The following is a 69,965-nucleotide window of genomic DNA, read 5'->3' on the forward strand; positions in this document are numbered from 1 at the left end:
AAAGCAGAGACATTACTTTGCCGACTAAGGTCTGGCTAGTCAAGGCTATGGTTTTTCCAGTAGTCATGTATGGATGTGAGAGTTGGACTGTGAAGAAGGCTGAGCGCTGAAGAACTGATGCTTTTGAACTGTGGTGTTGGAGAAGACTCTTGAGAGTCCCTTGGACTGCAACGAGATGCAACCAGTCCATTCTGAAGGAGATCAGCCCTGGGATTTCTTTGGAAGGAATGATGCTAATGCTGAAACTCCAGTACTTTGGGCACCTCATGAGAAGAGTTGACTCATTGGAAAAGACTTTGATGGTGGGGGCAGGAGAAGAAGGGGATGACAGAGGATGAGATGGCTAGATGGCATCACTGACTCGATGGACATGAGTCTGAGTGAACTCCAGGAGTTGGTGATGGACAGGGAGGCCTGGCGTGCTGCGATTCATGGGGTCGCAAAGAGTCGGACATGACTGAGCGACTGAACTGAACTGAACTGAACTGAATATACATGTTTCAATGCTATTCTCTCAAATCATCCCACCCTCGCTTTCTCTCACTAAGTCCAAAAGTCTGTTCTTTACATCTGTGTTTCCTTTGCTGCCCTGCATGTAGGATCATTGGCACCATCTTTCTAAATTCCATACTACTACTAAGTCGCTTCAGTCGTATCCGACTCTGCGACCCCATAGATGGCAAGCCCACCAGGCTCCCCCGTCCCTGGGATTCTCCAGGCAAGAAACACTGGAGTGGGTTGCCATTTCCTTCTCCAATGCATGAAAGTGAAATGTGAAAGGGAAGTCACTCAGTCGTGTCCTTTAGACCCCATGGACTGTAGCCCACCAGGCTCCTCCGTCCATGGGATTCTCCAGGCAAGAGTACTGGAGTAGGATGCCATTGCCTTCTCCTTCTAAATTCCATATATATGCATTAATATACAGTGTTTGTCTTTTTCTTTCTGACTTACTTCAGTCTGTATAATAGACTCCAGATTCATCCACCTCATTAGAACTGACTCAAATACACCCCTTTTATAGCAGAGTAATATTCCAGTGTGTATAGGTACCACAACTTCCTTATCCATTCATCTACCAATGGACATTTAGATTACATTTATGTCCTAGCTATTGTAAATAGTGCTGCAATGCACATTGGGGTGCATGTGTCTCAGATTGGCATATAACACTGTATAAATTTAAGATATACAATATGTTGATTTGACACATTTATATTTTTCAAAATTATTACCATTTTAGTGTTAGCTGACATCTCCATCATGTTGCATAATTACCATTTCTTTTTCTGGTCAGAACATTTGATCTATCCTCTATCCTCTTAGCACCTTCCCTGATAGCTTCCCTGATAGCTCAGTTGGTAAAGAATCCACCTGCAATGCAGGAGACCCTGGTTTGATTCTTGGTTCAGGAAGATACCCTGGAGAAGGGAAAAGCTAGCTACTCCAGTATTCTGGCCTGGAGAATTCCGTGGAGTCACAAAGAGTCCGACACTACTGAATGACTTTCACTTCACTTCTTAGCACCTTTCAGGTACACGGTACAATACCATCAACTATAATCACCTTGCTGTGAAATAGATCCCAAGAATTCTGGTTTCCTCAGGGTATACACCCAACAGTGGGATTGCTGGGTCATATGGCAATTCTATTTCCAGGTTTTTTGTTGTTGTTCATTTTTTTTGTGAACCAAAAAATGATTTTTAAAAAAAAATTTCAAGAGAAAAGCACCAGATTATTGTTTTCTTCTTGGGATGGAAAGAAGAGTGGATCAGAAAGTTCACTGCATGCTTTTAAAGTGCTTTCTCACTGAACATTGAGGCTGCAAGTCTGGGGAAAAAAAGTCATTGAAACATGTGCGATTGACTATTCTTTGCCTGACACTTAGTGGTAACTTGAAAGAACTGCAGTTTTGACCTGTGGGAGGGAGCTCCATGGGAAACCACAGGGAGGAGAAATGGCTTTGGGTTTGTTCTCTGCATTCACAGGAACCTGAATGGATCACCAAGAACTGACCCTGGAAACCTGGAAGGTGGGCTGTGGACACAGAGCCTCCCAATCATCTGATTCCCTGTCATGCTTCGAGAGACCCAAAAGTAGGAAACAGACAAATGTATTTTCTTATTTGCTCTTTTAATATCATGTCACTTTTCTCAGCTGATGATTTTGTGAAGAAAATAATGAAAATCAACATAGAGCTTTGCAATGAAAAGAGATATTCAGGGCAAGAATTTAAAGAACAAACAACAGGGACTTTCCTGGTGGTCTAGTGGTTATGACTTCCCCTTCCAGAGCAAGGGGATGCAAGTTTGATTCCTGGTTGGGGAGCTAAGATCTCCCATGCCTTGGGAGCCTGAAAACCAAAACATAAAACAGGAACAATATTGTAACAAATTTAATAAAGACTTTTTAAATGGTCCACATAAAAAAGATCTTTAAAAAAGAAACTAGCTAGGAATATAAATGGGTATCATCTTTCTGGAATCCTGTTTGGCATGCTGTATAAAATTGTTTTTTGAAGTATTGCCTCCTTTCTTGTTATGGATGAATGTTTGTATCCTCTCCCCACCCCTCATGCTTTAGCCCTTCATCAGATTTACAGATTGAAGCCTAATCCCCAGTGTCATGATATTCGGAGATGGAGTTATTATATTCCTAGTTTTTTTAAAGAAACTCCACATTGTTCTCCATAGTGGCTGTAGCAGTTTGCAGTCCCACCAAAAGCGTAAAAATGTTTCCTTTTCTCCACACACTATCCAGCATTTATTGTTTGTAGACTTATTGATGTTGGCCAGTCTGACCAGTGTGACATGATATCTCATTGTGGTTTTCATTTGCATTTCTCTAATAATGAGTGAGGTTACGCATCTTTTCATGTATTTATTAGCCATCTGTATATATTCTTTGATGAAATATCTGTTTACGTCTTTTGCCCACTTTTTGGTTGGGTTGTTCATTTTTCTGGTATTTAACTGCATGAATATTTTGGAGATTAATTCTTTGTCAGTTGTTTCATTTGCTGTTATTTGCTCTCATTCTGAGGGCAGTCTTTTCACCTTGCTTATAGTTTCCTTCACTGTGCAAAAGCTTTTAATTAGATCCCATTTGTTTATTTTGTTTTTATTTCCATTACTCTGGGAGGCGGATCATAGAGGATCTTGCTATGATTTATGCTGGAGAATGTTCTATGTTTTCCTTGGAAGTGAAGTGAAGTGAAGTCGCTCAGTCGTGTCCAACTCTTTGTGACCCTGTGGACTGTAGCTTATTAGGCTTTTCCGTCCATGGGATTCTCCAGGCAAGAATACTGGAGTGGGCTACCATTTCCTTCTTCAGGGGATCTTCCCGACCCAGAGATTGAACCCGGGTCTCCTGCATTGGAGGCAGACGCTTTAACCTCTGAGCCACCAGGGAAGCCCATGTTTTCTTTTAAGAGTTGGAAATCATGGAAATTAAGGAAACAATCCCATTTGCCATTGCAACAGAAACAATAAAATACTTAGGAATAAATTTACATGAAGAAACAAAAGACCTGTATATACAGAACTGTAAAATATGATGAAAGAAATCAAAGATGGCACAAATAGATGGAGAAATATACCACTTTCTTGGATTGGAAGAATCAACATAGTGAAAATGAGTATGCTACTCAAAGCAATCTATAGATTCAGTGCTGCTGCTTCTGCTGCTGCTAAGTCGCTTCAGTCGTGTCCGACTCTGTGTGACCCCATAGACGGCAGCCCACCAGGCTCCCCTGTCCCTGGGATTCTCCAGGCAAGAACACTGGAGTGGGTTGCCATTTCCTTCTCCAGTTCATGAAAGTGAAAAGTGAAAGTGAAGTCACGCAGTCATGTCCAACTCTTAGCGACCCCATGGACCGCAGCCTACCAGGCTCCTCTGTCCATGGGATTTTCCAGGCAAGAGTACAATCCCTATCAAACTACCAAATGTATTTTTCATAGAAACTAAAACAAATAATTTCACAATATGTATGGAAACACAAAAGACCCTGAATAGCCAAAGCAATCCTGAGAAAGAAGAATGGAACTGGAAGAATCAACCTGCCTGACTTCAGACTATACTACAAAACTACAGTCATCAAGACAGTATGATACTGTCACAAAGACAAAAATATAGATCAGTGGAGCAAAATAGAAAGTCCAGAGATAAATTCACCCACCTATGGACATCCTATCTTTGACAAAGGAGGCAAAAATATAAAATGGAGAAAAGACAGTCTCTTCAACAAGTGGTGATGGGAAAACTGGTCAACTAGGTGTAAAAAAAGTGAAAACTAGAACACTTTCTAACACCACTCACAAAAATTAACTCATAATGGATTTAAGAGGGTTAAATGTAAGACCTGAAAGTCTTGTTCATGGAATCTTTAAATATTACTAATACTGCTTTCAACAGTTTTGTCTAATGATTGTAATTGAGGTATATCATAAATGTTATTCCAGCAAGCTACAAAACTTTTACCATTGCTAAGAGTTGTTGTCGTTCAGTTGCTGAGTCATGTCCAACACTTTGTGACTCCATAGACTGCAGCACATCAGGATTCTCTGTTCTTCACTGTCTCCCACAGTTGGCTAAAACTCATGCCCATTAAGTCATTGATGCCATCCAACCATCTCATCCTCTGTTGCCCCCTTTTCCTCCTGCCCTCTGTCTTTCCCAGTGTTGGCTCTTTGCATCAGATGGCCAAACGACTGGAGCTTCAGCTTCAGCATCAGTCCTTCCAATGACTATTCAGGGTTGATTTCCCTTAGGATTGACAGATTTGATATCCTTGCAGTCAAAGGAATTCTCAAAAGTCTTCTCTAGCATCACAGTTCAAAAGTATCAATTCTTCAGTGCTCAGTTCCCTTTATGGTGCAACTCTCACATTCATATGTGACCACAGGAAAAACCATAGCTTTGACTAGAAAGACTTTTGTCAGTAAAGTGATGTCTCTGAACTTTTAATACACTGTCTAGGTTTGTCATAGCTTTTCTTCCAAGGAGCAAGCATCTTTAAATTTCATGGCTGTGGTCACTGCAGTGATTTTGGAGCCCCTAAAAATAAAGTCTGTTACTGTTTCCATTTCCCCCCATCTATTTGCCATGAAGCAATGTGATGGGATGCCATGATCTTGGTTTTTTGAATGCTGAGTTTTAAGCCAGGTTTTTCACTTTCCTCTTTCACCTTCATCAAGATGCTCTTTAGTTTCTTGCTTTCTGCCCTTAGGGTGCTATCTTCTGCATATCTTAAGTTGTTGATATTTCTCCCAGCAATCTTGATTCCAGCTTGTGATTCATACAGCCCGACTAAGCAAAGGCATTTTTTAAAAATGTGTAACTCTGTTAACATTAATCCAATCATCCAACTTAGTTTTATCTTTCATAATGACTCATATGCAAAATTTTTATGTGTCAAACATTTCTAAGTTCTCCATATGAGAACTAGAGCCTCCCTAACCTCCTGCCAATTTCCACCTCTGAGAGAAAACCACTTTCAACTCTTTTAACTGATTATTAGATTTTAGTGCCAAATATCATATAGCATGGGTTTCTCAGGTGGTGCTAGCGGTAAGGAATCAGCCTACTAATGCAGGTGACAAGAGATATGGGTTTGATCCCTGGGTTGTGAAGATCCCCTGGAGGAGGGCATGGCAACCTACTCCAGTATTCTTGCCTGGAGAATCCCCATGGACAGAGGAGCCTTACAGTCTCAGTCCATAGGGTCATAGAGAGTCTAACACCACTGAAGTGACTGAGGATGTACTCACATGTCATACAGCATGCTTCTATAGCAACTTCTTGTTTTCTCACCCATAGGCATTATTTATGGACATGACTCTATGGAAGATGAATATGTAATGTTTTGTTACTCCTGACTTCATGCCACACAGATGCATCTGATTCCTCATCACAAATCTGTATGAAAGTCAAGAAGCAACAGTTAGAATTGGACATGGAACAACAGACTGGTTCCAAATTGGGAAATGAGTATGTCAAGGCTGTATATTGTCACCCTGCTTATTTAACTTATATGCAGAGTACACCATGCAAATGCCAGGCTGGATGAAGCACAAGCTGGAATCAAGATTGTCAGGAGAAATGTCAAAAACCTCAGATATGCAGATGACACCACCCTTATGGCATGAAGTGAAGAAGAACTAAAGAAACTCTTGATGAAAGTGAAAGAGAAGAGTGAAAAAGTTGGCTTAAAACTCAACATTCAGAAAACTAAGATCATGACATCTGGTCCCATCACTTCATGGCAAATAGATGGGGAAACAGTGGAAACAGTGGCTGACTTTATTTTGGGGGTCTCCAAAATCACTGCAGATGGTGATTGCAGCCATAAAACTAAAAGACACTTGCTCCTTGGAAGAAAAGCTATGACCAACCTAGACAGAATATTAAAAAGCAGAGACATATCTTTGCCAGAAAATGTCCGTCTAGTCAAGGCTATGGTTTTTCCAGTGGTCATGTATGGATGTGAGAGTTGGACTACAAAGAAAGCTGAGCCCTGAAGAACTGATGCTTTTGAACTGTGGTGTTGGAGAAGACTCTTGAGAGTCCCTTGGACTGCAAGGAGATCCAATCAGTCCATCTTAAAGGAAGTCAGTACTGAATATTCATTGGAAGGACTAATGCTGAAGCTGAAACTTCAATACTTTGGCCACTTGATGCAAAGAACTAACTCATTGGAAAAGATCCTGATGCTGAGAAAGATTGAAAGAGGGAGGAAAAGGGGAATGACAGAGGACAAGATGGTTGGATGGCATCACCAACTCGATGGACATGAGTTTGAGTAAGCTCCGGGAGTTGATGATGGACAGGGGGGACTGGTGTGCTGCAGTCTCTGGGGTCGCAGAGAGTTGGACATGACTGAGCGACTGAACTGAACTGAACTGAACTGAATATAATTTTGAATAACTTAGTAGTGTCTATGTTATGTTATTGTGACTGAGGTTGCTATTTATAGCTGACTTGGTAACATTCCTGGTTTTGGCTTGTGTTGATCCTCTCATCTGTGTGTTTGTATAACCAGCACCATGATCAGGATAAACAGCGTCACGTGACCACACAGTCTCTCACATGATAGCCCTTTACAATGACATACATCTCCACCAAACCAAACCTCTGGCAAATGCCATTGTACTTTCTTTCCATATAATTTCAAGTATGCTATATCAGTGGAATTCATATTTTGATACTGGCTTTGTGTACTCAACCTAATACCTTCAAGAAACTTAAAATTGCTGCACACACACATATATAAAACTCATCCTTTGGGCTGTTGAATAGTATTTCCTGTTATGGATGCAGTTTGTTAAATTGTACACATTTGGTAGATTTTTTTTTCAAGTTTTTTGCTTTACAGAAAAGTCCTCTATAACATTCATGCACAGGTTTTGTGTGGAGGCAGTTTTCATTTTTCTGAATAAATGTCTGGGAGTGTAATTTCTGGGTCATATAATGCACTTCCTTTTGTGAAAGAAGTAAGAAGTGATTCCTCTTTTGGAGGCAGGTCATACAAGTTCTGAGGTCCACATTGCACTGTGAAATTGGCTAAGTTTTACTAATTACATCATTAAAGGATTGGAGTAGAAAATCATTACAGGAGCAGACCTGCTTCCATTCCACAGGGTTGAGAGGCCCTGGAGAAACTTCTTTTGGTTGAGGCGGGTGTAAAATGAGACTACAAGCCAGCCACATCCTAGGGTCCTGGAGTTGGTACTTTGGGACAAGCCCACAGCCATAGATTCTTCCTGGGGTCTGTGAGTTTGCCTAGGGCTCCCAAACTGGGGTTCACCATGAGTGGGGTCAGGGGCCCAATGGAAAGAAGAGTGCCCCAAGTTCTAGCCAAGTGAGGAGCAAGTTTATTCCTATTAGGCTTGTTCAATCTCTCTGAAAACATTAGATAAGTGCCGGGAGCCAGCACAGGAGATCCCACCCATGACAAGGTCATGTTGAAGAGACCTGACAAGCAAGGCAGATCAGGACTCGAGGGACCCCATGGACCTGCTCGAGCATACCCCAAAACCAGAATCTGTCTGTCTTACTATTATTGTGCCTTTCACCAACTCTTCTGACATTAACAGGGGGCTATCCCTGACCACCTTTCTCTGGAAAAAAATCAACTTAGGGCTAGTTGATAAGTCTTTTGGGCATGAGAGGCATATTTCAAACCAAACCCCTCTGATGGCTTTCTAGCTTGTCTGACAGGTTTATCCAGACTCTTTCAGCTACGCATGTGATTATTCACAGCCTCCCAACTGTGAGAGGCACAGGAAGCCTAAAACATTCTAAAAATATAGAGTCTTTCGAAGAGTTAAAAACTATTACAGTAATGCTGGTGTAGGATTTCACTTTTGAGCCAATGCTTGCTGCTAAGTTCCCATATCTCTTATCCACCTGGGAGTGCAATAGTTAATGTAGTTGGAATTTAAGAAAAACAAGCAATAGCCTTGGAATTAACCATATCAGACTTTTGAGCTAATTGGTTCTTTCTTTGTTGTAACTCACTGCACCTTTGCTCCATGAGAATGTAACTCTGTTTAATACTTTCTGAGGTTGACATAGATTAGAAATATAAAGAAAAAACATTTCAAGGGAAAATAAGTTTTCTGGTTGAGCAGCCTTTATCAAAAGAGGGTCATAAAATGTCCACAGGCCTCCAAGGCCAGAAGATAATGTACACAACATTGTTTATGGGAAAGGTACGCAGAAAAAAATCCTGGTTTCAATAAAGACAAAATAGATGTAATGTTTGGGCTGACTCTGTACGACTTTGCATCTTTCATTTCCCTCTATGTACAAGTCAAGGTATAAAAGCTTCCCTGAAAAATAAAGTGACGGACCAGGATCAGTTCCACGAAAGCCTGGTTCCCCCGTGTCTTTCTTTCTTTCTTTCTTTCTCTTACTCTCTTTTTCAGGCTGATCCCTTGGAGCACAGAGGCTCTCTGCGTTCACTTTCATGCCTGGGCTTCTAAGACCTGAACAGGAAGGCGCTCTGCATCTTCACTCCCTTAGGAGACCGGGAGGGTGCCTGCGGCCTCCATGAACAGAGCAAGTGCCTTGTCTGGAACTTTATTGGCTTTCTATGTAAACCAAGGAATATCAGCCTCTTTTCTCTCCTCTATTTTCTTATCTGCAACATTCTTTCTTTATCTCTCTCTAAATCTCTTCGTCGACACCATCACACTTCAGATACCCTGGATCCAACCAGGGCAGGGCCCCAGCAGATAAGTAACTCCTCACTTTTCATGAGCCTTCTCTGCCTGAATTCTATTTCACCATCTGAAGCAGAAACTGTCTAGAATGTAGAAGCAGATTACAATTTCACAAACATTTCACATCATCATAGGCACTTCCTCTTACATCATGGGAGGTGGGGCTTCTCTCCTCTCCACCAAGCACAGTTGTTTGCGTTTTCCCTAGGACACAGTTGGACAGAGCAGGCTCCTCAGGCCTCTATGATGCCCATCCCTGCCTTCTGGGTCCACCCTCCTCCTGTTTGCTTGCTGCTGACTCTGCTGCTGGGACTCACAAGTAAGTATTCCTTTGGGTAGAGTCTCCTTTATCCTGCCCTCTGGACCTTACACTGCCCCAGTATTTTTAGTGTCTCCATGTAAACATGAGTGTTCAATCCATGCTACAGAAGTCCAAGGGGTGGACATTATCTGAGGGCATGAAATCAGGGATCTGAGTGTTTTCTCTGTGGATCCATCACCTGCAGCCTATTACCAGAGGCTTCCAAACAGATACTTCAAACACCAACCATGACAGATTTGTGCATATTATCTAATTCTCACAATGTCCCAGTGTGATAACTATTAACAGTGAACTGCAGATGGGGAAATTGAGGCAGAGAGTAACTTGACCAATGTCACAATGTCATCTAAGGCAGTAGAGCACAGGATTAAAATCCAGGATGTCCAGCTGCAGAATTGATTCTTTGAGCCATGTTGTGCTGCTCAGCTTCTCAGAGGAGCCTAATTGCATAAAAATCAGAAAACAGAGAAGTAAATAATAGGTAAGTCATCACACACCATGCTACTCATTTTAAAATATTGCAGTGTGTACTCCCAAACTTTTGTCGGTGATGTGTTAGATGGTCCCTACCTGCTAATTTTTTTTTTAAAACTGGGCTTTAAACATCTGTTATAATGCTGTTTGATCCTCAAAACAGCCTGTACACTATCATGCTAGGCTACACTTTAATACATGTTTGTGGATGCATGTATTTATGTATGTGCATGTTTATGTATGTGAATGAGTGGGTATGAAGAAGTGTTCTCAGATATGAGATTTCAAAAAGACTTTCTTATTTTTCCCATGAATCATTTTTCACTCTATGTGAAATGACATAGACAGATAATTAGTTTCTGCTGTCTTTCAGCAACAACTCTCCTTTTAACTTCTCTATATATTTATCCCTTGGAAAAGTGAAAATGTTAGTTGCTTGGTTGGGTCTGACTCTCTGAGACACTATGGATTGTAGCCCACCAGGCTTCTCTGTCCATGGAATTCTCCAGGCAAGAATACTGGAATGGGTAGCCATGACTTTCTCCAGGGCATCTTCCCAACCCAGGGATCGAACCCAGGTCTCCTTCATCCCAGGCAGGTTCTTTATTGTCTGAGCCACCAGGGCTTACCCTTCCTCAAACTCTTAAGAAAACTTGGTTTTTGGTAAATAGGTAGAATTTCGTGCATAACCATCTTGGAGTCCCCTCTTTTGTGCTGGATAGGGGTGAGGAAGAAAGGAGGGGATTAAAGACACAGAGACTCTTGCCTATATGATCTATATACTCATATCCATATCTGTAATTATATTTATATCCATATTTATAAGAATCTATATCATCTAATGCTCATTGAAGCCTCCAACCCTCAGGAAATCTATTGAGTAATAACTATTCATTTTCTTGCACATTCGTCATGTGCCAGACACTGTTGAAAATGCTCACAGTTGTTTACTCATGTGACATTATATCCAAACTAGAGCCTCTGGTCACCCCTACCTTACAGAGAAGAAAACAGAGCAAGGAGAAGTTCAAGGTCATTCAGTGGTAAATGGTAGAGGTATGATTTAAATTCAAGCAATCTGATATTAGTGCTCGTGAGTTTAACTTTGGTCTTCTTGATGCTGTGGCCCTGCTTTTATCTCATGATCATGAGATTTCAGCCACTTCTGCCAGTAAGTATGCAAAGCAGAGAGTGTGGGGAAGAGGGTTTGTGGTTTTCTTCTTCTGGGCTCTTCTGCTTCTTGCATACATACAAGTCACTTCTGTTTTTCCCCCAGTCATGTATTTATTCTGGCATTTGGTTGACAATAGACTACTGAGGACATAGAAGCAACTAGAACATTTGAGGTTATGATACATGCAAAAAAAGAAGATTTAAAAATGGCTAGCACCAGGACAGTAGCTAGTAGAGATAAGAGGGAAAAAATTCAGGTTCTGGGTGCATGCTGAAGAGGATTTTCTGATGCATAGGATTTGTGGTGGGAGGAAAGACTATGGCTTTGAGATTCGTGCATCTAGAAGAAGTATGGTGGCTCAGCTGAGATACAGAGGGTGGGGGGTGGGGATTCAGTTTGGTTTCAGATGTTGTTAACTGTCAGATATTTATTTCTATCCAAAGAACATGACAAGTGGATAGTTGGACAAGCAAGTTCAGAGGAAAGACCTGGGCCAAAGATGTAAATTTAAAAGTTATTGATTCATGATTGTAGAGATTTTTTTCCCCCTATTCCTTGATTCTCTGATCCCTCTTCTCTACTCCCTCCATTTCTCTCTCCAACTTTTTTTTCATGTTTCTTACCATTTTTGTCTAAGCAGTTCACCTTCCCCAACCTCAGTCTTCTGTTTCAGACTTTAAAAACTAAACCATTTGATGATGTTGGTACATCACAAGACCTTCCCTGTAATAGGATGCACTCTTGTTAGGAGGCATAATTGGTTACAAATAGTGCTTAAACAAAAGTCACTCAGTTGTGTCCGACTCTTTGCAACCCTACAGGCTATACAGTCCATGGAGTTCTCCAGGCCAGAACACTGGAGTGGGTAGCCTTTCCCTTCTTCAGGGAATCTTCCCAACCCACGTCTCCTGCATTGAAGGCAGATTCTTTACCAGTTGAGCTATGAGGGAAGCCCGAAATAGTGCTTAGTGGGTGGATTTATCAGCTCACACTCTGCTCAGGTGAACCACACATGTTCTGTCTAAGAAGTAGGGAAGAAATAGAAAAAGCAAACAAACAGGATTTGTTTGTGGCAACAAAACAACTTGCTCTTTTGATTTACATCCCAGCAATTAGGCTCATGCATGTTTAATAGGATATTTCAGATAAGAAAGAATGTGTTTGTACTTCTCTGTATCTCCTGAAACTAGATAGTCAGTGAGGCAACGAAATTAACCCTGAAAATTTGTACCTGTAGTTAAATAATTGGCTCAGTGGTGACTCATGTCCCTTCAACTCATAACTCATTGTTCAAATGTATTAAAACCACCCAATGTTCTTTTCAAAACACTATTTTGGAGTTTATTGTTTCCTTGCTTTCTTGCCCCTATAGTTCTCTCTCCCAGTTCATCTACAGGTTCCTCAAATGTATTAACAGTTAGAACCAGACATTTTGTTTTTCCTTGAGTCATGGAGTTCAATTCAAAGGCTCTACATGGGACAGTCACCTTGTTTCATTTTTATTGCAGTAAAATACACATATCACAAAATTTACCAGTTTCACTATTTTTAAGGACACAAAGTGGCAGTAAGTATCTTCACAATGTTGTGGAGGCCTCACCAGTCTGCATTTCCAGAACTTTTTCAGCCTCTATAACAGGAACTCTATTCATTAAATTATAACTCCTTCTCTGCCTCCCTGGTAACATCTGTTCTACTTTTTCTCTGTGAATTTGCCTATTCTATGTATTTCATGTAAGTGAAATCATTTATTTGTCCTTTTTTATCTGGCTTATTTCACCAAGCATATTTTTAATGTTCATCCATGCTGTAGAAGGTGTCAGACAGTCATTGCTTTTTAGGACTTATATATATTTTATTGTATGTATGCAATTATATATATGTATATATATATATATGCATCTCACATTTTATTTACCCATTCATCTAATGATAGAATTTAGATTATTTCTACTACCTTTTTTATAATCAAAGTGTAAGTGCTGTAAACTATTATATAAGTTACAGTTGTACAATATAGTGAGTCACACTTTTTAAAGGCTATACTTCATTTATAGTTATAAACTATTGGCTGTATTCCTGGTGTTGTACAATATATCTTAATTCCCTGAGCTATAGTCACCCTCCCACCTTTTCTCTTTCCACTGGTAACCATAGTTTGTTCTCTATCTTTGAGTGTTATGTTTCATTGTTGTATTCCTTAGATACCACCTGTAAGTGATATCATACAGTATTTATCTTTTCATCTCTGTTTGACTTACTTCATAATGTCTTCTCAGTTCATCCATGTTGCTGTAAATGACAAAGTTTCATACTTTTTAAAGGCTGAGTAGTAATTCTTTATATATGTATATTTTTTTTTTCTTGATATATATTTTTTCTTTATCCATTCTTCTGTTGATGACATTTTGGGTTTTCTGCTGCCTTTTGGTATTGTGAATAATGGTGCTATGAATGTTGATAAACAAGTGTGTTCTTGAATTCCTGGTTTTAACTATTTGGGGTGTATAACTAAGAGGGAATTATCAGATCAGATGGTAAATTCTATGTTTAACTTAAAAAAACTAACAAAGAATTAAAAGTTTTTTTAAAGAAACACTGATGTTTTCTACAGTAGTAGTAAAATAGTTTAGTTGCTAAGTCATGTCCAACACTTTCAACCCCACAGATTGTAGCCTGCCAGGCTTCTCTATCCATGGGATTCTCCAGACAAGAATTCTGGAGTGGGTTACCATTTCCTTCTCCACAGAGACTCCACCATTTTTGTACTCCTATCAGCAATGCACAAGGGTTTCAGTATTTCAACATCTTAGATGACCCTTATTTTCAGGTTTGTTTTTTTTTTTTTGATAATAGCTATCCTAGAGGATATGTAGGGCTATCTCACTGTGATTTTAATTTGCATTTTCCAGTTAGTAGTTACGCTGAGCACTGTTTTATATGCATGTTGACTGTCTATATATCTTCTTCAGATAAATGCCTGTTCAATTCTTTTGATCATTTTTGAGTTGGGTTGTTTGTTATTTTGTTGCTGAATGGTAGGATTTCCCTTTCCAGTTGCTTTCTGTGCACCTCACATGTATTTATATTATGTGTTTATGCTTTCATTTGTCTCCAGGCATTCTCTAATTCCCCTGGTGATTTCATCTTTTACCTACTGATTTCTTAAGAGAATGTTGCTTGATTTTTATGTATTGGTGAATATCTCATTTCTGTTTCTGTTATTGATCTAGTTTGATTTTTCAAACTGTTTGACTGGTGAGCTGCTTGAGTAACCCTCATTCAGATTCCATTAATTTGCCTTATCATTCATCCTGCATGACAATGATACATACATAGATTTTTGTTATGGCAACTGGTTTCTGTAACTGTCAGGACAGATATGGGTGATAGAAAATAATCCCCCAACATAGGAGGAGCAATCAAAATTGTGAAGTAGGAGGACACCTATGTGTGGAGTAGGCAAATACTTCAAAAATACATTTACATACAGAACAATTTTCACAATATTTACTGAGCACTGGCAGAACTTAAACTTTTGAAATGGCAAGAAAATCTCCATGCAACCGGATAGGACAAAAGAAAAAAGAAGAAAGTAAGACAGGAATCAAGAGGGGACCTGCACACCTTGCGGGGAACTGTGAAAGAGACAAGTTCCTGCACCCCAGGAAGACTCCTTACCAGTAGGGATATAAGCTGGGACAGAGGGGGAGCTTCAGAGTCTCAGAGGAGAATACAACATCTGGTTTGCAGTAGTTAGACCAGAGAAAGACTTGCACAGTTGATCAGTGCCATTGATCAGCACTCCCCAGCCTGAGAAAATCATGGGCCCATTGGGTGGGAGCTGGGTGCTTGTAACTCAGGATTCAGAGATCAGACCCTGGCAAAGGATTGTGTGGAAATAGCCTGAAGGTGCAGAAGCCTGATATGACCTCACCTGAGGAACAACAGACTGGTTCCAAATAGGAAAAGCAGGATGTCAAGGCTGTATATTGTCACTCTGCTTATTTAACTTATATGCAGCGTACATCATGAGAAACGCTGGGCTGGAAGAAGCACAAGCTGGAATCAAGATTGCCAGGAGAAATATCAATAACCTCAGATATGCAGATGACACCACCTTTATGGCAGAAAGTGAAGAGGAACTAAAAAGCCTCTTGATGAAAGTGAAAGAGGAGGGGTACTCTTTCTGCCCCCTTCTGATGCCTATGTCAGAAGCTTTCTCTATCTCCTTTATACTTTAATAAAACTTTATTACACAAAAGCTCTGAGCGATCAAGCCTCGTCTCTGGCCCCGGATTGAATTCTTCTCCGGGGGCCAAGAATCCCGGCATCGTGATTCAACAACAACCTTTCATCTTGGGGGCTCGTCCGGGATCCTTCACAACAAGATGGCAGTTCTTTTGTTCGGGATGAAAAGCGTAAAGCAGGTTATGCCATGGTGACTGCTGAACAGGTTTTGGAAGCAAAATCTGGATTACAACGAAGTGGGAAGTATCCTGGAGAGGACTGAGAAATTGATTTTATTCATATGCCAAAAGCTAATGGATATTCTTGCTTATAAGTTTGGGTAGATAATTTTACTGGATGGATTGAGGTTTTCTCTGTAGTGAACAGGCTAAGGAGGTTATAAAGATTCTCTTCATCAGTGGAAGGCTTCCCGTGGTGGACATCTCCACTTCAAGGAAAGGACTTTCTCCAAGTCTGTGAATACCTTCAACAACAATCACATGCGATGCCTCTTCTTCATCTGATGACATCTACCAACCCTAAAATGGACTAGTGAAACACTGTACTTTAACTATGGACATAATGTGACTTTTAATTTTGATTCTGATTGTTTTGTTTTTACTGTTTGCTCCCTGCATCTGTAACTGTGTAACTGGATTTGTTTCTAGCTGCATGAAAGCCTTTAAGTTCCAAACGGTTGCTCAAACTCCTGCTACTGCTGCAACTTCCTCCAACTACTATTTGGGGCCCCTGGATCAGATATCCTCAATATGAGGATTAGGAGAATATGTTGCCTCCCCAGTTTAGGGACAACGCCCCTTCTCAGCTCGGAAGCAGTTATGGAACGAGAACGATGCCCCTTTTCCCTAAGCAACATAATTCTCCTAAAAGAAAAGGAGGGAATGAGAGAGTCATTTCCTAGGCAGGTTGATAAGAAGTCTAGGGGTCCCCAAGGAGAGAGGGGTCTGGAATTCTCAAGGAGGAAGAAAGGACAAATTTTTTCCTTCTCTACATTCCTTAGGATTATATAACAACAATGTATTATGTATTCTGCCTGAGGACAGTCTCTGGATTAAACCTTCTGGCTAATTCCGTTATCTTAAAATGTAAATTATGGGAGTAGGTCTGATGAGGTCTTTACAACCTCCAGACATTCTTTTGATTTACTGGAGAGTATATAACTCCATTGTTAACACTAGCAAGGGGGTTCTCTTTCTGCCCCCTTCTGATGCCTATGTCAGAAGCTTTCTCTATCTCCTCTATACTTTAATAAAACTTTATTACACACACACACACACAAAGAAAGTGAAAGAGGAGAGTCAAAAAGTTGGCTTAAAGCTCAACATTCAGAAAACTAAGGTCATGGCATCTGGTCCCATCACTTCATGGGAAATAGATGGGGAAACAGTGGAAATAGTGGCTGACTTTATTTTGAGGGGCTCCAAAATCACTGCAGATGGTGACTACAGCCATGAAATTAAAAGATGCTTACTCCTTGGAAGGAAAGTTATGACCAACCTAGACAGCATATTCAAAAGCAGAGACATTACTTTGCCAACAAATGTCCATCTAGTCAAGGCTATGGTTTTCCCAGTAGTCATGTATGGATGTGAGAGTTGGACTGTGAAGAAAGCTGAGTGCCAAAGAATTGATGTTTTTGAACTGTGGTGTTGGAGAAGACTCTTGAGAGTCCCTTGGACTGCAACGAGATCCAACCAGTCCATTCTAAAGGAGATCGGTCCTGGGTGTTCTTTGGAAGGAATGATGCTAAAGCTGAAACTCCAGTACTTTGGCCACCTCATGCAAAGAATTGACTCATTGGAAAAGACTCTGATGCTGGGAGAGATTGGGTGCAGGAGGAGAAGGGGACAACAGGGGATGAGATGGCTGGATGGCATCACGGACTCGATGGACATGAGTTTGAGTGAACTCCAGGAGTTGGTGATGGACAGGGAGGCCTGATGTGCTGCGATTCATGGGGTCGCCAAGAGTCGGACACGACTGAGCGACTGAACTGAACTGAGGGTGTATTGTTTCGGGGGTGTGCAAAGGGAGGGGTAGGACCCACCATTGCAGCCTTTTTCTCTGCTCTCAGGTGGCAAGATACTGCCTACACAGCTCCAGGAGGTATCACCAGTCACTCCTGCCAGCCCCTTGTTTAGGAGCTGTCTCGAGGAGCAATTGCACTCAGGAGGGCACTGTTGTGCCCTGGGGCTACAAGAATGGTCCAGAGCTATGTCCACTCCCATAATGAGCTCCAGAGGCTTGTGTGAGTGACCACCACTGCCATGAACCCAAGAACTAGGCACCAGCCACCACATCTGCACACTCCCCTCAAGGGAATAAAGGTGAACATACACTGAGGGAAGAGGTGGCAGGCATCCACACTAAAAATAGCCTCTGCCCCCAAAATATTAAACCCACAAAAACTACACAGGGATGCTCCCACAATAAATAGTCCTGCAAGACCACAGAAGATATCTTTTCTTCTAAACTCACAGAATAAGAAAAGTATAGGTAAAATGAAGAAGCAAAGGAATCAATTTCAGTTAAAAGACCAAGAGAATTCCCCTGAAAGAACAAACAATGACACAGACTTGTTCAGACTAATAGACACTGATTTGAAAAAGGAAATAATAATGCAAACAGTGAGAGTTTTACTTCTTTTTTCCAATTTGGATTCCTTTTATTTCTTTTTCTGCTCTGATTGCTGTGGCCAAAACTTCCAGGACTATGTTGAATAGTAGTGGGGAGAGTGGGCACCCTTGTCTTGTTCCTCACTTTAGGGGAAATGCTTTCAATTTTTCACCATTGAGGATAATGTTTGCTGTGGGTTTGTCATATATAGCTTTTATTATGTTGAGGTATGTTCCTTCTATTCCTGCTTTCTGGAGAGTTTTTATCATATGGATGTTGAATTTTGTCAGAAGCTTTCTCTGTATCTATTGTGATAATCATATGGCTTTTATTTTTTAATTTGTTAATGTGGTGTATTACATTGATTGATTTGCGGATATTGAAGAATCCTTGCATCCCTGGGATAAAGCCCACTTGGTTGTAGTGTATGATCTTTTTAATGTGTTGTTGGATTCTGATTGCTAGAATTTTGTTAAGGATTTTTGCATCTACGTTCATCCGTGATATTGGCCGGTAATTGTCTTTTTTTGTGGCATCTTTGTCAGGTTTTGGTATTAGGGTGATGGTGGCCTCATAGAATGAGTTTGGAAGTTTACCTTCCTCTGAAATTTTCTGGAAGAGTTTAAGTAGGATAGGTGTTAGCTCTTCTTGAAATTTTTGGTAGAATTCAGCTGTGAAGCTGTCTGGACCTGGGCTTTTGTTTGCTGGAAGATTTCTGATTACAGTTTCAATTTCCATGCTTGTGATGGGTCTGTTAAGATTTTCTATTTCTTCCTGGTTCAGTTTTGGAAAGTTGTACTTTTCTAAGAATTTGTCCATGTCTTCCACGTTGTCCATTTTATTGGCATATAATTGCTGATAGTAGTCTCTTATGATCCTTTGTATTTCTGTGTTGTCTGTTGTGATCTCCCCATTTTCATTTCTAATTTTATTGATTTGATTTTTCTCCCTTTGTTTCTTGATGAGTCTGGCTAATGGTTTGTCAATTTTATTTATCCTTTCAAAGGATAAGAAAGCTGTGGTACATATACACAATGGAGTATTATTCAGCCATTAAAAAGAATACATTTGAATCAGTTCTAATGAGGTGGATGAAACTGGAGCCGATTATACAGAGTGAAGTAAGCCAGAAAGAAAAACACCAATACAGTATACTAATGCATATATATGGAATTTAGAAAGATGGTAATGATAACCCTGTATGTGAGACGGCAAAAGAGACACAGATGTATAGAACAGTCTTTTGGACTCTGTGAGAGAGGGAGAGGGTGGGATGATTTGGGAGAATGGTATTGAAACATATATAATATCATGTAAGAAACGAATCACCAGTCTAGGTTCAATGCAGGATACAGGATGCTTGGGGCTGGGCACTGGGATGACTCAGAGAGATGGTATGGGGAGGGATGTGGGAGGGGGGTTCAGGATTGGGAACACGTGTACACCTGTGGTGGATTCATGCTGATGTATAGCAAAACCAATACAATATTGTAAAGTAAAAATATAATTAAAAGGAAATAATGAAAATACTAAAAAAAATTAAGCAGGTTATCAACAGACAAGCAGAATATTGTAAAAAAAAAAGAACTAGAAAAATCATTTGCTGAGATGAAAAGTGGACTAAAGGCAATGAATAGCAGAAAAAATAATGCAGAAGAACAAAAAAGCAATCTGGAAGACAGAGTAATGAAAACCACTGCATCAGGACAGTAGACAGACATTCAAACAAAAGGAAACCAAAGCAATAAAAGCAATAAAAAAAATATATAAGAGACTTATGGGATAACAAAAAGCTTGAAAACCTACACATAATAGGGATTCCAGAAAGAAAGAAAGAGAAAAGGGAGTCAAAAATTTGAAGAAATTGTGGCTAGAAACTTCCCAAATCTAAAGAAGGAAACTGGTATTCAGGAACAAGAAGCTCAAAGGGTCCCAAATACCATAAACCCAAACAGATCTATACCAAGGCATATTAAAATAAAAAATGGCAAAAGGTAGCAAGAGATAAACAAAGAGTTAATTACAAGGGAGCCCTCAAAAGGCTACCAGCAGATTTCTCTACAGAAAGATTGCAGGCCAGAGGGGGTGGCAAGACATTGATTCAAAGTCCTAAAAGGGAGAAATCTGCAACCTAGGATCTTCTACCCAGCAAGATATTCATTTAGAGTAGAAGGAATGATAAAGAATTTTTCAGACAAGCAAAGTTAAAAGCAAACATCAATACTAAACCTATTCTAAAAGAAACATTGAAAAGTCTTCACTACCTAGAAAAGGAGTACGAACATACAGGAAAGAGAAAGTCACAATTGAAAAGCAAATCACCTAAATAAGCTAATACATATGTTTTAAAATAAAAATTCTATGAAAGTGATGATAAACACAGCGAATGGCAAAAGGATTAATATGAAGATGTAAAAGGGGACATCAGAATCATATTGATGAAATGTAGGGAGGGAGAGTAGGAAAATGTACCTTTAAAAAATTTCCTAGAAAGTGTTTGAACCTATATAACTATCAGTTTAAGGCAAGTAGATATATGATGGGGTTAACATACTTGAGAAACATGGTAACTGCATATCAAAAACAGACAATAGATTCACAAAAAGCAAAAACATGAGTATAATATAAAAGAAAATCATCAAACCACAAAAGGAAAAAGAAAGAGACAATATAGAAATATAAAATCGATGGGAAAACAAGGCATAAAGTGATAATAAATACATATTTATCAATAATTAATTTAAATATCGATGGAATGAATGCTCCAATCAAAAGACACAGAGTGGCATGCTGGATTTAAAAAAGTAAGAGCCTACAGTGTGCTGCCTTCAGGAGATTCACTTTAGGGCAAAGAACACACATAGATTGAGAGTAAGGGGATGGGAAAAGATACTTCATGCAAACAGAAATGGCAAGAAAGCAGAGGTCACATACACATATCAGACAAAATAGACTTTAAAACAAAGGCCATAAAGATAAATGACAAGGCCACAATATGTTGATAAAAGAGTCAATATAAGAATAGGTTTTAATACTCATCAAAGTATATGCACCTAATATAGGAGCACTGAAATACACAAAACACATACTAACAGAAATAAAGGGAGAAGCTGATAGGAATAAAATAATCATAAGCTACGTTAGCACACCATCACATCAATGGATGGATCTAGACAGAAAATCAATAAGGCAGCAGAGATCCTAAATGATATAATAGAACAGTTAGACTTCACTGATATTTTCAGGACATTATAAAAAATTAAAAAAAAAAACAGAAAACATTTGTTTCAAGTGTGTATGAAATATTCTCTTGGACTGATCACATACTGGGACACGAAACATGTCTTAACAAATTTAAGAGTACAGAAATCATCTCCTGCATCTTTTCTGACTACAACAGCATGAAACTAGAAATGAACCACAGAAAAAGAAATGAGAACAATTACATGGAGAACAAACTACATGCTACTAACAAACCAATTGGGTAAGTGATGAAATCAAAGAGGAAATCAAAAAACACCTTGAGACAAATGACAATAAGAACACAACCACACAAAATCTGTGGGTGCAGCAAAAGCCGTCCTGAGAGGGAAGTTCACAGCAATACAGGGTTTCATCAAAAGAAAAAAGAAAGAAAGAAAAATCTCAAATAAGCAACCTGACCTACCACTTAAAAGAATTGGAAAAAGAAGGACAAACAAAAGCCAGAGTCAGTTTGTCCCCAAAAGAACAAACAAAACCTAAAGGGAGGAGATAATAAAGATCAGAGAGGAAATAAATAAAATAGAGATTTTTCAAAAAAGGAGAAAAAAATCAATAAAACCAAGAACTGGTTCTTTGAAAGGGTAAACAAGATTGATAAACCTCTGGCCAGAATCACCAAGAAGAAAAGAGAGAGAACCCAAATAAACAAAATAAGAAATGAAAATGGAGACATAATACCCAATACCTTAGAAATGCAAAAGCCGATAAGAGAATACTATAAACAATTATATGCCAAAAAATTTAACAACCTAAGAGAAACAGACAAGTTTCTAGAAACATATACCCACCAAAAATGAATCAAGAAGAAATTGACAATTTGAACAGACCTGTTACTAGAGGTGATGTAGAAACTGTAATTAAGAAAAAAAAAAATTCCTTATAAACAAAAGTCTGGAACCAGATGGCTTCACAGGCAAATTCTACCAAACATATGTAGAAGAACTTACATTAATTCTTCTCAAACTCTTCCAAAAAATTAAAGAAGAAAGAGCACTAAGGGCACTCTATGAAGCCACCATCACTCCGATACCAAAACCAGACACAGATAACACCAAAAAGAAAACTACAGCCCAGTTTTTTGATGAAAATAGATGTAAAAATTATCAACAAAATATTAGCAAGCCAAATCTAACACATTAACAAGATCATACACCACAACTAAGCTGGATTCATGTCAAGTTCACAAGTGTGCTTCAACATATGCAAATCAATCAATGTGATATACTTCATAAACAAAATAATAGACAAACCATGTAATCACTTCAATAGATGCAGAAAAAGCATTTCACAAAATTCAACATCCGTTCATGATAAAAACTAACCAAAGTGGATATACAGGAAACATATCTCAATATAATAAAAGCTATTTATGACGAACCCACAGCTAATATAATATTCAATGATGAAAAGCTGAAAGGTTTTCCACTAAAATCAAGAACAAGACAAGGATACTTACTCTCACCTCTTCTATTCAGCATCCTTTTGGAAGTTTGAGCCGCAGAAATCAAGCGAGAAATAAAAGGTATCCAAATTGGAAAAGAAGAGGTGAAATGTCAATATATGCAGATGGCATGATACTGTATTCAGAAAATCTTAAAGATTCCACTCAAAATATACTAGAACTGATCAACATATTCTGCAATTTAGCAGGGTAGAAGATTAATACAGAGAAATTGGTTGCATTTCCTTATGCTAACAACAAAATATCAGAAAGGGAATGTTAAAAAAAAAAAAGAAGACAATACCTTTAAAAAATTACAATCCCTAAAATAAAATACTTAGAAATAAATCTGAGTAAGGAAGTGAGGATGAACCCTCCCAGATTGAAAGGTGTTTAATATTCTACTGGGAAAGAGTAGAGGGCAATTGTTAATAGCTCCGGAAAGACTGAAGTAACTGGGTCAAAGTGGAAACGATGCTCAGCTGTGGATGTGTCTGGTGATGAAGGGCTTTCCCAGTGGCTCAGCCGTGAAGAATCTGGCTGCAGTGCAGGAACCACAGGAGACATGTTTTTGATCCATGGGTCGGGAAGATCCTCTGGAGGAGGGCATGGCAACCCACTCGTGTTCTTGTCTGGAAAAATCCCATGGACACAGGAGCCTGGCAGGCTACAGTCCATAGGATCGCAAAGAATCAGACATAACTGAAGTGACTAAGCAGCAGCAGCTGGTGGTGAAAGTAAAGTTTGATGCTATAAAGAATACTATTGCATAGAAACCTGGAATGTTAGGTCCATGAATCAAGGTAAACTGGATGTGGTCAAGCAGGAGATGGCAAGAGTGAACATCAGCATCTTAGGAATCAGTGAACTAAAATGGATGGGAATTGGCAAATTTAATTCAGATGACCATTATATCTCTCACTTAGAAGAAATGGAGTATCCTTCATAGTCAACAAGAGTCTGAAATGCCGTTCAGTTCAGCTCAGTTCAGTCACTCAGTCGTGTCAGACTCTTTGCGACCCCATGAACCGCAGCACGTCAAGCCTCCCTGTCCATCACCAACTCCCAGAGTCCACCCAAACCTATGTCCATCACCCATGTCGGTAATGCCATCCAACCATTTCATCCTCTGTCGTCCCCTTCTCCTCCTGCCCTCAATCTTTCCCAGCATCAGGGTCTTTTCCAATGAGTCAGCTCTCCGCTTCAGGTGGCCAAAGTAGTTTCAGCTTCAACATCAGTCCTTCCAATGAACAATCAGGACTGATCTCCTTTAGGATGGACTGGTTGGATCTCCTTGCAGTCCAAGGGACTCGCAAGAGTCTTCTCCAACACCACAGTTCAAAAGCATCAGTTCTTTGGCGCTCAGCTTTCTTTATAGTCCAACTCTCACATCCATACATGACCACTGGAAAAACCATAGCCTTGACTAGACAGACCTTTGTTGGCAAAGTAATGTCTCTGCTTTTGAATATACTGTCTAAGTTGGTCATAACTTTCCTTCCAAGGAGTAAGCATCTTTTAATTTCATTGCTGCAATCACCATCTGCAACAATCTTGGAGCTCAGAAAAAGTCAGCCACTCTTTCCACTGTTTCCCCATCTATTTGCCATGAAGTGATGGGACTGGATGCCATGATTTTAGTTTTCTGAATGTTGAGCTTTAAGTCAACTGTTTTACTCTTCATTTTCACTTTCATCCAGAGGCTCTTTAGTTCTTCTTCACTTTCTGCCATAAGGATGGTGTCATCTGCATATCTGAGGTTATTGATATTTCTCCCGGCAATCTTGATTCCAGCTTGTGCTTCTTCCAGCCCAGCGTTTCTCATGATGTACTCTGCATATAAGTTAAATAAGCAGGGTGACAATATACAGCCTTGACTTGGGTGCAATCTCAAAAATTACAGAATTATCTCAAGTTCCTTTCCAAGGCAAACCATTTAACATCACAGTATCCAGGTCTATGCCCCAGCCACTGATGCTGTAGAAGCTGAAGTTGACTGGTTCTGTGAAGATCTACAGCACCTTCTATAACCAACACCAAAAAAAGAAAAGTCTTTTTCTTATAGGGGATTGGAATGCAAAAGTAGGAAATCAAGAGATATTCAGAATAACAGGCAAGTTTGACCTTAGAGTACAAAATGAATCAGGGCAAATGATAACAGAGTTTTGTCAAGAGAACACACTGGTCATAACAAACAACCTATTCCAACAACACAAGAGACAACTCTCCACATGGACACCACCAGATGGTCAATATCAAAATCAGATTGGTTATATTCCTTGCAGCCAAAGATGGAGAAGTTTTATACAATCAGCAAAAACAAGAGCTGGAGCTAACGGTGGCTCAGATCATGAGCTCCTTATTGCAAAATTCAGGCTTAAATTGAAGAAAGTGGGGGAAATCACTGGACCATTTAGGTACGATATAATCAAATCCCTTATGATTAAACAATGGAAGTGACACATAGATTCAAGGGATTATATCTGGTAAACAGAATGCCTGAAGAATTATGTATGGAGGTTTGTAACATTGTACAGGAGGTGGTGACCAAAACTATTCCCAAGAAAAAGAAGTGCAAAAAGGCAAAGTGGTTGTCTGAGGAGGCTTTACAAATAGCTGAGGAAAGAAGAGACGTGAAAGGTGAGGGAGAAATGCAAAGATATACCCAACTGAATGCAGAGTTCCAGAGAATAGCAAGGAGAGATAAGAAGGCCTTCTTCAATGAACATTGCAAAGAAATAGAGGAAAGCAATAGAATGGGAAAGGCTAGAGATCTCTTCAAGAAAATTGGAGATATTAAGGAAACATTTCATGCAAGTTTGGGCATGATAAAGGACAGAAATGCTAAAGACTTAACAGGGGCAGAAGAGATTAAGAAGAGGTGGCAAGAATATACAGAGGAACTGTACAAAAAAAGCTCTTAATGACCCGGATAACCATGATGGTATGGTCACTCACCTAGTGCCAGACATCTTGGAGTCCGAAGTCAGGTGGGCCTTAGGAGGCATTACTACTGACAAAGCTAGTGGAGGTGACAGAATTCCACCTGAGCTATTTAAAATCCTAAAAGATGATGCTGTGAAAGTGCTGCGTTCATTATGCCAGCAAATTTGGAAAACTCAGCAGTGGCCACGGGACTGGAAAAGATCAGTTTTCATTCCAATCCCAAAGAAAGGCAATGCCAGAGAATGTTTAAAGTACCATATAATATGCTCATTTCACATGCTAGCAAGGTAATGCTCCAAATCCTTCAAGCTAGGCTTCAGCAGTACCTGAACTGAGAACTTCCAGATGTACAAGCTGGATTTTAAAGAGGCAGAGAAACCAGAGAGAAAATTACCAACATTAGTTGGATCAGGGAGGAAGTAAGGGAATTCCAGAAAAACATCTACTTCTGCTTCGTTGGTACTGAATGAGTTCAATAGTATTAGCACAGAAACAGACATGAATCAATGGAACAAAATAGAGAGCTCAGAAATTAACCCACACACCTATAGTTAATTAATCTTTGACAAGAAGGGAAGAATATGCAATGGGAAAAAGTCTTTTAGCAAATGGTGTTGGTAAAGTTGGACAATTGCATATAAATCAATGAAGTTAGAATATACCTTCTCATGACACTCAAAAATGAACTCAAAATGTCTTAAACACTTAAGCATAAGAAATAACAACGTAAAGCTCCTAGAAAGGATCAGAGGCCAAATAGCTTCTGATATAAATTGTCCCAATGTTTTCTTAGTTCAATTCCTCAAGGCAATAGAAATGAAAAACAAAAAAGAGCAAATGAGACTTAAACTTACAAGCTTTTGCATAGCAAAAGAAACAATACATAAAACAAAATGACAACTTATAGAATAGGAGAAAATGTTCAAAAAGGATTTGACTTACAAGGACTTAATGTCCAAGAATATACAAACAGCTCGTACAACTCAACAACAATAAATGAAAATATCCAACTTAAAAATGGGCAGAAGATGTAACAGACATTTCTCCAAAGAGGAAATACAAATGGCCTACAGATACATGAAAAGGTGCTCAAAATCACTAATTATTAGAGAAAAGTGAAAGTGTTAGTCACTTAGCCATGTCTGATTCTTTGCAACTCCATGGATTGTAGCCCATGGGGTCCCTCTGTCCATGGGATTCTCCACGTAAGAATTCTAGAGTGGGTAGGCATTCCTTTTTCCAGGGGATCTTCCCAACCCAGGACCCAAACCCAGGTCTCTTGCAATCCAGGAGGATTCCTTACAGTCTGAGCCACCAGGGAAGCCTCAATTATTAAAGAAATACAAATTAAAACTACAATGATGTACCACTTCACACCAGTCAGAATGACCATCACTGAAAACTCTAAAAATAACAAATGTTGGAGAGGATGTAAAGAAAAGGGAACCCTCCTACACTGTTGACGGGAATATATTAGTAAGTTGATATAGCCACTATGCAAAACAGCATGGAGGTTCCTCAGAAAAATTAAAAAAGAATTGCCATATGATCCACCAATCCCGCTTCAGGGCATGTATCCAGATAAAACTCTATTCCAAGAAGGTACATTTACCTTTATGTTCATAGCAGCACAATTCATTGTAACCAAGACTTGGAAACAATCCAAATGTCCATCAACAGACAAATGGATGAAGAAGATGTGGTACACAATATAACTCAGCTATAAAAAAGAATGAAATAATGTCATTTGCAGCAACATGGATGAAGGTAGAGATTATCATACTCAGTGAAGTAAAAAAAGAGAGAGGCAAATACCATATGATATCACTTAAATGAGGCATCTAAAATATGACACAAACATGTCTATGAAACAGAAACAAACTCACGGTTGCTAAGGGGGAGATGGTAGGTGGAGGGACAAAGTGGAAGGTTGGAGTTAGCAGATGTAAGCTATTGTATATGTGATAGATAAACAACACGGTCCTACTGAATAGCATAGAGAACTATATTCAGTATCTTATGATAAACTATAATGGAATATAATATATTAAAAATGAATATGCATATGCATATACATGTATATATCTGAATCACTGTGCTGTATAGCTGAAATTAACACAACATTGTAAATTAACTATTGTTCAATAAAAAAGTTTTAAACAAAGTAAACAAATTTGCTAAAACGCCCCTAAAGACATCCATGTCTTAATACTCATCTGTGACTATTTTATTTTACATGGCCAAAGAGATTTTGTAAAAGTGATTGACTCTTGCTATGGGTAGAATAACCTAGATTATCATTGTGGACCAATATACCCTTATAAAAAGGAGGCAGGAAAGCCAAAAGTAAAGAAGCACAAGTGACAATGGAAGCAAGACTGGAGTCATAAGAAGATGGAAACTATGAGAAAAGGAGTGTAGACAGTCTCAAGAATTTGGAGAGGCAATGATCACAGTCTCCAGGAGAAATGTAGCCCAATGACTCCTTGATTTTAGTCCAATAATACAATTTTTGGTACTTTGACATTCAGCATTATGAGACTGTCATTTTAAACCACTAAATGTTTGAAAATTTCTCTTAGAGCCTTAGGTAACTAATATAACATGACCATGTCATTGGAAAAAAATTCCAAGCTCCTGTTTTACTTTCTTCTTAAACTGCATGTTCATTGGGTGTTGGGAGCTCTGCATATCACTGTCACTCAAGTATCTAGGTCGTTGGAGCTAAGTCCAACATGAGAACGTGTATTTCTGGGGAAGGGGGACATTGCTTCATAAAGGTTTTTACAGTTAAATGAAAAACATGCCAAATACATCCATCACTTCTCCTTACAACTCAGTGATCTAAGAGGTCGTGTGGTCTCACCTATTGCAAAGGATAGAAATGCATCACTCTCTGAGAACACACAGTGAACAGACAGAAATATTTGGTGGAGCACGACACTTCCAGAGAGGGCTTAATGCACAAATCCAGTCTCTGCCACATCACTGACCTCTCTGTGCCTAGATTCCTCTCTTGTATAAGGGTCTCATATAACAGGCTGATTGTGCAGGTTACATGCAATGTACATGCAACATACATGCAAAAGGCTGAGTTCAAGGCTGGATCATGGAGTACAAAGTCAACGAAAGCTGTTGTTGGTAAATAGTGGAGAAAACCTACAGGATCACATGAGGATGAATACATAACTGCTCTGTGTCTTCCTCCAAGCAGCAGGTGAAGGGGAGCTGCAGGTGATTCAGCCTGAGAGGTCAGTGTCTGTTGCAGCAGGAGAGACGGCCACTCTGCACTGCACCGTGACCTCCCTGAGCCCCGTGGGGCCCATCAATTGGTTCAGGGGAACTGGGCCAGGTCGGGAGCCACTCTACAGTCAAAAAGGAGATGTCTCTCCCCGAGTAACAAGTGTTGCAGATACCACAAAGAGATACAACATGGACTTTTCCATTCGCATCAGTAACATCACCCCAGCAGACACTGGTGTCTATTACTGTGTGAAGTTCCGGAAAGGAGAACAGGGCACCGTGGAGTTTAAGTCTGGACCAGGCACTCATCTCACTGTGAGTGGTGAGTACAGCCTTTGTCCCCTGGATTCTGATAACTTGTCAACAAGAATGCCTTCCACCCTTTGAACCAAAAAACACAATCATGTACAGCAGTGGGTGCTTATATCATGATCTGGATCATGATCAGATTTCACTCCCTTCTATCGATCAGGAGAGTTGAGGCCTGTGGGGTTCGTGCTATTTGTTCAAGGCTCCATGGCTGGTAAAAGTGAGAAAATTCTGAGTCCCCTGTCTGCCTGGCTCCACAGCCCTTGGCTTTTTCACTCCATTAAGCCCTTTGTTTCCAGGGATAAAGGAGATGAATGTCTGAGTGACTTGCCCCGTCACTGTCCAGACCTCATTCCTGCCTCTATAGAATGCTCACCTCAATGTGGCTGAGTCTTCTCTTTATTCACACATACTGAACACCTACTGTGAGCCAGGGCCTGGTCCAGATGCTATGGAAGCAGAAGTGAACAAAGCAGAAAAGGGCTTTTATTCCATGAATTTCCTCTGAAAGAAGAGAGATTCATCTAGGGCAAGGAGTGAAAATTTTGTCTATTTCCTCTTCAGAAGCATCACACTGAGAAAAAATTCCTATAGCACAGGCTCAGTGTTTACTCTGATGGCCCTGCTTGGAGGAGATGCCTAGAGGTTGGCTGTTTCCTGGGAATCTGTTAAGAAGACCCTCCTGTGATTCAGGGATTGACTCACACGGTCACTGAAGGCTGCCAGCAGAGCTGGCTCATCTCAGAATGTCCCTCCCCAGGGAAGAGGTTCATGTGGGTGACTTAGGATCAGCCCCACTGCGGTGGCAAAGGTGATCATTTAGAGTGTTCTGACCAAAACTCTGGATCCTCTTTCTAATTCCTGAATCCTGGGCTGTTAGCAGAGGAAGGACCTTTAGACACCATCCTCCCAACCTCCCACGTGCACATGGGGGCCTGAGAGCAAGAGGTACAGGGGCCCTGACCACAGTCACATGGTCAGTGAGGGGATCCTTCCAGAACCCAATCTATTTCAAAGCCAGTCTTCTTCCTGCACTGGCACTGGAACTCAATTCATGGAAGAACCTGGCACATAGGATTTGCAGAATAAAAATTCCTGGAATTAATCATGGAATAAGCTCTTTTCATGGTTTTCCCAAAGTTTCTGAAGGCCCCACACATTCAGACCCTGAGCCTGATGTGACTGGAAACCACTCCTTACTTTCAGCCGCATGATTCCAAATCCCTCATTTCATATAAGCACCTAGAGCTGTCCTGTTTTCCAACAACTACCTAACTCTCAGCATATGGAGACAGCATCATTCATCTTACAGTCTCCTGTTGATGGACACTAAGTTGTTCCTAACCTTGGGCTACTGAAACAGTGCTGAGGTCAATAATCTTTCTATCTGTCACTCTCCTCAAAGGGGAGGTAACCACTGGAAGTGGGTTTGCTAGGTTGCAGCGGTAGACTGAAAAAAAATGTACAATGTGAGAGTTGTGGGTTTAGTTTTATTTGGAGCAAAATGAGGACTGTAGCCTCAGAGACAGCATTTCAGATAGCTCTGAGAGATTGCTCCAAAGAAGTTGGTGGGGGGGCAATATACATGTGCTTCTGGTGAAGGGAGAACATGCAATCAAGCACACGTTTTTTGCAGAAGGTTTATGCTAGTCACAAGGAACAGATGTCACCATGAAAGATTTTGGTGCTTTTCTAGATATGAGGAGATGCAAGAATTGGGTTCATAAAATCATCTCAGAAAATATCTAAGTATCTGAAGGCCTGATCTGCCAGGTTTTTCCAGATCACAGAGTGCCTCATTTTTGATCTTCTTTCAGGACATGTTGAAGGTCAGCAGCTACAGTGGCTCATAGTTTAACCCTTGTAAAGATAGAAAGCAAGTGTCAATTTGTAGGTGACTGAGGATATGTGTACGATTATCTGAGTGGATATTGCTAAATTTCCCTCTTAGTCATGGTAGCAACTGAGCTTCCTCAACCTTCAGACATCAGCAGGGAAGATGGTTTTTTCCTGATTTGCAGATATTACTTAACTTCCTAGATGGTGGGTCCCTTGCTCAACCTCGGTCACAAGTAGTAAGTGGGTCCATCGCCACTCAGATATGCGGCTTCCTGGAAGGTGAATCATTCTCTTCTTCAGGCTGCCTGCCCAGGTGATTCCCTGGATGAGAAAGGAGGGAGGCGAGGGGGCCAGAGAGCATCAGCTTGTCAGATACTGAACCTTTCTCATGATGTTTACTCCTTATAACCAGTGTTCAGAAGGAAGAGTGTCTGTTTTCCCTTTACAGATGAGGACACTGATGCTCAGAGAAGGGACTTGTTTAGTGAGCATGTAAGGGAGCCAAGATTGAACCCCAGGCACTTTGACACACAGCCCTGCTCTCTGTACACCCCACTGTGCTTGTCAAAGTGTGGGGGAAATCTCCAGCTCTGTCCTCTGAAATCCTTGTATTGTTCTGTTCTTTAGCAGTGGCACTAAAGAGAAGTCCACTGTGGGGGGTAAGTTTACCTTTACAACCTGGACCAGACAGATACTGCAGTGTCTCTTGATGGGATGGGCTGAACCTCTTTTAAATGGCAGCACTCAGCACACTTAGCAGCACCAGGAGAGTTCCTCCGTTGCTGTGATGTTGCCCCTTCACTAGGCTCCTATGGAGCAGGTCTGGGAAGGTTAGTGTGGACAGAGCCCAGAGGGGCCACTGCAATCCCAGCAGCACCAGGCATGCCCATTCCTGGCTCTGCAGACTGAGGATGAGGAGGGGGAGGTGTTCCCTAGTGGGTGGTGGGATCCCCATGTGAGCAAGAGTTCCTATTCTAGACTCAGGTGTCAGGAGCTTGTGTCTTCCCTTGTGGCTTCAGAGTCTCTATGCCTGGGCCCTCAGAGGCTACGCCTCCCTGTAGTCACTTGAAGTCAAGAATCTGAGAGAAAAGGGGAAAGTGGTGGTCATTGTGGTGGCTCCTGAAGGTGGGTGCTTGCTCTGCTGATGGAAATGAAAGCTTGGAGATGACAGGAAATATTGGGACATAGTACTCTTGCCTGGAAAATACCAAGGACGGAGGAGCCTGGTGGGCTGCAGTCCATGGGGTTGCTAAGAGTTGGACACGACTGAGCGACTTCACTTTCACTCTTCACTTCCATGCATTGGAGAAGGAAATGGCAACCCACTCCAGTGTTCTTGCCTGGAGAATCCCAGGGACGGAGGAGCCTGGTGGGCTGCCATCTATGGGGCCGCACAGAGTCGGACGACTGAAGCGACTTAGCAGCAGCAGCAGCAGCAGTGGAGGGAAGGATGAAGACTTAGTCCCTTCATTTCTTTCAGCCTCAGTTTTCTCTTCTGTAAAATAGTAATCATCACTGTCTCCTTTCAGGAGAGTTGGAAGTATCTGAGGTGCTCTGTCTAAATCACCAGTGCAGAGTAGAGACACCCAAAGTGGGGTATTATTTCAAGGCTGTGACCCAATTCCCTGTGTCCCCATTTCTCCCCTGTAATGTTTGCAGAATGTACTGAGGGCACATGACCCGGTGACAAGGCAGCCCCTCAGCAATGGTGCTGACCTCCCAGGTTGTGTGGTCCTCACAGAGCCTCTAGTCCTCAGTTTCCCCATCTGTGAAATGATGGTAATCACACTACCTTTCAGGAGTCTGTGATGACTGGAGAGGGCTAAGAAGCCCTGGATGGAGTGGGTTACGGTGTCCCTGAGCTCGGTGCACAGCAGTTGAGAGCCTGAGCTGAGCCCCTGCCTGGGCTCCTATTCCAACTCTGGGGCCTCTGACGAGTCCCTCCCAAGTTGGCGCTCAGTGTCCTCGTCCTTCAGTGATGGCCCCGCCCTCACAGAGCAGCTGCAGGGACTGAATAAGGGACGCATGTCAAGAGCTTAGAGCAGAGCCGGGCATGTGATACGTGTTCCATTAATGTGGGCTCTGATATGCCACAGACAGAGGACCTCCATACACCATAAACAAAATGAAAAGACAATCTACAGAAAGGGAGAAAATATTTTCAAATGATGCAGCTGACAAGGGCTTTACTTCCAAAATATACAACAGCTGATACAACTCAAAAATACCAAAAAACAAACAACCCAATTGAAAAATGGGCAGAAGATCTAAGTAGACATTTTTCCAAAGAAGGAATACAAATGACCAAGGCACATGAAAAGATGCTCAACATTACTACTTATTAGAGAAATGCAAATTAAAACTACAGTGAGGCACCACTTCACACTGGTCGGAATGGCCATCATTAAAATTTGTATGACTCATATTGATGTATAGCAAAACCATCACAATACTGTAAAGCAATTATCCTCCATTTAAAATAAATATATATTTTTTAAGTTGTACAAATAACAAATGCTAACGAGGATGTGGAGAAAAGAGGAGCCCTCCTATACTATTGGTGTGAATGTAAATTGATGTGACTGCTATGGAAAATATTATGGAAGTTCCTCATAAAACTAAAAATAGAATTACCATATGATCCAGCAATCCCACCCCAGGGCATATATCTCTTTCTCCAAAAAGATACATACATCCTTATGTTCATAGCAGTACTATTCACAATAGCTAAGACAAGGAAACAAAGTACATGTCCATCAATAGATGGATGGATGAAAAAATGTGGGACATATATACAATGGAATACTACTCAGCTGTAAAAAATGAAGAAATAATGCTGTTTGCAACAGCATAGATAAACTAGTGATTATCATACTAAGTGAAGTAAGTCAGAACAAGAAAGACAAATACCATATGATATCACTTGTATGTGGAATCCAAAAAATGACCCAGGGAGTTGCCTGATGGTCCAGTGGTTAGGATTTCATAATTCCATTGCAGGGACCTGGGATTAATTCCTGGTAGGGGACTAAAGAACCTCAAGGTACATGATGTGGCCTAAAAAAGAAAAAGAGAGAGAGAGACAAATGTACCTACCTATGAAACAGAAATAGACTCAAGGACATAGAGAACAGAGTTGCAGTTGTCAAGGTAATGGGGTAGGGGTTAGGTAAGCTATTATATATAGAAAGGATAAAGAACAAAGTCCTACTGTACAGCACACGGAACTATATTCAGTATCCCGTGATAAACAATAACAGAAAAGAATATATTTTAAAATATGTATAACTGAGTCACATTTTGTACTGCAAAATTAATACAGCATTGTAAATCAATACACTTCAATTAAAACAAGTTATAACCAAGTAAACAAAACATAGCCCCCCAAAGAGATCCATGTCCTAATACTCACTAATGAGTGTTTTACTTTACATGGAAAAAAAACTTTGCAAACGTGATTAAGGCTCTTGCTATGGGAGACTATCCTTGCTTATAAATGGGAGCGCAATATAATCTTATTAGAAGAGGCAAGAAATCCAAAGTTAGAGTACAGGTGACAATGGAAGCACAATAAGAAGATAGAAACCTTGAGAAGAAGAAAGCAGACAGTGTCAAGAATTTGCAGAGGCAATGATAAGAGCCTCTAGACAAACGTAGCCCAGTTGACTCCTTGATGTTAGTCCAGCAATACTGGTTTTGGTCCTTTCACATCCAGAATTATAAGATAATAAAACTATCATTAAGTCACTAAATTTTTGTTAATTTATTACAGCATCCTTAGGTAACTAGTATAACATATGTCATTGTGATGCACTGTCACTGTGCCTTTGGAAAAAGTCCCAGGGAGTTGAAACAATGTTTTACTTTCTTCATAAACTAAATGTTCATTGTGTGCTGGAAGCTCTGAATATCACTGTCACTCAAGTATCCAGGTTGTTGGAGCAAATTGCATCATGAGTGTGTGGATCCCTGGGGAGGAGTGAAGTTGGTCCATAAAGGTATTTGCAGTTTAATGAATAACATACAAAATACATGCATCACTTCTCCTCATAACTCAGTGATCTAAGAGGTCATGTTCAGTCCAGTTCAGTTCAGTTCAGTCGCTCAGTTGTGTCCGACTCTTTGTGACCCCATGAACTGCAGCACGCCAGGCCTCCCTGTCCATCACCAACTCCCAGAGTCAACCCAAACCCATGTCCATTGAGTCGGTGATACCATCCAACCATCTCATCCTCTGTCGTCCCCTTCTCCTCCTGCCCTCAATCTTTCCTAGCATCAGGGTCTTTTCAAATGAGTCAGCTCTCCACATCAGGTGGCCAAAGTATTGGAGTTTCAGCTTCAACATCAGTCCCTCCAATGAACACCCAGGACTGATCTCCTTTAGGATGGACTGGTTGGATCTCATTGCAGTCCAAGGGACTCTCAAGAGTCTTCTCCAACACCACAATTCAAAAGCATCAATTCTTCGGCACTCAGCTTTCTTTATAGTCCAACTCTCACATCCATACATGACTACTGGTAAAACCGTAGCCTTGACTAGACAGAACTTTGTTGGCAAAGTAATGTCTCTGCTTTTAAATATGCTGTCTATGTTGGTCATAACTTTCCTTCCAAGGAGCAAATGTCTTTTAATTTCATGGCTGCAGTCACCATCCACAGTGATTTTGGAGCCCAAATAAGAGATCATGTGGTCCCACCTAATGCAAAGGACAGAATGCAGCACTCCCTGAGGACACACAGTGAACACCCAGGAATACTGGGTCGATCATGACACTTCCAGAGAGGGCTCAAGTACTCAGTCCCCGTCTCTGCCACGTCACTGACGTCTGTGCCTCGGTTCCTCTCTTGTATTAGCGTCTTACATTACAGGCTTGTTGTGCAAGCTTCATGCAATGTACATGCAGTGTGCTGAGTGTAAGGCCCATTCATGGTGCAGTCAGACAATGAAAGCTGTTGTTGATTGTTGATAAACACTTGAGGAAACCTACAGGATCACATGAGGATGAATACATAACTGCTTTGTGTCTTCCTCCAGGAGCGGCAGGTGAGGGGGAGCTGCAGGTGATTCAGCCTGAGAAGTCAGTGTCGGTTGCAGCAGGAGAGACGGCCACTCTGCACTGCACCGTGACCTCCCTGAGCCCCGTGGGGCCCATCAATTGGTTCAGGGGAACTGGGCCAGGTAGGGAGTTAATCTACAGTCAAAACGGAGGTGTCTCCCCCCGAGTAACAAGTGTTGCAGATACCACAAAGAGAAACAACCTGGACTTTTCCATCCGCATCAGTAACGTCACCCCAGCAGACACTGGTGTCTACTACTGTGTGAAGTTCCAGAAAGGAGAACAGGGCGACGTGGAGTTTAAGTCTGGACCAGGCACTCATCTCACTGTGAGCGGTGAGTTTGGCCTGGGTGTCCTCATCCCCTGGTCTCTGACAAGTCAACAAGAATGCCCTTCACTCTTTGAGCAAAAAAAGGAATCCAGTACAACAGTGATCTGGACATGATCTGATTTTACTCCCTTCTACAAATCAGAGTATTTGAGGCCATGACGGCTGTGCTGTTTGCTCAGGGCCCCACAGCTGGTAAACGTGGGAAAAGTCTGGATCCCCGTCTACCTGGTTCCACAGTCCTTGTCTTTTCCATCTCATTCAGTCCTTTGATTCCAGGGATAAGGAAAATGAAAGTGAGTGACTTGCTCCTTGACAGGCCAGGCCTCACTTCTTACCTCTGGAGAGTGCACCCTCAGTGTGGCTGAGTCTTCTCTTTATTCAGCACTTATTGAGCACCTCCTGTGTGCCAGGCCCTGCCCTGGATGCTGTGGAAGCAGCAGTGAACAAAGCAGGCAAGGGCTCTTCTCCTGTGAAGCTTATGTCCGCTTCCTCCCAAAGGGGAGAAAGCCAGCCAGTGCAGGGACGGGAGATGTGTTATTCTTCATTTCCTATTCAGAATTTCCTAAACTGGGAAGAAATTCCAAGAGATGCAGTTTCAGTGTTGATTTTTATGGCCCTGCTCGGAGACAATGCCAAGAGGTTGGATGTTTCCTTCTGTCCTTCAGGGACTGACTCACACAGTCACTAAAGGCTCCCAGCAGAGCTGGTTCATCTCAGAATGTCCCTCCTCAGGGAAGCAGTTCTCCATGTGGGTGACTTAGGAGCAGTGCCATTGAGGCAGCAAAGGTGCTCATTTAGATTTTTCTGACAAAGACCCTGAATCCCTGATTCTTAGCACAGGATGGGCCTTAGGCATCATCCTCCCAACCTCCTATGTACAGATGGGGCCCTGAAGCCAAGAGGTGACAGGGGCCCAAACCACAGTCACATAGTCAGTGAAAGGATCCATCAAGAACCCAGTTTGATTCAAGGCCAATCTCCTTCCTGCACCAGTATTGGAACTTGTTTCATGGAAGAGCCTAGTGCATAGAAATTGCAGAATACAAACACAAATACCAGAGTATTGATTTTTTTTTTGTTTTGGCCAGAGTTCCAGTATGTTTCTAATGAGAAGCCATGTTTAAAAACAGCTGGACTATATGAGGATCTTTTACTTTTATTTAGTCTGTTCCAGTTTTTCTATTTCATATTCAGTGCTCCTGTTTCATTTAGTTTATGTTTTCCAGTTTCTCCATCTCTTCTTTCTGTTGATGCTCATTTCTCAAACCTTTATCAAGTATAGTAGAAAAGCTTTTGTATACATCTATATAAATTATATATAACATATATATTTTAGAAAACTTATGAATTTTTACCTAACTAAAAAAATATGATATTTTGATTCTACTTGTTTGACTTAGTATTAATAGAATGCTAGATATCTAGTTTAAAAATATAGATATGCAATAAGCAACAAAAGTTCACTATATAGGACAGGGAACTATAGTCAGTATCATAATAATTTATAATGGAAAATAATTTCAAAAATAACATATGTATATATGTATAACTGAATCACACACACACACACAAAATAATTCTACTTTTTGAGATTTAGTTATGTTTATCTTTTTGCCAAAAGGTATTATTTCAGTTATTCTTTATCTTGCAACTGGGATTCTGTGCTATTTTCACACGAGTTTCTGATCGTGCCAGAATCTCCCTCACCCCTTTTGGGGAGGGATATACTGAGCAAGGTCCATGCCTCTGTTTTCATGAATATGGAGCCCTCGCTTTCTCTCCCTTTATGGAAAATCTGTGGGTTGAGCACAAAATGCTATTCCTGTAGTTGTCAAGCTCTAAGACCCGTACTTATTTCCACATAAGAATCAGTATCCACTGAAACCTGAGGTTAAGGAAGGGTTAAAACCCCTCATCGAAAACACCAATACAGTATACTAACACATATATATGGAATTTAGAAAGATGGCAATGACGACCCTGTATGCAAGACAGGAAAAAAGACACAGCTGTGTATAACGGACTTTTGGACTCAGAGGGAGAGGGAGAGGGTGGGATGATTTTGGAGAATGGCATTCTATCATGTATACTATCATGTAAGAATTGAATCACCAGTCTATGTCTGACGCAGGATACAGCATGCTCGGGGTTGGTGCATGGGGATGACCCAGAGAGATGTTATGGGGAGGGAGGTGGGAGGGGGGTTCATGTTTGGGAACACATGTAAGAATTAAAGATTTTAAAATTTAAAAAAAAAATTAAAAAAAAAAAAAACCTGGGGGGGAAAAAAAAAAAGAAAATTTAAAGGAACAGAGACTATTAATTCCCTGTAACAGTCCTTGCAACACTCCTATTTGGGGTATAAAGAAATCAAATGGTAAATGGAGACGAGTTCAAGATTTACATATAATAAATGAGGCTGTAGTTCCTTTGCACCCCGTGGTGCCTAATCCTTATACTCTATTGTCTGAAATTCCTGAAGGAGCCAAATATTTCTCAGTAATTGATTTAAAAGATGCCTTCTATTCAGTGCCTTTGGCGGAAGAAAGTCAATTTCTATTTGCCTTTGAAGATCCTACGCAGCCAGCTTCTCAGTTAACCTGGACAGTTTTGCCCCAGGGATTTCGTGACAGTCCTCACTTATCTGGACAAAGTTTGTCACGGGATCTACAAAACCTTAATAGCCCTGAAGCGGTGGTGTTACAATATGTAGATGATATTTTGCTCTGTGCTGAGACAGAGGAAGCTTGTTTGCGAGCCTCAGAAGATTTCTTAAACTTTCTGGCAGGCTGCGGTTACAAGGCATCAAGAGAAAAGGCTCAGCTTTGTCAACAATTAGTTATCAACAGTTAGATATCAATTAGTTGTCAACAGTTAGATATCTGGGCCTAGTCATATCAGATGGAGAAGGAAATGGCAGCCCACTCCAGTGTTCTTGCCTGGAGAATTCCAGGGACGGGGGAGCCTGGTGGGCTGCTGTCTGTGGGGTCGTACAGAGTCGGACACGACTGAAGTGACTTAGCAGTAGCAGTAGCATCTTTTTGCCAGTTTTTTAAAATGTCCTATGGACATCTAACAACAACGTATGAGATACAAAATTTTAAATAGATTGTGTAGGGTATGATTAATATAAACTAATTAAATATTATTCAATTATATTTAAATTATTAATAACATCAAGATATTCCTATTCTTATTTTTTCTGCATTTGATAAAATATTCTCAGATAAATGTTAATATGTCTCACTATGTTTATATATTTTTTTCTTTTCCACTAAAAAAAAAGGAACTCAATCTGACTCCAGGCAAGGCTCCTTCCTTCACTGGCATTGAAACTAGTTTTCTGGAAGGGCCTAGCATGTAGAAGTTGCAGAATAAAAACTCCTTGGGCTTCCCTCTGAGCTCAGTCAATAAAGAATCTGTCTGCAATGCAGGAGACCCAGATTCAACTCCTGGGTCGGGAAGACCCCCTGAAGAAGGAAATGGCAACCCACTCCAGTATTCTTGCTAGAGAAACCATGGACAGAGAAGTCCAGCAGGCTATAGTCCGAGTCGCAAGAGTCAGACACAACTTAGTGAGTAAACCACCACCACCCAAAATCTCCTTGAATTAACCAAGGAACAGGCTCTTTTCATTCCTTTCCCCAAGGTTCAGAAGGTCCCTCACATTCAGACCCTGAGCCTGAGGTGACTAGAAAATTCTCCCTACCATGATCCCAAAACCCTCATTCCATATCAGCACCTAGAGCTGCCCTGTTTTTCAACAACTACTTATAACACTCAGCATATGGAGACAGCATCATTTATCTCACAGTCTCCTGTTGATGGAGACTAAGTTGTTCCTAACCTTGGGCTACTCAAACAGTGCTAAGGTGGATAAGTTTTCCACGTGTCACTGTACTCAGAGGAGAAATACCCACTGGAAGTGGCATTGCTAGTTCAGACATGAAATGAAGTGAAGTCGCTCAGTCGTGTCCGACTCTTTGCGACCCCATGGACTGGAGCCTACCAGGCTCCTCCCTCCATGGGATTCTCCAGGCAAGAGTACTGGAGTGAGTTGCCATTTCCTTCTCCAGGGGATCTTCCCAAGCCAGGGATCGAACCCAAGTCTCCCACATTCCAGGCAGATGCTTTAACCTCTGAGCCACCAGGGATTCAGCCACCAGTTCAGACAGTATGTGGATTTTAATTTGTATGATGATATTGCCTAATTTCCCTCCTAGTCTTGGTAGCAAATAATCTCCCCAAACATCTAGACATCAGCAGGGAAGGTGTTTTTTCCTGATTTCTCAGATATTACTAAACTTCCCAGATGGTGGGTCCCCTGCTCAGTCTCAATACAGCTAGTAAGTGGCTCCACCACCTCTCAGATCTGCTGGCTCCCGGGGCTCTCTTCCGCAGGCCGCCTGCCCAGATGATTCCCTGGTTGAGAAAGGAGGGAGGGGAGGGGAGGAGCAGCCTGTCAGATGGTGACTCCTCCTTAGGCATTTACTCATTATAAACAGTATTCAGAAGGAAAGGTTGTCTGTTTACCACTTTTACAGATGAGGACCCTGAGGCTCAGAGAGGGAACCTGATTTGTGAACTGGTAGAGGAGCCAAGATCGAATCCCAGGCTCTCACAGTCACACAGCCCTGTTCTCTGCACACCCCACTGTGCTTATCAAAGTGTTGAGAAGACTCCAGCCTTGTCCTCTTAAAATGATATTTCATTCTTTTCTTTAGAGATAAACATTGTAAAAGGCCCTGTAAGGGAGGCAAGTCCAGTTTTACAACCCAGATGAGACAGATCATTCGGTGTCACATGATGTGCTGAAAAGTTCCTCAGTGACAGGGATCAACACTCTTAAAAGCATCAGGAGATTTTCTCCCCATTGATGTGATGTTGCCCCTTCACCAGGCCCCTGTGGAACAGATCTGGGAAGGGTGGTGTGGACAGAGCCCAGAGGGGCCACTGCAATCCCAGCAGCACCAGGCACGCCCATTCCTGGTTCTGTGGACTGAGGATGAGGAGGGGGAGGTGTTCCCTAGAGGGTAATGAGGGCCCATGTGAGCAAGAGTTCCTGTTCTAGACTCAGGTGTCAGGAGCCCATGTCTTCCCTTGTTGTTCCAGGGTCCCCAGGGCTGGGCCCTGAGAGGCTCCTCCTCCCTGTAGTCACTTGAATTCAAGAATCTGAGGGAAAAGGTGGGGTGGTGGTCAGGGTGGGGGCTCCTGAAGGTGGGCAGTTGCTCTGCTGATGGGCCTGAAAGCTTGGACTTGACAGGAAATACCAGGACACAGTCAGGGGGTGAGAGGAGACAGACCCTTCATTTCTCTCCACCTCAGTTTCCTCATCTGCACGATGGTGGTCATCATGTCTTTCAGGAGAGTTGGAAGGATTTGAGGAGCTCTGTCCAAATCACCAGCACAGTTCCCTGTACTGGGCACCCCCTTCCTCACCTGGAGAAAGAGGATGATCACACAACCTTTTCAGGGTGTCCTGAGGGCAGAATGACCTGGTGAAAGGAGAGCCCTTCAGGGAGCGATGGTGCTGGCCTCCCAGGCTGTGGGGTCCTTGGCACGTCTCAGTTCCCTCTTGTCTTCAGTTTCCCCATCTACGAAATGATGGTGATCACACAACTTTCAGGGTCTGTGATTGACTGGAGAGGGCCTGGGAAGCTCTGGATTGGGGCACGGGGAGGGGGGTGGGGTGGGAGGTGGTTAGGGTGTTCCTGAGCTCAGTGTAGTGTCTGAGAGCCTGGGCCAAACCCCTGCCTGGGAACTCATCCCAACTCCGCCCTGTCCCAGAGCTGGGACCTCTGCTGAATCTCTCCCCACTCTGGGCCTAAGTGTCCTCATCCCCCAATGACAGCCCTGTCCTCACAGAGCAGCTGAAAGGACTTAATGAGGGACACATGTCAAGAGCTTAGAGCACACCCTGGCATGTGATACATGTTCCACTACCATAAGCCCTGATGTTTTGGAGCCAGAAGACCTCAGACAGGGTCACTTTCCCTCTAGGACTGAGTACCATTGAGTTACTGTGGAGCTGGGTGCCTTTCAACCTCAGCTGCTCATTGGAATCACCTAGGAGATGGTGACAAGATCCCAGGACCCTGGCTATACTATAGAAATCCTGATTTAAGTGCACAGACATGGCCTGGACAGCTGAGTGTCTTAACTCCTGTGGAGGATGCTGGTGCCCAGCTAGGGCAGAGAAGCCTGAGCTGTGTGTTCTCTGAGGTCACCAAGAGGGAAGGCTGTGGTTTTTCCCTGATAGAGGTCAGTCCCCTGCTGTGCCTGGGTTATAAGAACAGCTCTCCCAGGTGTGAGCGCTTCAGAATAACCTGTGATGGTGACAGATCTTAGGAGGCCCAAGAAACTCAGCCTGAGTGGAGTGGCAAGGAGACCCACACCCCAGCAGAGCTCACCTGGGTTGAGAGGGCCTTCCTACTCACTCAGACCGCCCTGTTTAGACCAGAGCTTCATCACTGGGGAAATCTTCCCATCTTTAGACACCTGTGTGCCTAAACAGGCATTGGAATCCCTGCAAACACTCCCTTCTCAGCCTGGAGCCCTCCGGCCTCAACAACCACAGTGACTCTGATGAAATCTGTCCTCTCTCCTTTCAGAGTGCTTCTAGCTTCTATAAAGAACTAATCTGCAGGAAAATGCCTGTGGTCTCTTGTGTGTTTTGAAAGCTAATTCCCCAAACTTATTTCTGATGGGATTTTTTTATAACTGGGGACAGATTCATAATTTGGTGTTTCTACTATTTTTTTTTAATGTTGATTTTTGCATGGCAGCTGTTTGGAGCAGAATATGACTCTCCTTGGTGCTTCAGTTGTGCTTTTGTTTTGGCTTCAGAGCTAGAATGACCAGATCTTATGATAACAAGGGCATCTCTAGTGGCTTAGATGGTAAAGAAAGTGCCTACAATGCTGGAGACCTGGGTTGAATCCCTGGGTGAGGAAGATCCTCTGAAGAAGGAAATGGCAACCCACTCCAGTATTCTTGCCTGGAGAATCTCATAGACAGAGGAGCCTGGAGCGCTACAGTCCATGGGGTCGCAAAGAGTTGGACACAACTGAGCGACTAACACTTTCACTTTTCTTTTATGATAAGATCATGAATGTTATTGATTAAGCACCTACTATATGCCAAGCTCTGAGTTTTATATACATCCTCATCTTACCAGGTGGTGCTTGTATCCACTTTGTCCAGAAACAGTGAGGCTCAAGGGTAAAGAACTGCGAGACTAAAATCAATCAGTCCTGTGTGCAGTGAGGTGAACTCTGATCTTAATTGCCGCATGTCCTTGGACAGCTTCACTCTCCCTGAATTTTGTCCTGTATATGGGGCCTGAATTTTGTCCTGTATACAGCTCTGAGCCTTCCTCTCAGAGCTGTAGAGGGGATTAGAGAGCTGAGGGTGATCAAGAGATCAGGCCATCTTTAGGCTCTGAGGAAACTCTGGATAAGTAGTAACTGATTACAGTACCTCATCCCTTTAGGGATGTCCAGGATGCTGGTGTTTATACAATTTGACATATTAAGGTAGCTAATATGAGGAACATAAAGCTATGTATGTCCTCAAATGTTTGATGAGTTTTAGGAAGCAAGCTAAATATTTAGAAATGCAAATATCTGTAATGTTTGCTGTCTACAGACTTTTACAGGAGGTATTGGGTAATAATGAACAATTGAGAGACACCCTACGGGACTCCTCTACAGGGACCCTCACATTTGACTTGCTGATTTGTGTGAATCTGGGTGTTTTGTAGGCCTATGTCTGTGTCTCTGTGGATTTAATACCAGTTAAGAAGCTAAGCACCTGTGGCTTCTCAGCACTCAGTGATCTTTCTTTTCAACCCAAAACTAACCCAAGAGAAAAACCCGACTCAGAAAGATGCCTGTTTGCAGCCTTCTTTGAAATTCAGGGATGGATATACTAGCCCTACTGGCATTTTTGTGGGAAGAGTAACTACCTGAAAGACAGTTCTGAACATAAAGAGTCCAGGTTAAAGAGAGAGATGTATTTGTTTAGTTTAGTGAAGCATCTTGTTTTACTCCCAGCAAAAACACTTCCAGCACCGGATTTAACTCTCCCTGAAGCCTGGGCAGGATAATGCCAGCCGCCCTCTTTCATAGATGAGGAGCTAGAAGGTGCCACAACCACACCTCTCATCCGCTGGCCACCCCGCTTCAGCTTCTGTGTGGTCCTGCTGTGCCCCCTGCTTCCCCGCATTTCCTGCTGTAAATGCATTTTCTGAAGTTAGTTAAGTTTTCCAGGCGAGCCCAGTCAGGAATAGTTAATAAAAGAGTGAGCCCAAAAAGTGCTTTTGTTCCTGTGCCCAGATTGGCAGGAAATCCCCTGGCAGAGGAAAGAAGGTGGACTCTGAACTCAGGTCTGGAATTCCAGTCAGCCCTGCCGCTGATTCAAGGTCACCCCTGGGAACCTGTAGGTCTCCCCTTAACGTGACGATGGTAACACTGCCCTCCCAGAATTATTTGAAGAATTTAAAAATAATATATTTGCAATTTCTTAACAGTGTCACAAGTTTTTGTTAGTGGTGATAATCATAATCATATTCATTGTTTATAAATGTTCCTTTTGTACCCAAGCCCTCCCCGCCCATGGTATCCGGCCCTACCGTGAGGGCTACACCTGAGCAGACAGTGAGCTTCACCTGCACATCCCACGGCTTCTCCCCCAGAAACATCTCCCTTTAATGGTTCAGAAATGGCAATGAGCTCTCGGCCTCCCAAACCAGTGTGGATCCAGAGGGAGACAGTGTTTCCTACAGCATCTCCAGCACAACCAAGGTGCTGTGGGCCCCGGGAGATATTCACTCCCAGGTCATCTGCGAGGTGGCCCACGTCACCCTGCAGGGGGGCCCTCCTCTCCTTGGGACTGCCAACTTGTCCAAGACTATCCAAGATAGGTGCCCCTCATGTTAGCTCAAGTCCACACCTGCCCCCAAGACCCCAGCTAGCTTCTCCCGCCTGCTTTCTGCTCCATGCCTTGAACTGCCTGGAATCTACTTCCTGACATTCCTGCCCAACACCAGGCTTCTAGTTGAGCTCTTCATTCACTTCTATGGATACCTGTGCCAAACACTATGCTAAATAGTTTTCTTTACTTTATCAATGGCTTCTCCAATTACTGAGCACCTACTATAAGCCATGGGGAAGGAAATGGCAACCCGCTCCAGTGTTCATGCCTGGAGAGTCCCATAGACAGAAGTCTCTCGGACTGCAGTCCATGGGGTCGCAAGTAGTCGGACACGACTGAGTGACTAGGCGACCTATAAGCCGGGCCCTTATGCGCCTAGGGATTTCATTTGTTTTGCTGCAGTTATTATGTTCCTACTGTATGATAGGGACTGACCCTGCTGATTGCAAACATTATAACCCTAATAGGAGCTATCAGTTTTTGAGCACCCACTGTGTGCCCTGCACTGTGTTTAGTGATTTCATTGCTATGCAGAGAGACCCTTTGAGCACTTGCTGCCCACCTGGCTCTGACCTGGGTGCTATGACCTGTCCCATATTGTCAGAGCTTCTTCTCTGCTCTTTCAGTTTACCCACCTTGGAGCTTACACAGCACCCTGTGGGGAACCAGGTGAATGTCATTACCTGCCAGGTGAATAAGTTCTACCCCAGAGACTTGCAGCTGACCTGGTTGGAGAATGGAATCATATTCTGAACAGAAGTGACCTTAACCCTCATAGAAAACAAGGATGGAACCTTTAACTGGACGAGCTGGCTCCTGGTGAACTCCTCTGCCCACAGGGAGGCTGTGGTGCTCACCTGCCAGGTGGAGCATGACGGGCAGCTGGCAGTCAGCAGAAATCATACCCTGGAGGTCTCTGCTCGTCAGAAGGACCAGGGCACCCACAAACTCCCTGGTGAGGACTCCACTCCAACTGACCCAATTGTTTATAGTGAAGGGAGTACTTCATGCTTTATCAAACAATCTAGAAGTCAATAGATATAAACTAGAACTTTAAAGTGAATTCCCTCCTGATCACTGGTAAGAGTATGGTATATTCTTTATAGATCCTTTGACATAAACATCCATGGCATTAAGAAAGAGAGGAAGGAAGAATGTCGTCCTGTTCAGTGTCCTGCCTCTTTCTTTCTTCAAATAACTGTTTCTGTGTTCACCATTCCATGTCTGCCCACTTGCCACCTCCTTATTCTTTCTAACCTCTGCCTGGTCTCTCTTCAGCCTAGACTTTTCCATCCATATCCGGAACATCACGCCAGTAAATGTCTGTACTTACTACTCTGTGAAATTCTGGAAGGGGAGCCGTGAGTTGCCCCAGGCACCCAGGTGACCATGAGTTGCCACCGCGTGGGCTCCTTTGTCCTTTGATTTGTGACAGTGGGCCAGAAATGATCATAAGCGCTCACTGCACATTAACTAAATGCAACTGTCAGTTCATCTCCTTTTCTGCTCCAGCCACCCAGTGGGCTTTGAGTTTACAGAAGGGATTCAGGGAGCAGTGGGGATGGGGGTGGGTCTTGTGTTGTTGAAGATTTGTTGCCTGTAGTCCAGGGCATTGGGCTAAAGTAATCAAGGTGAATGAGTTCCTGAGGACAGGAATCTCAAGCCTGCACAAGAGATGCATGCTAATTACAGGCTTGTTCTCCCACAGCTTGGACTTGTTCCAATGACAGCACCCCCGCTTTATATAAATAAAACATCTCGTAGGCTGTCATGTAACATCAAGAGAGGGTCAAGTCAGGTTTCCAGGAATCTTTCTCCAGAAGACCTTTCAAAGGCCCACATTTCTTCCAACATGCCCTATGGTATTGTCCTCATCTATTGGGTCAATGCTGGGTCACTGAGTGTCCATGTCCCTGCCTGCTGGAAGAATTAAGAGAGGAAAGGGAGAGCAAACAGCTTCTTTTAAACTAGTGATATAGAGAAGTTGCATAATTGTGTCCACAACTTATGTGTGTCAATGGTGTCTGCAACTGTGTGGTCTTTTCATTAGGGACATTATTTTCTAGAAAACTAGTACCAGTGTACACTTAATATAATCAATACTAATTCCCAATATCATTTAAAGTGGACTATAAATTCAAATTTTTCAAAATATCTTTTATAATTATTTTTTGTTCCCCAAAATTGTTTTTAATTCATCTGTAAGTTTTTGACAAAATTTTCCCATGACACCATGTGGGTCATGAGAATCTTTTTTTTTTAATTTGAAGCAAAATTTCAATTGCTTAAGACTATTCAGAACATTCATTTCATATTGTGTGAGCTGTGGTAGGCTGTGCTTTTTGAGTTATTTCTTCCATTGTCTCTGAGTTTTCAAATTGCTGTCTGTACAGTTGTTCATAAAAGTCTCTTATTATCCACTGATACCTGCAGAGTCTGTACTAATGTCTTCCATTTCCATTCCTGTCACTGGAAATGTGTCATTCCTCCTTTTTTATTTATTTATTAGAAGCATTTCATTTTAATGGTGTTTTGAAAGAACACACTCTTTGTTTCAGTTATTTTCTCTATTGTTTTTGTTTTAAGTTTCATTGATTTTTCTTTTCCGTTTTTGATTTCATTTATTTTTCTTATTTCTGTATTATTTCCTCTCTTCCTTTTGCCTTAGGTTATCTTGCTCCTCATTTTCTAATTTCTTGAAGCAGAAATTTAGATTATTGGTTTAGACTTTCTTTTTGTCTAGTGCCACATCTGGGCCTCTTTTTGTGCTAGGGAATTAGGAGAGCGGACTTGGGGGGCTGACTGCTGTGTTCTTCCTCCAGTCCTCAGGTCTCCAGCCTGTTCACCTCTTCTTCCACCCAGAGTTCTCCTGTGCTTATCCTCTGTGTTATTTCTAGGGTTCAAGTTGTACTTAACAGGGAGTGTAGGAGAGAAGAGTTCATGCAATCTTGTCTACAGTGGCTTGGAAATGCTTTCTAATCTTCCATCTCCTGCTTGGACTCAACCAGGGTTGGTACTTCTGGGCTCTCCCATCAGGGTTGCTAGTGAGTAAGGCTGGAAGCATTTTTTGAAACATTTAGGTTGGCAGGCTGAAAAGAAGCATAAAATGCTGATATGACCCTTCCACCCAGACCCAAAGCCTACCCTGAGCATCTGAGGGCTCCAGCCATTGCACTCCTGGGTCCAGTGGGTCTAGTGTGAGGATGCATATCTTATTGTTTGTTCTTACAGTACTGAGATATCTTACAATATTTCTAGCCTCTCTTCTCTCAGCACAGCATAATCTAACATTTAAAGGAGTTTTTGGTTAGTTGGTTTTCATAGAAGGAGAAAGGTTGTGAGTCCTCTCATTCTTTGGTTCTATTTCATCTTTCAGGAACGTAAATCCTGAAATCCCTTCCACTATGTTTTTCCTTTTTCCCATTTTCCCTTCACCATTCAATAGCCAAACAGTACTTTTTCCTTCTTCTCACCTAGAAGCTGGGGCTTCCCAGGTATCTCAGTGGGTAAAGAATCTGCCTGCAATGGAGGAGTCATAGGTGTCACAGTTAGATTCCCGGGTCAGGAAGATCCTCTGGAGGAGGGCGTGGCAACCCACTCCAGTATTCTTGCCTGGAAAATCTCATGGTCAGAGAGGCTGGCAGGGGTCACAGGTGTCCATGGGGGCACAAAGCGTCGGACATGACTGAAGCGACTGAGCACGCATGCACACGCAGAAGTTAAGCATTTTAAAATGTGCCTCTCCTTGAATTAGGTTCCTATAGTCACTGTAAGTAGTTACCATGTTTAGTGATTTAATACAAGCATATTAATACATATATATACACACACATAAATATGCTTAATATAGTTGTAGAGGTCAGACGTCTACAATGGTGGCTGGGCTGTGTTCCCTCCAAAGGCTCTAGAGGAGAATCCATTTTCTTGCCCTTTCCAGCTCCCAGAGGTGCCCACACTCCTTGGCAAAGGGCCCCGCATCACGCTGACCTCTGCTTCTGACATCGCACCTCCTTCTCTGACTCTCCTGCCTCCATCTTTTACTTGTAGGGATCTTCATGATCACGTGGGCTCCACTCAGAAAATCCAAGATAATGTGCCATCTTAAGATCTTTAACTTGATCACTACTGGTCACCTCTTTTGACACATATGGTAGTCTATGCACAGATTTGGAGGATTGTGTGCCAACCATATTAAATCAAGAATAGGTTGAAACCCTTTCCTGTGATCTATGCACTGTTCTGCGGGACACTTTTTTTTAATATTTTCAAAGTTTAGGCAAATTTCACATTCATGATGTTATTTTCAAATATCTAAATTCCTAACCTTATCAGACTTGACTATTTCTCCTGGAATTTTTCTAATGGCTGACTGAGGATGGAATTGCAGCCTAGTGAGAGACTGTGCACTAGAACTTGCTGAATTTTCTCTTGTCTCACAATTATTTTCACTTCTGGAATTTTCTCTTCAACTTATAAGACCACTGAAGCCTGAGAAAAGAGTGTGAGATGAGGGATTCCTGTGCCCTAATGTCTGCCTCAAGCTTGAGGCCAGCAGGCAGGTCAAAGCCACAGAGTGTTGGTGGGCCCAGGTGGCCTCAGATGGAGTAAGTGGAGGCCCTGGGAATGGTTCCTCTGTGATCCTTCTAATAAATCCTCCTATTACCTGATTTCCAGGCCCAGAACACTCTTCGCCTCTCCTGGTAGTTTTCCTCCTAGGCCCCAAGATGCTGCTATTGGCTGGTGTCTCCATCATCCTAATCTGCAAGAAGTTTTGAGCATAAATGTAAGTTGGGGTGGGATGGAGGGCACTACAAGTTCTGTCCTAGAGCTTAGGGAGGCTACTCATAGACCACACAAGGTCGGGGCCCACGTGGAGTTAAGAGAAGGTGAAGTAGCTCCCTCAATCCCCTCAGGAGACCCTGCTTCCCTCTCAGCATTACCCAGTTCTCAGGAGGTGTGTGAGGTCCTAGAGGAGATGGGCCTGATCAGGGGTTTTCAAAGGGTGTCCACAGAGTCTTAGGGGTTCTGTAGAGGAAGTGGGCAGAGGGTGCTGAATGAGAAATACCTGAGCAGGTGGTTCACTTAAAATCTGGGACTTCTTGGGGCAAAACAAATCCATATTTTAGGGCAATGTTGAGAAGTTTGGATCAGCTGTTCTGATCTTACTCTGATCTTCTGTGTAACAGGAGAAAGGCTTAGGAAGGGGCACCAGGGGCACAGGACCTGGGGAGGAGGGAAGGAGACTGAGCGGGTAAAGTCCTATCTCAGGAGCTGCCCATCCTCTCAGGACAGGTATCCTAGGAGGAGAACACCTGGGTACATCAGAGGGATTCATGAAACGTTTCTTGAGTGATGAGCACATAACTATGACATTTTCCCGCAGGTCCATCCTTCCCACCTGCTTGGTGCCACCCTCTGTCTCTGCTGCCTCCTTCCCTCCCTGAAGGGCCCAGCCTTGGAGAAGAACCCAGCTAGAAGTTCCCACAACTTTGCTCCAAATGCCTCCCTTCCATGGAGATCTGCCTGCTCACATGTTCCTGAAGCCCCCAGAGCTGTGTCTTCATACTTGGTCCTGAGTGGGGGTCATGGGAAGTAGTTCTGGGGACTGACTCATGACATATCCCTGGAATGTGAGAAATAAGTCAAATCAACACAGGTCAGGTTATCTCTCATCTGTAACCCTGGACTTGGCTCACACTAATGTTCTCTGCAGAGAAGTTATTCTGTCTTCTGTTCACTGGACTCCTCACCCTTTGAGTATAAATGATGCCCTATCTTGGTTTTAAGAAAAATTATTCTCCTTCCTCATTGTCTCAGTAGCCTATTTTTCAAGCCCACAGAGTAGTGTTCCCTCCTCTCTCTGTGATGGGAAGAGTAGTCTTTCTATCATTTTGCATCCTTCCTAACCCTGGTGCTCATGGTAAATACACTATGTCCAGAAGCCTAGAGTCATCCTTGATTTCTCTTTCTTTTATATCACATATTCAATTCTGTCTTTAAAGTAATTATGTCCAGTAGCATAATTTAACAACTGTTAAAAAAGAAAAAATAAGCCTAATTGTTGGTACATGTCAAATTCTTGATGTAAAATGCTTTCAGTGTGGTCAATTTCAAGTTCACAACCATTTGGCAACTTAAAAAATTCCTGAAAATGTAAATGTTGCCTCTCTTGAGCCAGTCCAAGCCTCTCACAGCTCACCACTGAACTCTGTCCATAATCTGCACACTCTCACGCCCATCACCGCTCCCTGGTCCCAGACACCATCATCCCTTCCCGCACCACTGCTATGGTCTCTAACTGGCACAGTGATTCTTGGAATGTCAGTCAAATCCTATCTCTACCCTCACCTTCTTCCTCCAACATGTCTGCTTGGCTCACTCTTTTCCTTCCTTGCAGTCTCTGCTCAAATGTCACTTTACCAAGGCACCTTCCATATACCACACTGTATAAAGTTTCAGTTCCACTCTCACCATGGCATTCCATGAGCTCTTAACCTGGTTAGTTTGTTTCCTGGGCACTTATCACCATCTGACATAAAAGATAGGCAGCTCTCACTTTGAATGGTAGAAAAGGACTATAAAAATTACTGTGTAAATGGAATATGGAATCTGACCTCAGTAAGGTGGGATGAATAATGATTGTTTTGTGACTTGTAAAATTTGTTTTTAAAGCATTAGAAACTCTCTGATTGTCAGCTACTAACAATATATAGTTTGACAAAGTAGAAACACTGAGTATTAAATCAATTAATTGCTTTATAAAAACTTATCTGAAGTGTTTGAACAGTGCCTGCTTTCTTTTTCTTGTATAATTTACAATATAAGAGCATCTTTTTTCCAACTTGGTGAATTATGCTCCTTGGTAAGTTTGGATCAGTTTCCGACATTTTGTGCTTATTCTCTTGAAGTTGCGGAATCTTTGCAAAACTTCCTTTGATTTGAAATTTTTGCTGCTGTCACATCCTCTGGGTCATTTTCCCTTTTCTCACCACCAGTTTCCTCATTTATGTGGTAAGTTGGCCTTCACTAGGTTCTTCTGACTGCATATCTGGAATCTTTCTTACAGCGTTAACTACTTTTTCTGTAATCCATTTGCATTCAATTTGAATATAACTTCTGGCATCATCACTTTTTGTCTCTCCATTGCACTTTTATTTGTTGCCAATTCCCTTTTACAATTGCTCAGCTTGTAAATAACAAATGAGTCCATCACTGGGAGAACGGAGACAACACAGCTACTTATTTTTCTGTCTGTGCCCAAAACAGAGTAACAGAGTCACAGTGACCAATCCTGCAGACTTTCGAAGAATTAACAGGCTTGGTTATTGATCGTGATGAGCATCTGTTAGTACATAGTGATTTGTGGACCGACGTAGAGTTAGCAGCAAAGTTGGACTGCATGCAATTGTTCACAGTAAATTTCCTGTGATAACTGAAATCTGAACCATGTGTTGGGGGTTGATGTTACTCAACTAAACTGAAACTAATGCACCATGCAACATGAATTCCGACGTATGTTGTCTCTTCCTCAAACAAGATGTCGGATTTATGAGAATAGACTGAATCCTCAGTTGCCAGAACATTGACTGCCACATACCAGGCCATTAACGTTTAATAAATGAGTGAATTAGTTTTTACTAAATGTTGGATTTCAAAATAAAAATTGTCTAATTCAGTCACCTGACTCTTGTGTTCTAAAGTCCTTTCATTAAAGGCTAAACTCTCCTCTTTGTGTTTAGAAGTCCTATCAAAAATTCAGTATCCTTTGGAATATAAGGAAGTGAAAAGCCAAAAGAAAACAAAACCAAAATGCAAAAACTGACATTTACTAGAGTTTGTCAAAGGGGCTCAGGAAACAACCAAAAGAGGCCCCAGTGGACAAAGCTGGAACAATTTGAGCAACAAATATATTAAGTATTGGATGTAATGCTTTTGTCACTTCAAAATTCATATTTAAAATGTTAATGCCCAAGGTACCATGCTTCCAGTTGGTGCATTTGGAGCACAACTAGTTCACAAGGGATCCTCTGTCATGAATGGGATTAGTACCTTCCAAAAGAGACCCACAAGGTCTTCCTAGTTCTGTCTGTCATGTGAGGATACAATGAGAAATCTACAATCCAAAAGAAGGATTTTGGATCAATCCAAAATCATGCTGCTACTATGATAGTGGAATTTGAGCTTCCAGAACTGTGAGCAATAAATTTCTGTTTTCTGTCACTCAGTCTGTGATATTTTGTTATAGCAGCCAAAATAAGCTAAGATTACAACTTCAAATATCAAATAAATATCTGTGAGTCCATACTGATGTAAATAAATCATTGAATATATTAATGAATGGAGCAGAATTTTTTAAAATCTTCTGTATAGGAAAGTCCTAAATAATTTATGGAGATCAGTTCAGTTTAGTTCAGTCTCTCAGTCGTGTCCGACTCTTTGTGACCCCGTGAATCGCAGCACACCAGGCCTCCCTGTCCATCACCAACTCCCGGAGTTCACTCAAACTCACATCCATCGAGTCGGTGATGCTATCCAGCCATCTCATCCTCTGTCATCCCCTTCTCCTCCTGCCCCCAATCCCTCCCAACATCAGAGTCTTTTCCAGTGAGCCAACTCTTCGCATGAGGTGGCCAAAGTACTGGAGTTTCAGCTTTAGCATCAGTCCTTCCAAAGAACACCCAGGGCTGATCTCCTTCAGAATAGACTGGTTGGATCTCCCTGCAGTCCAAGGGACTCTCAAGAGTCTTCTCCAACACCACAGTTCAAAAGCATCCATTCTTCGGCGCTCAGCCTTCTTCACAGTATCCAACTCTCACATCCATACATGACTACTGGAAAAACCATAGCCTGGACTAGACGGACCTTAGTCAGCAAAGTAATGTCTCTGCTTATGAATATGCTATCTAGGTTGGTCATAGCTTTTCTTCCAAGGAGTAAGCGTCTTCTAATTTCATGGCTGCAGTCTCCATCTTCAGTGATTTTGGAGATACTTCACTCTAAAAAGGAGAAACCCAGTTTACCACTCCTGAGGTATAGACTGCATGTGGTGACTCATTTCCAAAGAAGACAGAATGGAAGGAGGAAAATGGATAACTTTATGGTGGGGAAATTTGACAAATACAAATTATCCAGGTCATTAAATGTCCTTCAACAATCAAAATCAATATCAATAGACATAAATCATGTAGATCTGATGAAAATGGCACTTTTCCTCTGGGATCTTCTTCCCACAAAACTTATAAACATAGTTTAATTATGAGAAAGGCATCAGAAAAGTTGTAGTAGAGGGACATCCTACAGTAAATTTGAGAAGTACTTATCAGATCTGTCAAAATCATCAAAAACCAGGAAAGTCAGGAAACATATCGCAGCTGAGAAGAGCCCAAGGAGAAAGATGACAAGTAAACGTGTGTGGTACACATCCCATGTGATCCTGCACAGGATCATTGAAAAGACAAGGGCTTTATGAGAAATTTAAGGACATCTGTTATGGCCCAAATGTTTGTGTCCTTCCAAAATTCATTCGTTCAAATTTAATCCCTGATGTGATGGTGTTTGGAGGTGGGTCTTTGTGAAGGAGTTAAGTCTTGAGGGTGGAGCCCTTTCCTAGACTGTCATATATTTGGAATCATGCAGCATGTAGATTTTTGCTTTCAGTTATTAAAAACAATTTAAGATTCCTCCACATCTGTTGAAGGATTGAGAGCTGATTGCATTTTAGTCCAGAATAATATTTGATTATCTGGATTCACCCATTTCTTTACCAACTCATCTAGCTGATTTTCAAGTTTTTGCAAGTATGAATAAAGCTGCTATGAACTTTAGGGAGAATATTTTCCAGGGCTCTCTCCTGATACCTCAAATATCCCTTGGATTGTAGATATGCTCCATCTGTCTCACAACATCATCTTTCTGTGAATGACAGCTAAGCTGTGCTTGAACTCCTGATTCACACCAGTATGAAATAATAGACTTGCATTTTTTAAGCGACTATGTTTGTGGTAACATGTCATTAAGCAACAGAAAACATGCACTGAAACTGAAAAGTCCATCAAGAGGAAGTCCTCCATAGTTTCCTAGAACTCCTCTGGCAAGCACTCTGCGTATCTTCTGTGAACTTCATGACAGTGCTGCTTATGTACCACCCAAGAACACATCCAAGAACAATTAACTACTACGGAATAACATTTCGTTGGCTAGGGTGAGCATTGATTAACATGAAACACCTTGATAGTTAAGAATTTTCACAGACATAGTTAAGAATTTCCACAGTCATAGTTAAGAATTTCACAGTTTTCACCCATTAGGAAAAATATCAATTCCATGGAGAAAAACAAGAAATAACATTTATTTTTGTGAATTGGGATAAGTTGACTTTTGCACCATGAAAGAACTTGTGGAAAATGGGAGGTGGCTTTTTCTCCAGGTAACTCTCTGAATATTGTTTGTTTTGTTAAGATCACATTGTCCTTAGCCTGAGGCCTTATCTCTGATCCCAAAACATACAGAGTCTGACACAGACTCTATTTGACATTTCTTGTTTATTAGAAGGTATTCCCTCGTGGCTCAGAGGGTAAAGCATCTGCCTGCCATGCAGGAGACCTGGGTTCCATCCCTGGGTCAGGAAGATCCCCTGGAGAAGGAAATGGCAACCCACTCCAGTACTCTTGCCTGGAAAATCCCATGGACAGAGAAGCCTGGTAGACTACAGTCCATAGGATCACAAAGAGTCGGACACAATGTATTTGTCCTCATTGTAGTGAAAAGAAAGTGAAGTCGCTCAGTCGTGTTCGACTCTTTGCTACCCTGTGGGGTATAGCCCACCAAGCTCCTCTGTCCATGGGATTTTCTTGGCAAGAATACTGGAGTGGGTTGCCATTTCCTTCTCCAGGGGATCTTCCCAACCCAGGGATTGAACCCAGGTCTCCCGCACTGTAGGCAGATGCTTTAACCTCTAAGCCACCAAGACGCTTACTCCTTGGAAGGAAAGTTATGACCAACCTAGATAGCATATTCAAAAGCAGAGACATTACTTTGCCAACAAAGGTCCATTTAGTCAAGGCTATGGTTTTTCCAATGGTCATGTATGGATGTGAGAGTTGGACTGTGAAGAAGGCTGAGCACCGAAGAATTGATGCTTTTGAACTGTGGTGTTGGAGAAGACTCTTGAGAGTCCCTTGGACTGCAAGGACATTCAACCAGTCCATTCTGAAGGAGATCAGCCCTGGGATTTCTTTGGAAGGACTGATGCTAAAGCTGAAACTCCAGTACTTTGGCCACCTCATGCAAATAGTTGACTCACTGGAAAAGACCTTGATGCTGGGAGGGATTGGTGGCAGGAGGAGAAGGGGACAACAGAGGATGAGATGGCTAGATGGCATTACTGACTCTATGGACAAGAGTTTGAGTGAACTCTGGGAGTTGGTGAAGGACAGGGAGGCCTGATGTGCTGCGATTCATGGGGTTGCAAAGAGTTGGACACGACTGAGTGACTGAACTGAACTGAACTGTGCTCCAGGCCATCCTTATATCCTAATGGAGAAGAGAGGTGCCATCTTCCTTTCTATGCATTGGTTCCCTTCTTCTGACCCAGGTGGCAACCACATTTATAATTTTTATACTTTGGTGCTAGTATATGTGGCTGAAAGAATGTGGAATGAAATCTCACCTTGATTGACACCAGAACTTCAAAACATCTTGAGCAAGACAAGGAACATGAGCAATGAGGCGACATTTCTTCCAAGAACTTCAGATAAAGAGTTCCAGGTGAACCAGCCTGGGAGTCTAGTGTCAGTCAAGGCTGGAGAGGCTGCAACCAGGGCTGCAACGTGCATTCTCAGTCCCCAGGAGGTCTTGTCTGGTGGTTCAGTTGGGACTGGGCCAGAATGATAACTGATTTATGGTTTCAATGAAAGGCAATTCCCACAAGTATTCCAAGTGGAAGACACAGTGACCAATGAACTAAATAGATTTCATCTGCATCAATGACACGTCACATGGGATGTGACACCAACCCTGTGTGTAGTTAACGAAAGGGCATCCTGAGAAGCCCACATATCTTGTTCAGGCAACTAAGTGTTCACAAATGGTAAGGATAATCTGATAAACTACATCCCTTTGCTTGGTAAAAGTAAATTTTTTATACAGTGTGCACTAAATCATTATCACACACTGGATATTGTGCTCCTTCATTCACAAACAACCCCACAGGCTAGAATCCTGATGATGGCCCTTCTGGTTATTCTTTCAAGAGTCCTGTGTCCAATACTGATTCAAGCCAGGTTGAGATGCTACGCCCTTCTGTGATGGCCAACTTAAGACACTGGACATTCCAATTAAAACCCAAACATAAGACATTGGGCATTCCCAATTAAAACCTGAATATGACATTGGATGTTCCCAATTGAAAAAAAAAAAAAACAGAGGTTGGAAAAAGGCAACTAAATGTGTGCACTGTAGGGTCCAAAAGGCTGGAAAACTGAGACCTGGATGGCTAACAAGTCATTCTAAAATGTGAAAGTGAAAGTCGCTCAGTTGTGTCCAACTCTTTGTGACCCCATGGACTGTATAGTCCATGGGATTCTCCATGCCAGAATACTGGAGTGGGTAGCCATTCCCTTCTCCAGAGGATCTTCCCAACCCAGGGAGCGAGCCTAGGTCTCCCACATTGCAGGCAGATTCATTACCAGCTGAGCCACCAGGAGAAGTCATTCTGAAGTTTTAGACAAATCCGGGCTCCAAAACATTTATTGCCTCTCTTATGACCTATTTCTTGACCCTGACTATCAGAAACAGATATTTGTAGCTACATTTTCACTTCTGGATTTAGGATGAAATCTCAACATAGGTAAAGTTTGCCCCTAGATCCCTAATATCAACTGAGCCAAAGCAATGGAATCTGCAAGCAAGCAGAATCTCTTCCAGTCTGCAACTTCCACTCACCCATTTCCAACTGGAATATAACTGGGGCCTGTGGCAGTTACCTGAAGGGCCACCACAATTCAGTGTGGGACCTCATCCCCTACACAGGAAGTCAATGAATGGGTATGTCCTCCTTACTATGGCCAGAATTTGCTCTGGGGAATCATGAGACTAGAAGGAGTGAGTGTCACTCAGTTCTAGATTTTGTTTACAAAATTCTTCCAGGAGAGGTTAAGTCAGACTCCTGACCCTTGACCTTTCCCTGGTCTGCTCTGAGAATTGTACCCTAAGGTCTGTTCTTTCATTCTATGGGAACAACCAATGTTTCCTTGCCACCTTCTGGTTTAATATTGTGAAATATATTGAGATGAGTGTGTTTTTCTGTTCTGAACACAAAGCCAGCAGAAGGAAGAAAATGTGAAAAATTAGAACAGAGATAAACAAAAGTAATGAAAATCAAAAGAAAGCAGTAAGAGAAAAAGGGAGGAAGAGAAAGATACAAGAAACACAGAAAACAATTAACAAAAGAACAATAGTAAGTCCTTCCCTATTAGTAATTATTTTAAATGCAAATTGATTCAGTTCTTCAATACATCAATGTATAGACATAGATCCGGATCACCTGAGTCTGCCTGCAATGGGGGAGACATGGATCCCTGAGTCAGGAAGATCCCCTGGAGAAGGGAATGGCTACCCACTCCAGCATTCTTGCCTGGAGAATTCCAAGGACAGAGGAGCCTGGCAGGGCTACAGTCCATGAGGTCACAAAGAGTCGGACACAGCTACTACTTTCACTTCTTGCCCTATTAGTACTTATTTTAATTGTAAATTGATTCAGTTCCCCCATACATTAACACATAGACATAGATTGACTAAATGGGGAAAAAGCAACCAGGATACAAGCACATGGTATCTGTAAGAGTCTAAATTTAGATCTATGAACATACACAGTCTGAAAGTGAAAGAAAAGAATAATGTGCTCCATGAAAATAGTAACAAAAATATAGCAGGGGGTAGAACTATCCCTGTAGTAGATAAAATAGAATTGAGCTTAAAAAACTGATACAATGGTCAAAGAGTACATTATGTACTGTCAACAGATCAATGCAACCAAGAAAATATTATTAATGGTTGTACATCAAATGTCAGTCTTCTACATAAAAGAAGCAAACTTTGCCAGAATGGAAGGGAGAACTAGACAGAAATAAAACACTAGAAAGAGATTTTAATACCTCATTTTCCATAATAAATGAAAAACCAGAATGAATATTAATAAGGACAGAGGACTTGAATAACACTATAGATTAATTGACTTCCCAAGTGATGCAGTGTTAAAGAATCCACCTGTCAGTGCAAGAGACACAAGAGACGTGGGTTCAATCCTTGGGTTGGGAAGATCCCCTTGAGTAGGAAATGGTAACACATTCCAGTATTTTTGCCTAGAGAATTCCATGGACAGAGGAACCTGGTGGGCTACAGTCCATAGGATCACAAAGTGCTGGATATAACTGAGCAACTGAGCACACACACACTTAGATTATTTGGACATCACAGGCATGTTCAGGACATTCCACCAAATAACAGCCGAATAGACATTCTTCTCAAGTGCACATGGAATATCCTCCAGGATAGACCATGTGGTAAGCAACAAAATAAGCCTCAACAAATTTTAAAATATTGTAATTACAGAAAGCATCTTCTCTGATTACAACTGAATGAAATTACAAATCAATAGCAGAAGAAGAACATGAAAACAAAGATATTTGGAAATTAAACATACAACCAATATATGAAAGAAGAAATCATCAGGAAACTTAGATAATACTTTGAGATAAATAAAAACAAAAACACAACTTACCCCCTTACCAACAATTATGGATACAGAAAGCAAGGCTCTAATACTCCTACCTGTATTTAATTAACAACGTTCAGCTCTATTTGCCTTACTTTGAAACATCAAAGAAAAAAGATCTTCTTTTGAGAAAGAACTTGTGACCAGTTCCTGGGAAAAGAAGACACAGAGGGCAGGCAGGCAGGGGTAATTTCAATGGATGTTTCTTTCTGTTTTTTTGTTTAACTGTCCCCACCCCAAAGATCAGTACCAAACCTTCTGGGATACAAATCCAGGTGAACCCGAGAATCTCTGGTGCCGTATGCACTACTTCTTTTTATCAGTGTGTCCAATAATCTATGCTGGTATTACTAGGTCTGTAATTTATTTTTTAAATTTTATTGAAATGTAGTTGATCCACAATGCTGTATTAGTTTCAGGTGTACAGCAAAGTGATTCAGTTATGCATATACGCGTATTCATTCCTTTTCAGATTCTTTTCTTGTATAAGTTATAACAAAATATTTAGTAGAGCTCCCTTTGCTATATACTAAGTCCTTGTTGGTTATCTGTCTTGTGTACAGTAGTGTGTGTTAATCCTTAGCTCCTGATTTATCCTTTCCTCTACGTTTCCCCTTTGGTTAGCGTAAGTTTGTTTTTGATACCTGTAATTAAAAGACGCTTACTCCTTGGAAGGAAAGTTATGACCAACCTAGATAGTATATTAAAAAGCAGAGATATTACTTTGCCAACAAAGGTCCATCTAGTCAAGGCTATGGTTTTTCCAGTGGTCATGTATGGATGTGACAGTTGGACTGTAAAGAAAGCTGAGCACCAAAGAATTGATGCTTTTGAACTGTGGTGTTGGAGAAGACTCTTGAGAGTCCCTTGGACTGCAAGGAGATCCAACCAGTCCATCCTAAAAGAGATCAGTGCTGGGTGTTCTTTGGAAGGAATGATGCTAAAGCTGAAACTCCAGTACTCTGGCCACCTCATGCAAAGAGTTGACTCACTGGAAAAGACCTTGATGCTGGGAGGATTGGGGGCAGGAGGTGAAGGGGACAACAGAGGATGAGGTGGCTGGATGGCATCACCGACTCGATGGACATGAGTTTGAGTGAACTCCAGGAGTTGATGATGGACAGGGAGGCCTGATGTGCTGTGATTCATGGGGTTGCAAAGAGTCAGACACAACTGAGTGACTGAACTGAACTGAACTGAACTGAAGTCTGAAAATAAGTTCATTTGTTCTGAAAACAAGTTCATTTGTAATGAGGCTCCACATATGAATGATATCATATGATATTTGTCTTTCTCCATCTGACTTATTTCACTTGGTGTGATACCTCTAGGTCCATCTGTGTTGCTGCAAATGACATTATTTTGTTCTTTTTTGTAGTTGACTAATATTTCATCCAGAGAAGGCAATGGCACCCCACTCCAGTACTCTTGCCTGGAAAATCCCATGGATGGAGGAGGCTGGTAGGCTGCAGTCCATGGGGTCGCAAAGACTTGGATACGACTTAGTGACTTCACTGTCACTTTTCACTTTCATGCATTGGAGAAGGAAATGGCAACCCATTCCAGTGTTCTTGCCTGGAGAATCCCAGGGACAGGGGAGCCTGTTGGGCTGCAGTCTATGGGGTTGCACAGAGTCGGACATGACTGAAGGGACTTAGCAGCAGCAGCAGCAGTGTTTCATCACATATATGTAACACATCTTATCCATTTCTCTGCTGATAGACATTTAGTTTGCTTCCATGTCCTGGCTATCATAAATAGTGCTTCAGTAAACTTTGGGGCGCTTGTATCTCTTTGAATTATGGTTCTCTCCAGATGTATCCCCAGGAGTGGGATTGCTGAATCATATGATACTTTTATTTTTAGTCATTTCAGAAACCTCCATACTCTTCTCCTTAGTGTCTGTACCCATGTGAGCCGCTTCTATCCCACCCACCTGCACCTCGTTGGGTTGGAGAACAGGTCAAAACAAGACCTTTAGAGTCCCCCCAAGTCACTAGAAACCCAAATGGGACCTACTCTCTGGAGCACACCTGGAAGGCAGAGTCCATGCTGTACGGCAGTGAGTTGCCTGCTGGGTGGTCTGGAATGAGCAGCTCCCAGTCCAGGCCAACATCACCCTGCAGGCTCAGGTGCCTACACTGGGGGAAGGTGGGTACAGTCTCTCGCCAATCCCTCTGCGTAGCATGGCTGAAAATATCAGGTGTGAAGACACCTGCCATCTGCCTGGGGTGCAGACAATAGTAGGTCAGGGACTCAGGGCAGCAGGTGATGAAGTTAAGGAAGAGAAGACACTCTGAACTGATGATAAAAGTCTCAGGCACTCATCCTCAAATTTCACTTCTCCATCCTCTACATCCTCCTCAAGAAGAAGGAGTCAGACTTCTGTCCCCAACTCCATGCACTCTTCTGGTTGAAAATTCTCTGTGTTTCTCTGTCTCTCTTGACTGCAGTAAACAATAGACACTAAGGACAGCTGTACCCCCAGATTCCTCCCAGGAAGGCTTTAATCAATATTGGTTCCGCTGGAAGTTATTGGAAGTCAATTTTAAGGAGAGGCCCGGATTCTTGACTGGCTTAGCTGGGAAACAGGGAGACGCAGGTGTGAAATTCTCATTCTCAGGTGTGTATCTCTCTCTTTCTCTCTTCTGTCACTTCAACTCCTCCTGCTTGTTCTTCATCTTTCCTCCCCAGCTGAATCCTCTTTCTCCTCCTCATTATTTCACCCTGTGCAGTCTCAGGTGACCTTCTCCACAAGGAAGAACTGCCTGCTAGCAGCTCAGACCAGAGGAAGGATGACTTTGTAAGTTGGCTTGGGAGAGGGCTTCCTTGATGGCTCAGCAGTAAAGAATCTGCCTGTTCTACAGGAGATGTGGGTTTGATCCTTGGAAGTTCCCCTGGAGGAGGGCATGGCAACCCACTTTAGTACTTTTGCCTGGAGAATCCCGTGGACCGAGGAGCCTGGGAGACTACAGTCCATAGGGCTGCGAAGAGCTGGACACGACTGAAGAGACAGCACACACACATGGGGCTGGGAGAATGAATGACCGGGAATGAGGGCAGGGATTGTGGGGAGTGGGAAGGGATGGAGAAAAGTTAGGTTCAGGAACAGGATTAACCAGTTCCAGGCCAAGCAAGGATAAAGGAGAGTAGGGAAGGAAAACTCCTTATAGGCAATGAAAACTTCTCTGCCTGCAGCATGTATGACAGCCCAAGCAACCACTAGTAAAGAATGTGTAAGGGACGCTGGGCCACAAATCCACACATCTTCACCGACCTTGCATTCCATCTCTCCCCGAATGCACTGGCCTTTCCTGCCTACTCTAGAAATATGCAGGGGGAATGACTCCACTACCTCTCAACTCTCAATGACGTATTTTTGAATCCAGCAGAAATAAGAAAAATGTATGAACATATAATACATTTATAAAGTGAAATACAGAGATCTGGCTGAAAAACTCCAAACTGTTAACTTCGAATTAGAAGCAAGGTACATTCTTTTTTTCTTGACTCACCCTGAGTATTTCCTCTGTCTTATTTTTCTCCTTTGTCTGCATACATGGATCTGTCCCAGTCCTGCAAGGTTAATCCCCTAAGAACATCCCTTTGATTCTATCACCATCCTGTGGAGCTGTTTGATGTGCCCTCTGGGCTGCAGTGGGGAAGGGAGACTTCCTTTTCTGGCATCAGGTCCCCTTTCGTTTAGTGTTCATGTGCCTTTGCAGCAACACCTCTGCAGCCTGACCCCTAAACCCCTTCTTCAGCTCCCACCCCTGATACACCCCTACCTCTGTGCCTCTGGTCATGCTTTCTGACACCTGTAGAGCACTAGCCACCCTCACATATGTTGTCTGACATGTGACAGCTGGGACAGGCAGCAGAGGGATCAGATCTCAGGGGTCTCAAACAGCAGAGCTGGGATTCGAAGGGAAAGCTGTCTATTCACAATTTCAGAGTATTTTCTGTATTTTTCTTCCATCCTCTGTGTGAATTCAAACCTTAATGTTATCTAAGTCTTATTTCAAGTCTCCACTTCAATTCTCTATATTTGAGATTTGTTTCCTCCTTAATTGTCATGTCTACACACATTCGGTTCTCACTTTTGGCACTGACTTGCCATTTGTGCCTCTCTTACACCTGATGTTCTCACAGTCAAGAAACTGACACTGGGTCCTATATTTGCAGGTGGCCAGAATTTGGAGCAGAATGGATCTGTGTCACCTCTCAGGGCTGTCCCAGGCCATCTGTGACCTCAGAGAAGGCACAGTCGTTCCAAGCTCAGTTTCCTCAGCCATGCAATAATGATACTATGTCCATTTCATGGGAATCAGCTAAGATTCCTTCCCTTGAACCCTGTTGGCATCCAGACAGTTGTGTACAGTGGGTACCCTGTGATGACTGTATATAGTCTTCATGCTGCCCAGCCCAGAGCTGGACTGAAAGTCAGAAAATATTGAAGTTCATTGATAATAATGGGGACAACTGTGGAGAAACAGAGGCAGCTGTGATGTAACAGAAAGAGCCCTCGACTTGGAGTCAGAATTTCTGGGTTGGAATGCAAGTTCTGTTTGCTGTGAGGCCCTTGGGTGAGTCATTAACCCTCTCCTTTGTTAACTTCTCTCAGTCATGTCCAACTCTTTGCACCCCCAAGGGTTGTAGCCCACCAGGTTCGTCTGTCCATGGAATTCTCCAGGCAAGAATACTGTAGTGGGTAGCCATTCCCTTCTCCAGGTAATCTTCCTGACCCAGGATCAAACCAAGGTCTCAGATTTTTTACCGTCTGATCCTCCAGGGAAGCCTATTAACTTTAGAATATGATTAATAAAGATTTCTCAGGTAGTTGTAGTGGGTCTACCCTGACAATAGTTACAACTTATAATGTGAATACTATGTGCCATATATTATGATATATGTGAGTTACTTTACTGAATTTCTTAAACAACCAAGAATTAAGAATCATCCCCATGTTACAGATGAGGAAACCAAGTATTAGACAGTTGACCTGTCCAGGCTCATGCACAAAAGCGGCTGGGAGTGCAAACTTGGGCTGAATGTGACCACAAAGCTTGTGCCCCTACCTTGGTCCTATGCTATCTGCCTTCATATGACCTGTCTTGGGAACACTCAAGATACCTTTCCCTGTCCAGGGACTGGGGGCAGAGCTGAGCCTGGTCACTGAGCACAGACTCTGGGAACTTATTTTCTGGTTAAGAATCCCAGCTCTACTGACCTGCAGAGGAGCCTGGAGAAGGTACTGAGGTTCTGGCCTCGGTGTCCTCATCTGTGAAATGGGGATAAAATCAGCTCCCTATTCCAGGTTACAGTCAGAACTCAGAGGATTAGGTTTTAGGGTCCGTGAGTGGGGTTGTGAGGTGTGGGTGGGAGTCAGGCCTCTTTACACACCCTGTAGTCCCTATAGCTTCATTGCCTGGCCTCTGATATCAGTTTCATATTGAACTCCTGTGAAAATGTAATCTTCAAACACTATGGAAGAGGAGGCAATATGACTCCTCTATGGAGATGCTGAGGATATGCTCACACTGGGTTTGGGCTCCTCCACATTCTCTCACAGGCAGGGTCTCTACTCCAGGCAGAAGCAGCCACTCTTTGGCCCTGCAAGGCCCCCTTCAGCAGTCTGAGCTGGGCATTATCATTCAACCGACCTTCATATTCCATAGATTCCGCACAGGCCAGGCTACTATGACTTGGCTTTAAAAAGACCAGAGGCTATTAGAGATCAGTGTCCACCCTCGAGGAGAAACCTAGAATGTGACCAGCCGTGTTCTCATTCTGCAGGGTGATGATGGGCACGCCCTTCTCTACCAGTCAAGCAGAGATCCCCATTGGTTTCCCAGGAAACCATCAGTCTGGACCTTTTCAGGAGCTGTAATGTAGAGTTAGGCTGTCATGTCTCTGAACCCATTTCCTCATCTGAAAAACAGGACGTCCCTCACTTGACTGTGGCAAGGATACCATACTTTACAATGGTAAAGTGCTCGGTGTATAAAGTATTTGTATTAACCACACAGAAGTGGTAATTATTAGTCATTCTTATTAACTATTCACATCACCCCTCAGAATTCAGTCTCCTTTCCCATTTTTAAAATGGAGATAAAATAATATACCAATTTAATATCAACATTTTGAAATTAATGTATATGAAGAGGATATAAAGATTATTGTGAACTTTAAATTTTAGGGACTATGCTGTCTTAGGTCATTAATCATGCCTGGGTAAAGACTTTAATTCATTCTGAATTTTTGTTGAATTTCTGGCCTATATTGGTGCTTAGTAGGTCTGTAATTCACGGAGGTCATAAGGTATCATGCCTAAAGAGAATCTTAGTGATCATCCCTCTGCTTATGACCCTAAAATCCTGAGAAAGCAAGTGAGGGGTCCAAGGTTACACAGCACTAACATTAATTATGTACGTATCAGACTTCAAAGTTTACAAAATGATTCCCCCTCATTTTGTGTGCTATTATCACTTCATTTTACCTGGATAAGAATCATATCTCAAATGAGCCCAGCACTGGGTCAGCAAAGTATATTTGAATGGGCTAACTTATTTAATGTGTATTACTGCCCTATTTTGTTTGTCCCATTCACTTCCAGAAGGAATTCGATTTCAAGAAGTGAAGCCTGCCTGAGATTGTAAAGTAGGTGGGTGAGCAAACATTGACATGAATTTAGGCTTCAGATGGTGCTGTTTAGCAGTTATGGGACCCCTTGCTTGATACCTAAGTTCTCTTAGCCACGGTATGTTTGATTGTAAGTTGAAGAATTATAGTTCAGGGGGTCCTCCTTATATGAATATTTATTAAATAAACACTATGTGTTAGGACAATTGTATAGAGAGGCTGCTGCTTCAGTCATATCCAACTCTATGCAACCCCAGAGACGGCAGCCCACCAGGCTCCGCCATCCCTGGGATTCTCCAGGCAAGAACACTAGAGTGGGTTGCTATTTCCTTCTCCAGTGCATGAGAGTGAAAAGTGAAAGTGAAGTCACTCAGTCGTGTCCAACTCTTTGCAGCCCCATGGACTGCAGCCTACCAGGCTCCTCCGTTCATGAGATTTCCCAGGCAAGAGTACTGGAGTGGGTGTATAGAGAGGCAAATATTGCCCAAAACACAGATTTTCACAAATGAATTGATCACCTATGAAGTTAGGCCCTGTTCAACAATGCCTGCCTCTCAGGTTGGGTTTCCCATGACAGAAATAACTCTTGGGTCTCTTTATTTGGGCTTCCTAAAAAGCAGAGCCTAAAACTAGGTCTTGCATGTAGGTGATTGGAAGGTAATCCATTGGAACTGGGATAAGACATATGGAAAGAGAGGGGGGGGGGTGAGGGAAACCCTTAAATGGGTGAATTATTGAATTGGGTATCCCTGTGGACAACTGAGGCTAAACACCACTAAGGACACTCTGAGGAACTGTGTGGACTACTCCTTAGGATTGTCCCATTGAGAAAAGAGGCTTGAATGTGCCTGGTCAGGCTTGTTTCATGGGTGTGGAGAAATCCCCAGGCAGAGCCTCATGGAGGAAGTGTTTTAGGAAACTGAGTTGGGACATGGCATCACCCAGCTCTGCTGCTCTGAGATCAGGTGGATTCAAGAGGTGGTAGGGAGCCCAGAAACCCTCTGCTTTAGGATTTGAATGATGGGTAGAAAATTTTAGATGATACTGTGTAATCAGAATCTCACACCCATCACAAAGCAAAATCAGAGATTTGGCGAAGTGTATTTCAAGAAGTTGATGCAAATGATGCTGGGGAAATGCTGGGATCATAGGTTGTCTTCTGAGCATTTAAAGATGGAAAAAGAAAAACTATCTATGATACCAATGACCTCTGAGCACTTGAAAAGAGAACATTTTGATTAAAAGAGGCCTCTGTGAAATGTGATAGAACACTCAAATAATTTCAAAGACACATGTACCCCAATGTTCACTGCAGCACTATTTAAAATAGCCAGGTCATGGAAGCAATCTAGAAGTCCGTCAACAAGAATGGCATTGAAACATGTATAATATCTCTTTTCTTCTTAATGAGCCTGTCTAAAGGTTTATTAACTTTGTTTATCTTTTCAAATAACCAGCTCTCAAAAAACCAGGTTTCATTTATCTTTTCTAGTGTATTTTGTCTCTTTTATCTATATCCATTCTGATCTTTATTATTTTCTTCCTTCTGACTTTTCATCTCATCTGTTCTCCCTGTGCTAATTCATTTAGATGGTAGATTAGGTTGTTTATTTAAGATTTTCCTTGTTTCTTGAGGTAGGCCCGTATCACTATAAGCTATCTTCTTCAAACTACTTTTGCTGCATCACGCAGATTTTGAAAAGTGTCATTTTGAATTTCATTTGTCTCATGGTATTTTCTGATTTCCTCTTTGATTTCTTTTCTTTGACCATTGGTTTTCTAGTATCATGTGTTTTAGTCTCCATGTGTTTGTTCTTTTGCATTTCTCTCCCTGTAACTGATTTCTACTTTCATCCCATTGTGGTCAGAAAAAGTAGTTGATCTAATTTTTATCCTCTTAAATGTACTGTGACTTGAATTTTGGCCTAATATGTGAACTGTCTTGGAGAATGTTCCATGCATGCTTGAAAAGATGTATATTCTACTGCTTTATAGTATATATCTATTAATTCCAACCAGTCTACTCTGTCATTTAAGACCACCTTATTGATTTACTCTTGGATAATTTGTACATTGATGTAAGGGGTCTTCAAGTCCCCTGCTATTGCTGTATTATTGCCAACTTCTCCTTTAATGCCTGTTAATATTTGCCATATATTTAGATGCTTCTGTATTAGGTGTATGTATGTTAATGAGTTTAATAATCTCCTCTTAGACTGATCACTTTACCATTATATAATGCCTCATTTGTCTTTTGTGTAGCCTTGCTTTAAAGTCTATTTTTTCTGATATGAGTATTAGTATCCCTGTTTTCTTGGCATTTCCATTTGTATGACATCACTTTTTCATCTCCTCAGCTTCAATCTCCTGATGCATTTTCATGAAAAACTATTTTAGAATTATTGCTTGATTTCATTGAATTTATATATGAATTGGGGAATACTGAAAAATTTCAAATATTGAGTTCTCTCATTCATGTATATAATATGCTTCTGTTTATTTAGTTTTTCAAGTGATTTTAAATTCACAATTTTACAGTTGTTTTTACCATGAATGGTCTTATTCATCTCTAGTTAAAGCTGTCTTCAATACTTTCTAGCTTATGGAATCTTTAAAAATTATTATTACTGCTTTCAATAGTTTTGACTATAAGATTGTATTTGATGTAGATCATCATTGTTTTGTCCAGCAAGCTTAAAAGTTATTACCATTGCTGAACAGTAAAGGCATTCTTTTTATGTGTAACTCTATTGACATCAATCCAATCATCTTTATATCTATTAAACTTTCATATGCAGATAGTTTATGAGTCCAATAGTTCTACAAGTTATACATATGAAAACTGGAGTCTCTCTAACCTCCTGCCATTCTCCACCTCTGAGACAAAACCACTTTCAACTCTTTTAACTGATGATTTTAGGTTTCAATGCCAAATGTCACATAGTATGCTTACTGATACTTCTTGATTTTTTTCACTCTTAGGCATTATTTATAGACACCCCAGTGTGGAGGATGAGGATGTAATGTTCTGTTACTTCTGACCTATGTACACATTATTCCTCATTACTCTAATATAATTATAATTTTGGATAGCTTAATAGTGTCCATGGTATTGTTACTATGAGATT

At 41.8% G+C, this 69,965-nt stretch overlaps 1 protein-coding gene across 1 annotated transcript; it reads left to right on the plus strand.

Moving 5' to 3' along the window:
• Positions 1-27,611: 27,611 nt before the first annotated feature.
• On the plus strand, positions 27,612-50,915 carry LOC138091133 (signal-regulatory protein beta-1-like). The gene is given in 8 exon segments (XM_068986777.1): positions 27,612-27,654; positions 28,921-29,274; positions 36,136-36,492; positions 37,270-37,274; positions 45,092-45,411; positions 46,049-46,377; positions 50,097-50,205; positions 50,806-50,915. Coding segments are annotated over 7 exon segments (1,509 nt in total). The 3' UTR covers positions 50,198-50,205; positions 50,806-50,915.
• Positions 50,916-69,965: the final 19,050 nt, after the last annotated feature.

The sequence above is a fragment of the Capricornis sumatraensis genome, chromosome 15 (genome assembly GCF_032405125.1).
Source record: "Capricornis sumatraensis isolate serow.1 chromosome 15, serow.2, whole genome shotgun sequence".
NCBI classification, from domain to species: domain Eukaryota; kingdom Metazoa; phylum Chordata; class Mammalia; order Artiodactyla; family Bovidae; genus Capricornis; species Capricornis sumatraensis.